Source organism: Lepidochelys kempii, chromosome 13 (assembly GCF_965140285.1).
Source record: "Lepidochelys kempii isolate rLepKem1 chromosome 13, rLepKem1.hap1, whole genome shotgun sequence".
Taxonomy (NCBI): domain Eukaryota; kingdom Metazoa; phylum Chordata; order Testudines; family Cheloniidae; genus Lepidochelys; species Lepidochelys kempii.
This window is the reverse complement of record NC_136392.1, coordinates 13,003,300-13,075,388: the sequence shown is the minus strand read 5'-3', so window position 1 is coordinate 13,075,388 and position 72,089 is coordinate 13,003,300. Positions and strand designations below refer to the sequence as shown.

Here is a 72,089-nt window from a genome sequence, read left to right as displayed (position 1 = left end):
GGGTTCTGAGTTCAATCCCTGAGGGGGGCATTTAGGGATCTGGAGCAAAAAATTGGGGATTAGTCCTGCTTTGAGCAGGGGGTTGGACTAGATAACCTCCTGAGGTCCCTTCCAACCCTGATATTCTATGATTATTGGGGAGCCTAGGGTTTACCTCAACCTGAGAGGCTGAAGCTGAAGGGCTTTTTATGATTTAACATCTCCTTTGGCCCCTCTGCTAAGGGCTCGTTTAAATGGGGAAGTTAATCCAGAATAAGGCAGGGTGCGAATTTAAAGCACAGTAGCAATTCTGAAATGGTTATAGTTTATTCTGCAATAGCTGTTCTGAACAAATTCCCTGTGTAGACAAGCTCTTAGTCAGAGCCTCCTTCCTGTTCCCTGTTTGGTGAATACTGCAAGCCCACCTCATGCTCTTGGGCTCAAGATGAAGGAAGTATAAGAAGTAAGCAGTAAGATCCAAAGTGTCCTTCTGAGAAGTTCTCCAGTGGTTTAGTGCCCACATTATTTTTATTCGTTAGTTGTCGAAAACTCTGTGTAGATCTTAAAATAAGCTTTTTGTATATTCAGGAAATGTCTCACACTGCTGCTGGGAGGGGGTGTTTATAATCGAATACTTTGTCATCTGTTTCATAAGATTAAAAAAGTTATTTACACCCTTTTTTTGTGACCACAAGCTGCATTGAGTTTTTATTTAGCAAGAAGAAGAAATCTTTTCCACAAATGAAGAAACTATAATTGAAGATGTTATTTACAATGTCTTATTTGGAATAGCAGGAGTACTTGTGGCACCTTAGAGACTAATATCCGATGAAGTGAGCTGTAGCTCATGAAAGCTTATGCTCAAATAAATTGGTTAGTCTCTAAGGTGCCACAAGTCCTCCTTTTCTTTTTCCGGCTACAGACTAACATGGCTGCTACTCTGAAACCTGTCATTATTTGGAATAGGCCTTTGTCTTAAATAAAAGGGATACCGAATGAAGAAAAAACAAGCGTAAACTGACCGGCTCACAGGCTTTTAAGGGCTTTTTGCCCTGAGTTTGGTGAGCTGGAAACAGTTCGCTGTACCTTTTGAGTCTATCTGTCCAGCTTTGATGTGTTCATCTTATGGAATCAAAACTTTCAGGAGACTAAACCAGCTAGCAAGCTGCTATCTTCTATTTTCTTACTAAAAAGTTCCAGGCAATAAGATCCTGTCTACAAGGAGAACTATACCAGCATTACTATACCGGTACCCTTCTATGTGGGCACTGATGCCAGAACAAGAATGCCTTTTTCTGGTTTCAGAGTAACAGCCGTGTTAGTCTGTATCCGCAAAAAGAACAGGAGGACTTGTGGCACCTTAGAGACTAACCAATTCATTTGAGCATAAGCTTTGGTGAGCTACAGCTCACTTCATCAGATGCATGCAGTCGATGGGCAGGCCCAGGATGGTGACCAGGGGCAGCAGCCCCTTCTGGCTGATGAACTCCTGACAGTGGTCATCCGTGGTGGTGTTGCTGAGAATGGATTCCACGAACTTCATCACATTGAGGATATAGTCCATGAGGGGGATGGGGATTCTCTCCTCCATCCCAACCACCTGCTGGCTGGGCTCTGCCTCACTCTGCTGGGTAGTGTTGAAGCTCTGTATGGCCTGCACCTCCTCCTCCTCCTCGTCTTCCAACTGCATGCATCCGATGAAGTGAGCTGTAGCTCAAGAAAGCTTGTGCTCAAATAAATTGGTTAGTTTCTAAGGTGCCACAAGTACTCCTGTTCTTTTTTCTGGTTTAGTTTATATCACTTCCAAAGTTGTAAATAACTTCTGAACTGCTGATATTCCACTATGCAGTTTGGAGTCTCTATTATATATATACACTGCTACAAGATTTTATCCCACCCCATGTTATATCACATATATAACATGGGGTGGGATAACATTTTGGAGCAGCTTAATAAGGTTTGGGATGTTACTCTTGAGTGGTGAAGCCAGGAGTGAGTTAGTCAGGTCAGCCAAATGAGAATGCTACACAACACCTGTAAAGCCAGGTGCCTTCATTAACATGTGACCTACTGTAGAGGGCTCAGAGGGAACCATAAAACCTCAAAAAATGTCCTAAAATAGCTTTTCTATAAATAAAAATGTCACAGCTTTAAATAATGTTATCTTGATACCTTGCAGGACTAGAAGCAAGAGCTGTGTCCCACTGGGAAGCTGAAATCTCCTCTTCCCTGTAGTATAAAGCTCCAATTTCTAGCTCTGCCATGATGTGAGATTCAAGGCAGGGGTTAAAGTCCTGACAATTATAGGTATAGGAAAGCTGTCACTAGTACAGGAGTAAATTTTACTTGTCCTGGGCCTCTGGCTGGAGTAATCTTGAGGGTAAAATTCCATGCATGAGAGGTGGATAGAGAGTTTGGAAGGAGGAAACATTTCTCCAGTAGGTTCATTTTAAAAAAGGCCGCTGTTTGAAGCTGTTCTGAACTTTGGAATGTTAGAATAAGCCCCAGCAAGATGGGTTATTAGGTGGAAGACAGGTGAGGTGGTCAAAAGTAGATGATAAATTGCAGAGCCTTGTCATAAATGAATTTAACACCTGGATAGCATGTCCACAACTGTGTACACCACATATATCTTCAGATAGAAGGTAAGGTGTATGTAATATACATTGATTCCTATTGCTATATGGGTCTGTCTATGGGGGAGAGGGGATATTTGTACTGATGTAGCAACACCAATGCGTTAGGAGTTTGCACCAGATTTGCTACATTGGTACAAACATCCCCATTACAGATTATGTGGTGAAAAAGACCCATACAGATGCTGTAGGTGCTGCCAGAACTAATATTTATTGAGTAGAGCCCCTGGGCCACAGCAGGCGAGCTGTGTGGAATACCTGAACTTCATGCTGTCTAGCTCCTTTCACTAAAAGATCACAAAGCGCTAGGAGGCATTTCACACATGGATTAATTGGATATTGATCAATTTAACAATCACACTTATGCCTGAAAAGAATTGTATCAACACTGGTACCAGTAACACCCAAGAGGACCAAAAGTGAAACATAAGACAAATAGTTTTTGCTAATATTTTTTCAGATTAATTGTGCATTTGATGGCACTTTGTGGGTAGTCAATTGACTGTGTTATTTGGTTGGTCTTTCATATTTCAACACAGGATAATTTTTTCAAGTGACTGTAAAAACACAAAATGAGCAAAGGGACTCGGGCAGGTGTCGTTCCTGAAACTATTTTAACTCGTTTTTTAAGCTGACTCATTGTAAATTGATTGTGTCTCTTTAAATGATTTGGCCAAGGTCACAGACAGAATCAGTAGTAGCACCAGGCAGAGACCGCCCTGCTCTAGCCATTAGGCTGTGTTTCTTCGGACGTATAATGATCCCTCAATAAATATCTGGTACTCCTGAGAACATTTTCTCTTATTCATACCGGTCATTTCCCAGCTATTACTTAAGAAAGTAGATACGAAATGTAGATCTCAATATATCTCAAGTTCCTATAGCAATGTGAACTCGTGGAACTCCCTGATATATTCAAGAGAATTTGTAAAAAGTTCAAAAGATAATTTGTACTTAGATGAATAAGAGCAGCATTTGCAATGTCATGAGGTAGTCTAACAATTACAAGGAGCACCAATCTTCACACGTAACTGATCACCATCTGGAGACAGGAATAATACTACAGAATTTTCCTAGTACATGTGGGGGACAGGGTCTCCTTCCCCTGAAATACCTCATAATTCACTGTCAGAGGCTCAGCCGAGTTTGATCCTTCTCTCTCCAGCATTGTCGGTGTCCCTAAACTCCTTATCTGTATTTTGAATTACTGCAATTCAGATTGACAAGGTATATCAGGTAATATCTTTTATTGGACCAACTTCTGTTGGTGACGGAGACACGCTTTTGAGCGTACACAGAATAACCTGAAGACCTATTACCTCACCCACCTTGTCTCTCTAATATCCTGGGACCCACACAGCTACAATAATGCTGCATGCAATTCAGATTGTGACCCTCCCCTTTCCCTTTAGCATTGTCCTGCCCAGATAGTGCCTATTTATTTGATATCAGAGGAGCCCCTCTATAGTTCACTCTTCCTCTTAATCAAGTGCTAACTTTCAAGCATGGCCTTTTCAAATGCCAACCACATTAACCCTTTCACTGCTGTACAGCATGGTAGAAGCAAGTAGGTTACTGCTCTCCTCCCTTGCAGCTGGATATACAAGAGAAGAGATGGCCAAGAGGAGAATGTTGCCCTGAGTCTTCAACAGAGGCCAAGACATGTTCTGTCTCTCACTGCTGGCTAAATGCTTTGGCAACATGCTCCGGAGTGTGCCTGCCTGGTAGGGGAGTGTGTGATAATAGCAGCCAGCCACCTATGAAGTGAGCTGTAGCTCACGAAAGCTCATGCTCAGATAAATTGGTTAGTCTCTAAGGTGCCACAAGTACTCCTTTTCTTTTTGCCACCTACGTCTGTATCAGTTTGTCACTGTGCCCCTCCCGCACCTATTGCATACGCCACTTGTATCTGAGGTGCAATCCCACCACTCCTGGACAGCAGCTGGGTTTGGGAAGAGAAGAGCAGAGCAGAAAAGGGATTTGCCTCTGAGGTCTGTTCCCCGCATTCAGCAACTAGCTCCTCCATGTGCTCTTGGAGGAAGAGAGAGGATACCCCAGGAGTGCAGAACACCCTTGCACACAGACAGCCCAGGAGGCCCTGAGCGTTTGCAACAGCCACCCTCTTGGCATCGCACCTGGGATTGAATCAGGGATGTCCAGAGCTAAAAGCTTGAGCTGCCACAGCTTGAGCTAAAGAGCCAAGGCTCTGAGGCTGGGGGTTGTGACAACTCATATCCCCTGTGCATCGGCACACAACAGGTCCTGGAACACACACTCACACAGCAATGCAGCGATCTCTGCATATCCAGTTTTGGGTAAATCCATTGGAGCCCTGAGCTAGGCACAAGACCTCATTCTCTGTGCTTCCATTGACAGATTGGAGTTTGGCCAGAACCCTGTCCAACTTGAACAGTGAATGCAGGAAGGGTGTGACACCGCTCTGTCCCACGGACTTTACCACCAAAGTTAAATATTCCAAGAACTCTGTATCTCTGAAGACTTTTTTTCAGACATGCCACTGATACAGAGGGAGGAATTATTGTCCAGTGGGACTTAGGAGACATGGGTTCTATTCTATGCTCTGCCACAGACTTCCTGTGTGACCTTGGGCAAGACACTTAGTCTTTGTCTACTTAAAAAGGTTTGCTGATATAGATATACTGATAGAGCTGTACTGACAAACTCTTCCAGTGGAGATGCAGCTTACTCTGGCAAAAGACTTCATTTGGCAGTTTAGTATAAACCAATTTCCTTAATGGAATAAGCTCTACTGGTAAAAGTACTTTTTTTTTTAACCAATATGTTTGCATCTAGACTAGAGCTTCTGCCATCCTACCTATGTTGGTTAGGGGTGTGATTTTTTTTCCACACTTGTAACTGACAAAGCTATGCTGCTAAAACTTTGTAGTGCAGACTAGGCCTAAGTGTCTGTGTGCCTCAATGCTCCCATCTGAAAAGGGTGATAATATGATAACAGCATTTCCCTACCTCACAGGAGTGTTGCGTGAGGATAAATGCATGATTGTGAGATGCTCAGATACTGTGGTAATGGGAGCCAGGTAAGTACCATATATAGAGCCAGTTTCCCTCTCACCAGATTCCAATTTAGCTCATACAATAGTCAAAAAGAAAAGGAGTACTAGTGGCACCTTACAGACTAACCAATTTATTTCAGCATAAGCTTTCGTGAGCTACAGCTCACTTCGTCTGTAGCTCACAAAAGCTTATGCTCAAATAAATTGGCTAGTCTCTAAGGTGCCACAAGTCCTCTTTTTCTTTTTGCGAATACAGACTAACACGGCTGCTACTCTGAAAATAGTCAAAAATCATCTTTAATTTGTAAGGGTGCTGCTACCACACCCATTGGCAGGGATATCAGCAATTGTGCGTGTGTGGTTTTAAGAAGAATCCAAGTTTTTCTCCTGCAGAATCCAAGCTGAAATGTCAAGTGCCAAATTTTCAGCCACTCCCCAAACCAGCCTCCTTATTTGCAAAGTACTGATTGTGTCTGTGAAATGAGGCACCCTTCTGTTTTGTTCATACAGGATTTGCATTTGCAGGTGCAGGTAATTGTGGGTGCACAATGTGTGTGTGTGTGTGACCAGCTTTACAGGCACAAGCAACTTTGTGCACAGATTTGGGCATGGAATTTTGGAGGGGAAGGCCAGAAATTTTGGCCTTAAAAATGAAATTCCCAGCCCTGTCCTTTGTGCAGACAGTGTTATCTAGACAAGTCAATGGACTGTTACCCTGTTAGCCCAGCCTTGCAGAAAGCTATCTCCAGACAAACAATAGTGGATGCAAGTGTGAACTCATCCCTCCCCTCCATTCACTTCAAAGTTTCAGGGTGGCTATTTAAATGCTACAATTATTAAGCAGGGCTAGGCCTGTCTCTGGCCAGGGCTGCGCTACAAACTTTTGCTTGCACAGTTAGGTCAGCCAGGGTCGTGACTTGTGACCAACATAGCTGTTCTGGCAAAAGCCCCTGGTGTAGACAATTACATTATCAAATTGTGCTTTTGTTGGCATAGCTTAATTTGCTGTAGTGGGCTAAAACAAGCAATGCTATCAAAAGGACAGTTTTGCCAGTATTAGTTGTATCCACAGTAGGATTGCTTTTGCTGGTGTAGGATACTTGATATAGCTATACCAGCAAAGCCCTCCGAATGCAGACCTGGCCTAAATCACACCAGGGTTTAGCTACAGTCATGTAGCTGCACCAGTGCATGCCCTTAGTGTAGATCTGGTTCACTGGGGTAAACCATAACTTGCACTGGTGCAACTTGACCTGGTGTGAAACCATGTCTCCCGCAGGGGTTTGCACCTCTGCAGCAGCATTATTGTAGTTATATTGATGTCTCAAGTCAGTGTAGGTAAGGCCTGAGGAACAAGACTCAGTAGACTGGAGGGCTTCTTTTCTAAACATCTACCCTGATTTTTAACTGCAGAGCCTCAGTTTTACACTGGTGTGACTCACAGGGGTAAGGAAGTGAAACACCAGGTTCACTGCCTTCATGTGTTCTTCAGCTCCTTCTTCCTCCAAAGTGGGCCCTTGAGCTGCAGTTCTCTGAAGAAGGACTTCCCTGCCACATTGAACAGGAAGAAGTACCTCTTCATCCTACGTATAGTTCTTTCCTGTGTTCTCTCCCTCTGTTGCAATCACAGCGTGGCTCTGGACTTTCATCACAGAACAGCAGCATCTTGCTCTTTCCGGTAATCGCTGCTATGAGCAGCTTCTCACATGGTTTGGCAGAGGATACTCTGGGGCAACAAACTCTACAGACACAGGCAGGCACCTTCTGTGGCAGTGCTGGGCTTCTTAAGCCTTGTAAACATGAGACGTTTCCCTCTACCTCAATGGTAGGAACGGTGGCGGAGACAAGATGCCCAGCCTGAAGCAGGGTTAGAGAACACGCCGGGTTAAAACGGCGACGGCCCATCTTGAGCAGTGCTCCTACAGTTGCTGCCACAAGTGCATAGCTGCACTGAACGGAGCAATGTTGGGAAATCTTAAGGAGGGGAAATACTAGTGTAGGCACAAAATGTACAGACCTGCAGAATGTATGCCTGAATCAGGGTTTGAATTCAAGCTTGCTGCATGATGTTGCATCAGTTTAACTACTGAATAACATGGGATAATTTTTCAAAACAAGGAAACTCATTTGTACATCCAAAGTCACATGGAGACTTATGCACCTACATTAGTATGCACAAATAGTCTGTTTTTTTTATGCAATTGGGGTAGCAGCATAATTGTTTAGAAACCTAAATTAACATGTGTATTCGAGTGCCTTATTTGTGCATCCAGTCACAGTAGTTCTGCATGCAATTGTGCACACAATTTTGCAGGAAAAAGTGAGCCACTTAAACCTGCCCTATATATTTAATGTAATTGCCCTGGAATAACAATGTGATGTGATTGATTGAATTCCTGTCTCTATTTTCAAAAAAAGAAAAGGAGTACTTGTGGCACGTTAGAGACAAACCAATTTATTTGAGCATAAGCTTTCGTGAGCCACAGCTCACTTCATCGGATGCTGTGGCTCACGAAAGCTCATGCTCAAATAAATTGGTTAGTCTCTAAGGTGCCACAAGTACTCCTTTTCTTTTTGCGAATACAGACTAACACGGCTGTTACTCTGAAATCTGTCTCTATTTTCAAATACACCTGCAGTATCAACTGTTTAGAAAATGCAGTGAGAAGCATGTTTGGAGGAGTTGGAAGACTTTCTGCAGGCACCTGATATTGTATGATGCTTGATACTGACAGCACTTCTGCACTGGTGCCTGATTAGGGTGATTATAAATGACAGAGTGCATTAGGTGAAGAGTTTTGATTGATGTAATTTTTGCCAGCACTGCAAATTTTTTCACATAGCTCCGATTCTTCCTGCCAGTGTCACAGCTCACCAGTGGATCGATAATGGAGCAATATGCCACAAAGGAGGCTGTATGGTGCCACTGAGAACTATGCATTTTTCCAGAGGATCCCAATTAAACAAACACCTGCGCTAATCCTTTAAAGGTGATACACAAGGGAAAACAGTGTGATTGTGCTCTTCTTTTCTGCTTTGTGATGCATAAAAAGCCTCACATGTCTTTGATTTCTATGAATGTATTTAAAGACATTGTCATTCCTGCTTTTTTTTTTTAAAGTGATACATTTCAGGTTTTGTTTAACCTTTTCTCGCTTGAGGACGCCATGGATGACTGGAAATCTAGTGGGTTATGAGATCACAAGAAGTTGGAAGCAGTACAGTTGAAAGAGGAAGGGATTTTTAGTCCAGCAGTCTAGAGGAGAAATAATCAACTCAATAAATTAAATGTAACCCAGTTGCTTGCTACTGAGGACAGTCTTTGTATCTCATAATTCTTTATAAAACCCGCAAAATGAAGAGCAAAGGATGATTTTTAAATGATTATATCCTGTTTTTGACCTATCCGTCTTTTAATGGCAGTGTGTAAGCTGATGTACCTACTCTTACTTTAATATTCTTAAACAAAGTATGTGTGCATGGCAGGATCTTTTAAAAATGCTCCCTTGAAAAATTCCCTGAAGGTCTATTGAGTCATAGAGGTTGGAGGAGGAAAAGACCCTTAGCTCTTGTAGTCCATCTCCATGCTTATGCAGGACTTTTTCCCCCTAAACAATCCGGGACAATATAGAGCCCCAGTCAATGTTCAGCAAAGTCACTGGGTGTGGATCAGGCCTTTAGTGCATCATTTAATAGGCTGCTTTTTATGCATTGGCAAGATAAGCCTTGAAGGCCAAGGAATTATAAAGGGGCAGTTTGATGAGAAATGGTGCTATAGGAATCAGTACCGTTTACTCTGGGAAACATGTAGGTCCCTGTTGTTGTACAAGTAGGTTATCTGGGGGAACGGGAGTATGTAAGTGGAGCAGTTATGTTAGCAAATGGCTGAACTGGGGATGATAGTGATTGTTATGTTCATTTCTGGTCTGATATCTGAAGTAGGAAATACTGTTGATTCAGCATATGGAATTCTTTCTTTGGACTGATGTCTCTGGTTAGGACTGTCATCCTGATTGTAACATAAACAAATTAACTGTAGGAATGTATGAGCCAACCCTGGGTTGATTTTTTTTCTTTAAATTGCAAATGAGGCTGTATCTCCCGCCCATTAGGCTCTTTGCTGATAGCAGGAAGAAAAACTCCCTTCCCCAGAGGATTTATAATCTAAATACTGGAGTCCCCGAGTTCATATTTGTTGCTGTAGTACTTTCACGGTGGAATGTGGGTTTTAATGTGGAGCCTGCCTGCTGAGGTAAGGAGCTGAGCGGGGTTATGTTCACAGTCACCACACTCCTCAGAGCAACGTTCTGGCAAGCTGTGACCGAGGGAGTCAGTGGAATTCCAGGTGCAGAAGCTGAACCTGTGCGAGCTAGATATAGTGTGTTCATGCCCATCCTTTTGCTACACTGAATGGAATGGTCTAAGCCAGGGGGTCTCAACCTTTTCTTTTTCTGAGACACCCCCCCCCTCCAACATGCTATAAAAACTCCACGGCCCACCTGTGCCAAAACAACTAGTTTTCTGCATATAAAAGCCAGGCCTGGCATTAGGGGGTAGCAAGTAGAGCAGTTATCTGGGGCCCCAGGCACCCCACGAAAGCTAAGTTGCTCAGGCTTTGGTTTCAGTCCCGGGCCATGGGGCTTCGGCTTTCTGCCCTGGGCCCCAGCGAGTCTTGTGCTGGCCCTGCTTGGTGGACCCCCTGAAACCTGCTCACGGCCCCCCAAAGGCCTGGATCCTTAGGTAAGATCCACTGGGCTAAACGAATAGACAGTCTTATAATACAGTATTTAGCACTGAATGTTTAAAGCACTGGAGACAACTTGCACTCCCTGTGCGGCATCACTGGATTATTATCCCAGTTTAACAGATGGGGAAACTGAGATTCAGACAGGTGAAATGACTTGCTCAAAACCATCCAGTGCACCAGTGGCAGAGGCTGGGTGAGAATCCAGGTCTTTCTGACTCTAAGTCTGTGCTCTGGCCTCTAGACCACAATTACCTCCCTGAGAGAACAATTCTGAGGGAGAACAATTTGAGAAAACAATTCTGCAATAAATACCTCCTTACACAGTGCTTTCCTTGGTCACCTCTCTCCCAGGACATTTGCCATGGCACTGTGGGGAGGAAAGCCAAAAAGGGACTCCTCAGAGATCCTTCAAGCAGCTTGGCATTCCCTTGTCTCTAAGACATGCCTCAAGCCATCTTACGCTGTCTGTCATATTATATCTAACCTGGAGAGGAAGATCCTGGTGTTAGGGTCTGTGGCTTTATTCTCTCTGTAAAGCCTTGTACACACATATGGTTTTGTATATGCCCTTCAAATGATGACCAATGCCTAAAGTAGAATGCGTGCTGTAACACTGACATAGCTACACTGGATACAGGCAGCTGGAAGCATTGCTAAACAGCACTCATTAGGAAAGGTTAGCTAGTAAGTGTATACACTGTTTTGCGAATAGGGCTGTTACTCTGAAACCTGTATACACTGTTGTATACTGTATAAGTGTATACACTGTTATTCCTTCCTTATAACTTTTGTGTCCCTGGTTTATATTTTGGTAGTTTGTTTTGAGCTTGAAAGAGTGCAAGAACTAACTTCTCATGACCTGGAAAATAGAAAGGAGTCTTGCCTTTTCAGGCTCCAAATCAAACGGCTCCAAGTCTGTTCCTCGTTGGCTTTTTCTTTTCTGTGCAGAAATGCGAACGGATGATGTAGCCAAATAGCTGTAATCAGAAGGAAGAGATGTTTACAGTCTCCGAATATACAGTGTGGCACTCTGATCTATGTCAAATATTTGTGCAAATAACTAGCGATTGTGGTAGCTTGAATTAAAAAGAAACACCACCGCGTTTTGGCAGACCTGAACGACCTGGGGTGCTTGTTGCTGTTTGAATTTAGCCAAGGCTGTGAGCAGCAAGACAAAGGTGAAACTACTTCGTCGGGAAGATTTTGGGGAAACATCTTGAAAGGGAAAGGGAGAGTGCGCTACTTGCTCAAGACAAGACAGACCCAACTGGGAGGAGGACGTGATTCTAAGGGGATCATCTGGTTTTCTGAAGATCAGCATGAAATTAACGATCTTGAAAAACAACCGCCACATATACTAGAAAAGATCGGGTCTCGGGTAAATTGGGACTAGTGCATCTAATTCTAATGCACATGTACAAGGCAGGGTGGGCACTTTAGTGGGGTTCGCTGGAAAAGCTTTGAAATAAGAAAAGAAGGACGTAGATGGGGGCGGGGATCATTGATATATCAACGGCTGTACGATCCCTTTAAACATTGCATCAAGCAACCTCCTTTGAGATATTTGTCTTCCCCCATTCGCTAAGGGAAGAGAAATACCCCCCCTCCCCCCAACAGGAGAGAGAGGCTCTCCATTCGCGTCTGAACAAATAATTGTCCTCCTCGCTTCCTTTTGCAAACACCGGGGGGAATAACTTGAAGTTTATTCCACCGGTCTCTCCTTTGTACTGGTTGAAGGGCGAGGGGAGGTAGGAGGTAACCCTCGGATTTTGGCAAAACCTCCCGAAAGCTTCCTCGCTACATTGCAGCTAGGGAGCGCCTCCAATCTCTGTAGTTAATTCGGCGTGGACAAGATGCTTCACATCTATGTGAAGGACATCAAACGCTTCTTCATTTCTGACCAGTGTACTCCACTGGAGAACGCGACCCAAGACATCCGAAGAAGTGGGGTTTTCACCCAGGAAAGCTTATGCCCAAATATATCTGCTAGTCTTTAAGGTGCCAGGGGACTTCCCCCCTGTTTTGGGGGATACAGACTAACACGGTACCCCTCTGATACTCTACCCAAGACAGATTTGCAGTCCCCCCGCCCCGCAGCCGTATGCCCCTAATAACTGGAATATAGGAAATCAAGAGGGGCCGGGGGAATCCTCTGCCTAGCTAAGGACAATGAGTTGTTCTGGGGAAAACACCAACAACCGCCCCAAAGCGCGTTCGCTGCCCTGCGCCTGGTCACCGCTGGTTCCCAGGGCGTGGGTCTGGCCGGGGGCGAGGGGGGCAGGCGAAGGCAGCCGCGCTGGGAGGGTGGAGGTGTTTGCCAGGTGCGTCTCGCACCAGCTCTGCGTGCTCTCACCAGCCGGGTGTCGGGACGCCCCAGGCCTCCACCGAGCAGCGGGCCCCTCCTGGGAAGACGCCTCCAGCCGCTCAGAAGGCAGGGCGCGGAGGGGCGGCCGCTGGAATGAGCTCGGACTGGCTGGGGGAGCGAGGAAGGGACCGGGGGTAAAAGGGCTGGAATGTGTTTCCTTAGGTGAATCGCTAGGGCTGGGCGCGCACGCGCAGTAGCTCCGCCGCCGGGAGGCCAGGCCAGGTGTACCGCTGTGGCCCGGGCTTCGCTTAACGAGGCAGCCGCTGGGCTCCCGCTCCCCCCTTCGCAGCCCCCGCCGGGTGGCTAATGGCTCTGCTGGGGAGGCTCGACTGGCAAGTAGGTACCGTTCCGTTTGTCCCCCACGCCGGGCCCCGGGTGCGGATGGACCTTCCCCGCCCAGCTCGCCCGGGGCAAACCCCTGGCTGGGGTCTGCCTGCCCATGCTGCACCGCCGGGCTGCCTCGGGCAGGGCTTCCCCCTCTCTTCCCAGCCGCGGGGACGCGCCCTTTCCCGGCGAGCACATGGGACCCGAGCCTGCCTGGCTGGAAGTGGGAGGCTGTGAAAAGCCAGGGGATGCCAGAAGCAACTAGTTACCTTTCCCCCCTGCCGGAGACCGGCTCGCCTGGGGGCGTGGGGAGGGATGAGCGGCGCCACGCTGACTTGATCCAGTTTGTGTTTCGAAGTGACACCGAAAGTCCCCAGTGGCCCGATCCTGAGCTGGGGCTCTAGAGAGACCTGCCTCGGAGCTACTACCCAAGCGAAAAGTCCAGACCTGTCGGGGTGATCTGTATTATTGCTAACACCGGGCTTTGATTGGTATGGGGCGAAGTTAATTAGAATCCCCGCTCTACGTTATAGAGGGGGAGGAAGGCGCTGAATAGAAAAGATGAAGGCATTAAATATTAGTATAAACAACAGGGCTTTGTCTCTCACCCAGCCTTCATACCTAGGTGAACATTACAGTCGCTAATTGGAAACTGCATCCCAGTTTAAAAAAAAAAAAAACCCACAGGGAAAGCTACCGTGTGCGCATCAGAAGTGCCAGAAACCCTGCACCGAGCAGCCCTCACTGCATTGGCATCAGTATGTCTGTCTATATACTAGGTAAAAACAAGGGAATGAAAGCGCCTAGCAGCGAGGAGCCGTGAGCGCACCTTTGGGGTCTACTGTTTGTTGGCCTTTCTCTTCTTCGGCCCCTTGTTCTTTCGTGGAACTGTTCGATCCACTCGCTAAAACTGATTGCTCTTGACATGATGAATGGAACTTTTTGTAAGTTTCCAGCTAAATGTTTGAAATTGTCCCGTAACAGCTCCCTCCGTGCCAGCGGTGACTGTGTGTCATCTCCTACCTGCATGTCTTCAGCTAGACTAGTGGAGAATGGATCCCAACTTTTGGTTATAAAATAGTCGTCTTGTGTAGGAGGGGTACAGTATTTTTGGATAGATCGACACCCAAATCAATTGCAGTTGAAAAGAAATATTATCAAGCTATCTGTGTTTAAAAAGTTACACGCCTTTATAAAGATTGTAGGCTGTCATATTTCTAGGTGCCACATCTGAATTTTAAAACATGTATTTGTTCCCCTCCTGAACTGAACCGAAAAAGATCAGAACATTCTACGTGTCCTTTACTTTTTATTTAAAGCATTCAATGATCCCTTTACAAGTACCCTAGTAGTAGTAGTAATTTACGCTTCCGATTTTTATTCGGAAGAAAGGGTGATGTTGTCAAGGTGTAACAAAAGGCCAGTTAAAGCAAACTAACAGCAAACCAAACTCTGGTCTCATTTAAACCCCCGTGAAATTGTGTTGAGAAAAATGCAAAGGCTACAAAGAAGCAGGTGACACAAAAGAAATGCATCGCGTGGACTGTTTTAAAACCATGCAAGTTGGTAGAGTGCGTGTCAGTTGGTTTTTGAAGCGAGATTTCAGCGGAGAATGAAATTCAAAGAGCCTGGGATAAGATCCAGTCTCCTGAAGTGTTGGTTCTGGTTGAGAGATCGAGGCAGTTTTGGGGGCATTTGCAAGGTTGCATTAAAGCCTTCCCTCCCGGGATATCACTCTCTGATTAGATTTACTTGTTACTTTTTGAAAGACATTTTTTCTTGTTCACTCGATTAACCGATATTTTCTTCGAATCCCCTTTTTAAAAAGGATCTGAAACGTGATATAATTTTTTGCGTCTTGGCTGCTAAGATAAAACTAAACTGTCTGGCCAGGACCTCCCCTGAACTTCAGGAAATCTCGAGTATTAAAGAGCTAGGACATCCCACCTTCCCATTCAGAGCTGCGCGCAGTGAGCAAATATTTAATTTTTTTAGCATAAAGGAATCATTTACCATCAAAATTACCAGCCTCTCCAATACATAGACGATTGCATCGCCCTGAAGGGATCGGATGAATTGACTCCAAACCTAAATGCTTTGAATTTTTTTCTCTTTTTAGGATCCATCTTGTCCCTATAACACAAATGAGCTTTAAGCTCCCCTTGGCTTTTATTATTTAGATGCCTAGTCTTAATGACGCCAAGTGCTGCTCAAGCACACTCGTTATAATCGTCGCATGCTGCATTTCAAAGAAACTGCCCTGGAAAAAAACAGCGTCGTTTAAAATAAATAAATAAAGGGCCCCCCCAAGAATGGTAATGCAGGTTCCCTGCTGCTGCTGAATTCAAGCTGACGTGAATCAGCACCTGCGTGCCAGATAGACAGACAGATAACGCCTTCAACAGTTAGCTCGAGCATAATCAGCCTCTTCACCTTTATCTTCGGATTCTTCACTTGGTCAGTGTTAAAAAAAAAAAAAAAGAAGAAAAAAGCAGCTATTAACGCACCTGAATCTTAAAGCTGAGATCCTACTCCAGGCCCTTAACGACACCTACCAAACGAATCGCTCTCATGCGCCAGAGGTAGCAGAGAGGTCGTAACGAGCATTGTTCGATGGGAATGTCTGGCTCTGCCACGAGAAACAAAAACATTTGCTTCTCTCATGCAAATGAGCAGCGATCCAAATGCACCTTAAGCACCAGCAGAAAGAGTTGCTGTAAAACAAATGCTCAGTTTGCCAGGCAAACATAACTGCATAGATCAGATCGGGTTGCAGATAGGCAGCCAGTTAGCAAGGCTGTGTTTAAACTTTTAGATTAAAACTGGGATTGTCTAAAAATCAACGAAGTGTGTCCCCCTTGTCACCTGGTCCCAAACTAGATTTTGCATAATTCAAAAGGACGGGACAGATTGGATTTTCATGGGGAAAGTCATTAACATTTCGAACCAGGGGCATAATTCACACGCCAGTTAGATTTGAAACGCTGAATGTGTCCTGCTTTACCTAAGTTATTTAGCCAACTGCAATAATCGTGTAGGGTAATTAACTAAATTATACCCTAAACATTGGCAAGTTATAATCAGTAATTCAAGCTCTTGACAATTATGCAAATTGATTTAATACTGGAGTTACTACTCTTGCTTTTGCAATAAAGCTTTTTGTTTGCTTTGCAAAATGATTCATCTAAAATTAGGACTTTTTGGTAAATGTTTGGGCTTGAAATCAAGTCACCACAAGATCTGGCTTGTCAAAATGTTTTTGTTTTTTACACCCAACCTTTGTTGTCTTGACGTACACTGGTACAACATCCAGCTCTGTTCTGTTCGGGCTACCAGTCCATCCTTTGCCCTTACGCAGAAGATAGTGCCTAACAGACGGGCATATTCTGGGGTGTGGGAGAATGAGGAGTTCGTATTGAGCATGGCAAAGGTGGTGCTTTTAATACAATTTATTAAATTTTACCTCTACTCCAGCCCGGGCCAACGCGAGCTTTGCGTGGCCGGCGGGAGAGGGTCCCTGTATGGGGCAATAAAGCAGTTTTAAGAGGGAAGGTGGAACTGGAATGTCTGGAGCCATTTCTCCTCTTTATTATGGCGCTCATCAGTCTAGGCATTTAAAACCCCTTCCCACCACTCCTGCTCCCGCTCAGTTGCAGACCCTTTACAACAGACAGGTTGGTCGGCTCTGCTCTCGAGCCTCACGACTCTGGGCTTCCCAGTTCCATTGAGCGCATCTCATGGCTTTGGGGCTGTGTCCAGGACTTCCCCAGAGACACCTCGGCGTGTTCCTACTCAGGGGAAGCGGGGAGCCTCATGGATAAAAAAAACAGCGTTACATCCGCGCCTGAAATCTAGCTGCAACGCGCCCTGGGCAGCTTCCCCAGCCAGGCGCGCGTGTGTGCGCCCTGGGCAGCCTGGAGCTTCCCCCAGCCATTCGTTTGCGCCCTGGAGAGGATCCAGTCTAGCCCAGAGCGCAGAGAAGGAGTGGCTCTGAGCTGCGGGCTGCCTCCTGAATGGCTGGCTCTGAGCCGCCCATAATGAATGCCCAGTCTCCCAATCCATCCCTGGGGAGGAGTTATGATAATACTATTGCCATTAAGGGCGTCTGGGCAGGGAAAAAAACCTCAGTGACTCTTCGAGGGAAGATTAGTCCCGAACCAATCTTCATGCCTGGCAACTAACAGAATCCACCCGGGGGAGCTGCTCTTCCCCAGCACCGACTTGGATATTTACTGCTTTTGGGGCTGGGGATCTTTTCTGATCTACTATATACATATATTTTTGGACACTGGACGCCATGTTGTGGAAACTAGCAGATAATGTCAAATATGAAGAGGACTGCGAGGTGAGAGCTAATAGCAGTAGGTGAGGGAGGAGGGAGAAGGGGCTTTGTGTGGGTGTCAGCATCTGTACATAAATAGGGGCCAATCTAGCAGTCTTTGCTTGGGCAAGAGATCCCCTGGCTTCCAACGGACATCAGGATTGGGCTCTTAGTCCGCTTCTGTCACAAACTCCCTATCAAATCGGAGGATTTTAAGATTTTTTGTTTCCTGTTAGATGGTGCGCCGCAGATTATATAATCTCCCTAAACGCTGATTCTCCTGCTGGGAATTGCCCAGATGAATAGGGAGTGGGGTTAATGGAAGCGATGTGCACCTTTAGGCTTTAAATCTGGTCTCTTGTCCCCCCGCCCCACGTTTCTTTCCTTGCAACATTGCCACCCCGTCTAGCTGGCTGCCAAACTTGTCAGGCTTCCTCATTGGTGTGTCTCTGGCTCTGAGCTATTGAAAGAGAGGGACAGCAAAACCCTACTAGTACAAACCAAAACCAATTTCTCTCCCCACCCCATCCCCAGGAGAAACTCCTTTAGATCCTGCCAGTCCGGGAGCGCCGCTTGGGAGCAGAGCAAATAACTCTGGGGGTGGGAGGGGGGAAGGAGTTCTGAGTTTTCTTCTTCCCTCAACCAAACGGATGTGTTTAATCCGCTCCAGATTGTGCCTGCTCCCCAGATAAATCCGTGCACTAGTCCCACGTTAAGCAAAGTTCGGCCATGTTTGTGTGTGTGTCTCGGAGCTGCAATGCGCCCCCAGACGGGGAAAGTTTGGTGTAAAAGCAGAGCGCACACCGGAGCAGGGGGCGGCGGGTGCCCCAGCCTGTTGGACTGGTTCAGGGGGACCCAGGGTTAGGACTGTACCGCCATGGGGAGCCAGGTGGGAGCTGCCGCCGGGGAGAGATCTAGGGAGGAGAGGTCCGGGCTGCGTGGCAGCCAGTGGGCGCCCTTGGCACGGAAACTATTTAGCTGCCAGCCTCAGCCGGGAGCGCAAAGGAGCCAGCGCCTGTCGCTGGCCCTTTACCCAGCGGTACAAGCGACTCCCACTTGCCCACGGCCCGGTAGGGGGGAGATGATTGTCTCCCACCTCTTCCCTGGGGCTCATCCCAGATCGGGGGCGGCGAGCATCTCACCGGGCTGGGGGAAGGGGTGCATGGGGTGGGGAGGCTTCCTTTTCAATCCTGATTCGAGACCTGCCCGTTTCTCTCACGAGAGTCGAGCAGCCTTGCGAGGGATCCGCGGTAATTAGCAGATCAGCGCTCAGGTGCCTGGCCGCGTTGGCTTATTCCCACGTTTCCCTACCCAGCCCTCTTTCCTTGTGAAACTTCCCCCACCCACCTCCTGCTTTTTGATCTCTGAAAGCGGCAGCGTCTCCTCCTTTGCTCCATTGGTCATGGTCTGTATGTTTGGCTCCTACAGATTAGCTGCAGTCCCCACTTCACGCTCCATTGGGACCCCATTGAGACACCCATTCTCCTCTTATTAACCAGCCCTGTTATTTTAATGACCGTGAAGCCAGAAGCTGCTAAATCCCGGGATCAATTCAATTGAGACATTTTAAGCTTTGATTGCTGAGTTTTTAAATCCGAGAGTTTCAGCTGAGGCGACTGGAGTAGTAGGACTAGCCCTCTAAATGGCCAGACAGCTATTCGGACTCTGAGCTGAAACTCCCCCCCCGTACCCCCCAGGTGCGCGGTGCGCCCCCAAAGCAGAGCAGACGTGAGCCGCGAGGTCTTTGGAGAGAAGGAAAATCAACTAAGAGAGAGGTTCGAACTGGGCTCGCAGTCAGTTTAGCCGCTCTCCCCCGATTGCTGATGGGGTTCTTCAGCGCAGCCCCGTTTGCCCAAGGGTTTGTGTTTAAACTCGCCCACAACTGACCACTTACAGGGTATTTGAACACCCCCCCCCCTACCACACACACACTTTGAAGCCAGGGGCCTCAAATCAGGCTGGACAGGAGGCAAGGAAGGGAGCTTCGCCCCTCCCTCACCTTCTGAATTAGTTTCTCAACTTTAATTTAAAAACTTCTCTGCTACAGCAGCCAGAATTCCTCACTTTGTAACAGTCACTTTTTTACAGATTCCTTCCCCAGACTTGAGTCTGAATTTATTTTAGGAAGCGAATCTTCTAATCTTCTAATTCCCGGCTCCACATACTATCCCCACCCCGGCTGTGGGATGAGTTAATTAGATTCCTAGACGAACTGCTAAACGTTGAGCTTCTTCTCTTTCTTTGCTCCCGCTCCCCCAAGAGGGTGACTCCAGCCCCGAGATTCCCTCTACAAAGGCGCGCAGGGTGTGTGACCTGGCCGTGCGGAGTGGGGCAGGCAGCTGTGTGGGGGGGGGGGGTTTCCTGGCCTAGTTCCAGCCGCGGAGAGTTCCGCCGTTGACTCCCCCGGGGCCAGAATTTCCTGCCTGTTCCCAAGTCAGGCGCTGGAAGGCAAGCGATGGGGAGCGGGGACCCCCTGGCTGTCAATGGGCAGGGGCTGAGGCTAACCTCCCCGCACTAATGGGCTTCTGTTCTGTCCCTTTGCTCTCCAGGACCGGCACGACGGGAGCAGCAATGGGAACCCCCGGCTCCCCCACCTCTCCGCCGTCAGCCAGCACTTGTACAGCCCGGGCCCCCAGCTCTCCCATTCCGGGACGTCCGACTTCCAGCCCCCCTACTTCCCGCCCCCCTACCAGCCTCTGCCTTACTCCCAGGCCAGCGATCCCTACTCCCACCTCGGGGACCCCTTCTCCATTAACCCGCTCCACCAGCCTCCTCCCCCGCCGCCCAGCCAGCAGCCGGCCGCCTGGCCCAGCCGGCCAAGCCAGGATCCTTCCGGCCTGGTCCATCATGCCAGGCCTGGCCTGGTCCCTCACCTCTCGGCGCTGGAGAGCGGCTCGGCCGGGGGCAGGCGGGAAACCTACAGGCGCTCGGAGCTCCTCCTGCCCCACGGGCACGGGCTGGACGCTTCCACGCTCGCCGAGAACCTGGGGCTGCACGAGATGGCTCACCAGATGGAGGAGGTGCCGGTAAGTCCCCTGGCAGGGCCTGCTCCGTCTGGGGTCCTGGCTACTCGCGGTGGCCGAGCCCAGTCAGAGCAGTGAGCCTGATGCCGGCAGGGCTTGAGAGCGAGCAATTAACCAGGGTCTCCAACCCCGCGGATACATTCTAGAGTGGGTGTGAAGGACACGGGGGGGGGGGGGATATCTTAGCCCCATTTGGGGGTGGAGTGGGCTGGATGCGAGTAGAGAGGCCAGAAAGCATCAGCCCTGGAGGCCAGGTGCCCTGGTGTGTCTGAGGGGCTTTGTAGCTGCTGCTAAGGGGAATGGTCCCGCTTTGCGGTTTAGCTTCGATATCTTTCTTAACGCAGAGAAAACTAACCCCCCCCCCCATCAGTCAAAAGCTGGAATCAGTGGGTGCAGGGGGTGGAGGGATCCATATGGACTCCAGAGTCACTTTATCTAAAGGAACTGTATTCCCCCCCCTCTTCTCTCTCCAGAATGTGGAAGATCAACACTTATTAATGCATGACCAGACAGTCATTAGAAAAGGTCAGTAGATGGCATTCTGATTTACTTTTCCTTCTCCATAGACGAAGTTTGATTTGTAGATGATACGTATGGCAAGTTGATACTTTGTTCCATTGCTTTAAGAGGATCTGTCTAAACGCAGGAAGCCCGACTTTTATTGCATGGTGGCTTTAGCTATAGAGGAACGCTCTGTTTTTATCTACGGTGATATTTAATGGTGGGGATAGTTTGGAAACTGCGCTGCTTCCTTTGGCATGTCGAGTACAAGAAAGCCTCTCTTTGCAAACCTTCCATTGCGATGGGAAGCGAGTTGCCCTAAGTATCAATGGCACCAGCAGACTGTCGCTGACACCTGAATCTCTTATTCTGGACCTTTGTGCTACAAGTAGCCGTAAGAGCAAAACGATGCCGTTGTGTTTATTGCTTTCCGCCTTAGCTAAAGAACAAATGCACTTATCCAGGAACGGGATTTAAATGCAGATCTGACATTTAATTTTCGACGCAAATTCCTTGTGTATACAATGACACGGGGGCCGGTTTTGCTAAGAATGTGAGGCAGGGGTCCGTTTGCTGTTTCGGTAGTAGGACAGAAAGGAAGGGGCTTGGTTTAAAATCTAGCGAGGAATTAGTTAAACTAGCACAGAGCCATTTGCACTCCATGGTCCTATAAAGCGGTTAGACTTTATCTGGACTGGAATGGTTTGTAGCTGTTTAAACAAGCGTAAAGCGCGGATCGACTCTCAGCTTAGTTTACAGTCTTGTTTTCCTGTTTGCAGACAAACTTGCGCTTTGTAAATCAGGCAAGTTTTTTCTAGAGACTGAAGTGGGACTTCAGATATATATTTATTTGAGGGAAAGCAGAAGCGTTTGTCAGAAACGCTGCCGACTGCCGAATTAGCTCATGGGAGAACTATTCTGCTCTCAGAGACACCACTTCAGAATCTTCCTTGCTGGTGAACAAGACCAGCCCTTGCTGTTTAACCCTTTCTTGCATTAGTTGCCCATAGCAATGATTCCGTCTGGCTACATTTCGTTGGTAGATTAGTATGATCGGTTTACAAATATGCTCGCACTGAGGTTTAATGTCCCTTTGCAAAGTCTGTTGCCCCATCTCATGGTAACGATAACCGAAAGCAAAACTGATGGTGTTAACTGTTTTCAGCTGTAGATATTGAAATATGTGGCAGGAATATACTGGAATTTAATTAAAGGGAGAGAGGTAACTTCTCTGAACAGAGACTCCATATCTGGAGGCAGAAGATGAAATTCAGTGCTGCTTGGCACCCCCTAACTCCCATCATACCTATTTGGCCCTGGTCTAATGAGGACGGGAGACCTCTCTGTGCCTTTGGTTTGAACGAGATTTTTGTCGATAGCCGAAGGATACTAGTTCCTGCCTACCATTGTACATGCTTTACAGCCCTGATGCTCATTTTTATAAGCCTGAACTTGCTAACTTCCAGGATATTATGTCCCTGGTGCATGCTGAGTTTTGACTGCACATTTAAGGAAAATAAGTTATATTCTTAATTGAATGTAGCAACTCTTGAAATTTACTGTGACAACAAAACTAGCCACAGTCCATTATTAGTGGTACTGAGGCTAACTGTGGCATTGTTGGATCAGTTACTCAGGACAAGATCCAGTGGTGGATGTTTAAATGGAGCTAAACATTAGTTTTGTGTTAGACTTGTAATTTCCTCTCTCTCTCTCTCTCTCTCTCCTTTTTTTTTTTTTAAAAATCAAATACCTGCTTTTCCACCTGGCTCCCACAGGTCCCATTTCATTAACAAAAAACAGCTCGCTGAGTCTCCCCTGCCAGAAGGATGGATTAATTGGAGTGGTGATAAACCCCAATGAAGTGTTTTGTTCTGTTCCGGGGAGACTTTCTCTGCTGAGTTCCACATCTAAATATAAAGTAACAGTAGCAGAGGTTCAGAGAAGGCTCTCGCCTCCAGAATGTCTAAATGCCTCCTTGCTAGGAGGAGTACTCAGAAGGTAGGTAGGCTACCCTTCTCCCTCCTATCCCCATGACTTTGGTAATCCTGTCTTTTGTTGTTCCTTTTTGCAAGCATTGTATAAAACTGAACTGAATAACTGGTGTCTAAAGCATTTTATAAAACTTAAAAAAAATAACACTGAATTCTAATAGGCTTTGGAAATAAAACTCCTTTGCACCTCTGGCGCTTCCCAAAGTGAAGTGCTATAACAGTTCTCACAACAAATTCTCATTCCCTGTTAAAATCTGATTCCATCGCTGGAACTGCACAAGGAGAATTTTCTTTTTTCAGTGACAAATCATCTCCCTGTGGAAGTGTCTTGGTTACTATCTTGTGGTCTTATAAGACATTTCCCCCACTTCTTATTTTTGCAAACCGTTTAATTCATATTACGTCCCATTATTATAGCTATGTTTTTATTATGGTATAAACTTAAAGGCAAAACATATTTGATTTGGTTTCTGATGTGTGTTTTACACTGAGGGGTTTGTGGCAGAGCCTTAAAAAAGTAGGTCATTGAAAAACAGAGAATCAGCTTTTTATTCCCCTCCCTCCAAAAGAACCTCATTAAATGTCAGTAACTTGATTTCCCATCTTTTAAAATAATAAGTATGTCCCCTTGAAGCTAAATTAGGTCACATCTCTCTCTCTGTCTGTCTACTTACAGAGCCAAATCTAAAAATGGTGGCAGATCATTAAGGGAGAAACTGGATAAAATTGGCTTGAATCTTCCAGCTGGTAGAAGGAAAGCTGCAAATGTGACATTATTGACATCTTTGGTGGAAGGTCAGTCCTGTGTGTGTGTGTGTGTGTGTGTGTGTGTGGAGGGGGTGTTTTTGATGGTTTTTAAAAATTAATAAAATGACTTTTCTGTATAAGGCTTATAAACTGTAATCCAAACACTGACAGGATGCTGATCAAGCCTAGAAAAAAGGATAGACAGACAGCTATTTTAAAAAACAAGTTACAGGCCATTAACAAACTCTGCTGCCTGTTAGCCCTCCCAATGCTACTATAAATGCAATTATGTTTTGGTTTATCTCCTCCTCAACTCTAGTTGTTCATGCCATCCTTCAGATCAAATAGGGATATCTGACTATATTCTATTATTCTGTTATTTTTCAACTTGATCATATCTGAACTGTGACTAGGGAGCTGAACCATTGCATTAACTTCAGTTTTCATTCACGGAAGCCATTCTGTGTAAACTAAGGAATTCTACATAGTTATTTCCATACTGTAGTGAAATTGACAGGTGTGAGAGCAACTCCTTTATACCAAGCAGTTCCAAAGTCCCCAGTGGGATCTAGCTTGTTTAGTCTCTGGCGTATGTAGAGAAGGGATATTTCGGGGGGAGGAGGCGGAAGCTTTTCCAATTTTGAGGTCTTATATATTAGTGAGTTTGACTTCCTATGGGGAGGCTTAAAAGCAGTGGAGCAGCAGACTCCAGTAACTGGCCCTACCTCAATCACATCCTCAGAAGCTTTCCTAATAAACATGCATATAAAGTGAGATTTACAGCTTTTGACTTCCTGATAGGAAACTGGAGCTCATTTAATTTGCAACATGTTATGTGGTCCCTGTATTAATTTAGCTGGGCCTTTTAAAAACGCAGCTTCTTGTTATTGCTATAGTTAATGGAAATGGAAGCAGCAATTTAAGTGTGAACAATACTTTGAAAATATCACTGTCAGGTTTTTTTAATCTACATTATCTCAAAATATTGTTCTAACTTTTACTTTATTAGATCCTTATAGGAAGGTAGAATTGGAAGACCAACAAAAGAGAGAGAAAGCTTGTCTAATACATTGGTGTGTCTGTGTATTACACTCACGCTACAGCTAACCAATAGTTCACAGTAAAATTCAGGGTTTTTGTTTGAATAGATAGCTTTAATTAACTACTAAACAGTAGCCCGTCAGTTTTAATACAATAATACAATCATCTGATAAGTTGCACAAGTGTGCAAAATCTATTTAACTTCAAAATTTTACCGACAAATGGAGATCAGTTGCCAGCTGTGTGATCATGATAAGAATATATGCCCTTTAATCATTTTAAGGTGAAATTCTATCTGTACCTATGCAACATAGCTAGATACAGAGACCCATATATAGTCCTCTGATACAAAGGGAACCAGAACAATTATTTTTTGTAGCACCTGTTATGCAGGTTTTTCTCAGTGTCTCTTCCTCAAATTCAGATGATCTATTAATTAGGAAATAACAAACAGTATGGGGAAGATCATACTAACAATGGCTTTTTCAAAAGTGGGGGGTATATTCTGAGAATTAGAGTTTTTGCCCATATTTCTCTTACCTTCTAACAGTGAAGGTTTAATTATAGGATCTAAAACATTCACCTTATCACATGTCCCCACCCCAGGTGAAGCTGTACATCTTGCTCGTGACTTTGGTTATGTATGTGAGACAGAGTTTCCTTCCAAAGCAGTGGCTGAATATTTAACCAGACCACACTTGGGTCGTAATGAGATGGCTAACAGGAAAAATATGCTTCTTGCTGCAAAGTAAGTATGGAGGGCTAAAGGGGGAAGAAAATGCTTTTTGGGTTACTGGAAGAATGTGCGATTCTGTAAAATACTATTTGATTTTTGCTTTTAATAAAAAACAACCCCTTCAACCCCCCCGCCCCTCAAAGGTCCATGTGAATCGGTAATACCAAAGTCAGCATAAACCCTTATGGTATAGTTGAAACCTACATGGTCTATAGAAATGACACTAAACCTCTACAGACTAAAACAGAAGGAGATCTTTTCTATAGAATTTTTACATCTGGCTAATTTTAATATTGTATAGCAGGGATCTAGGATCTAATGAAAACCCACTGGTGTCAAGAGAGAACCACATTGACTTCAGTGGGCTTTGGATCAGTCCCGTAATACCTCTTAAATACAGCACTCCATATCCGATAATGTAAGGACTACTCTTTTTGTACTCTGCAATTACAGGGGTTTTTTGTTTGTTTGTTTGTTTGTTTTTAAAGGGCATCACGTTGTATATCCTGCTGAATCAGTGAAGTTCACTCAGTGTACATGAAATGAGCAAAGCAACTTAAAAATACATCTGAAACTTAGGCCCCTGATCCCGCAAGCATTTATGCATGCGAGTAACTTTATGTGCTTGAGTCGGCCCATTGACCATTCGTGTGTATTGTTAAGTTGTATTGTTACGTGCATAAGTGTTTGCAGGATTGGGGGCCTACATTTCTGATGAAGAGGGTAAATTAAATGCCCCAGTTCAGATGCTTTATCCATTGTAAATCACTTAAGTGCATCTGTGGAAGTTCTCACGGACACTATCCCTAAATTGATTTAAAAAAAAATACATAGAGCAATTGAAGCAGAACCAGCTAGACACCAAAGCAGAAAAGATTATCCTTTGGAAAGTGTGTGTACACGTGTATGTATATAAAGCTTGTCCAACACTGACCCTAAAAAACAGGCTTTATTCTATAATTAGACTGGAGAATATCCTTGTAGTGATGTAGGTGTAATAGAGTGTAATTGAGTTCTGAAATCCCTTTGTGATTGCTACACAGTCTGAATCGCTGGTTATTTCAATTTAAAGGATTCTGTATCTTGCTGCTTCTTTTCTTAGTGCTAAATCCTCTCACAGAGTGCCTTGCACTTTCCAGCATAAAGTCTGAACCCTTTTGTGTCTTTCAGGCAGATATGTAAGGAATTCACAGACCTCCTCACTCAGGATAGAACTCCTCTTGGAAACACTAGACCTAGCCCAATCTTGGACCCTGGCATCCAGGGCTGTTTGACTCATTTTAGCTTGATCACACATGGCTTTGGGAGTGCTGCCATCTGTGCTGCCATGACCTCCGTCCAGAACTACCTAAATGAAGCATTAAAAATAGCAGACAAAACGTATATGAACACTGGCGACCAAAGTCCTGCAGAAACCAACAAAAACATTGATAAAATGGATAAGCACAGGAAGTAAAATGAGGGAAACCAGACTTTCAAACTGTTCCTCCAAAACACAGACTGGGATCTTCTTGCCTACGGGGCATGTAGAAATTTGGTTACTTCTCCTTCTCCTTCCCTCAGCCACCTTCCCCCCCCCATCCCTTTTTAAAACAACAAAACATCTTATTCAGGATCTTCACTCCCTCTGGATCTGTAAGACAAGTCTTTCTAAAGCTGCAGTTCCTCCCTTAACTGTGGAATCCGTTACCAGAAGATAAGTACTGGTGTGAGTGTATTAAAATCCTTTGCTGTTAAAGTGGTGCTATAAAGTCTTTGGTGGAAATATACTAAGAGAGACGTAGAGTTTTCAAACATCTAAGTATCTAGTGGTGACCAGCGACCGTGTATATTTTTTGAGATATGGATTTTGGATGGGATACTCTTCATTATCTGGAAAAACATCAGGTTTTTAGTCTTTAAAGCCAACAAAAACTATAATGCAGTATTAAACAATGGTATTTAGATTTATGTACATGGTGTATTTTATAAACACATGACAAACACCGAGATCATTTTGTTTTGCTTTATTTTCAGACTACCGTAGGAAAAAAAGTGAAATCAGTGTAGATGAAAGAACTGTTTGATGCATTTGATATGCTTATTTTAATATTTTTTTAATGGAAATATTCAGGCTTTTAAAAATTGCAGTTGTCCACAGTGGATATTGTCTTTTTAAAAAAAGACCAACAAAAACAACACGCCCCCCCTCCGCCCCCTAAAGAATTGCTAGTGCAAACTGAAAATAAATGCTTTTAGAAAATCTTTTTCTTTGTCTAAGGATGTTGCAGCTTTATCCACATATTTATATCTGGTCTCGTTTTTAAATTGAAAAAGAAAAAAAACTTGAAAGAATAGGCATACACTGTAACTTTTTTTTTTTTTTTTTTTTTTAAAGAAAACATTGTTTGCCTATTTAGGGAAAAATATATATAAATATATTTCCAGGGAGACTTTATGTGTATTAAGGGAAACAGTGTGTTGAATGTACATATTTATTTATGTGTAATTTAATGGGATTTGTAAATAATGGTGAACTTTTTAATACTTTTTTTTATAAATGGGTTTCAAATTTTAATTTTGGTAAGTATTTCAAAGGTAATGGGGTAAGCTAAATACATCTTTAGGTTTATGCACAGGTATGTTATACAGGGTATTTAAGATTTTATTTTTTAATTTTATTTTAAATTCTCAATTCTTGCCACTGAAGATTAGATTTAATCTGAGGGGTATGTTCTACAAAGCAATAATTTTTGTGTACCATTCGCCTGAGAACTGAGTAGAATGAGTGCATGAGGTACGGTGTGTATGTGAATAATGGAGGTTCTGAACTACTCTTTGCATATTTGTATATGTTCCCAATATAATTCTGATGTATATGATAACCATATAATAAAAGTATTCTGGATAGAAGCACTGAATGTCTTGTTACCCGGAAAGTGTTTTCTTTCCACAATTTGTCAATATGGGACACGAGAGGACGCTGTGTATTGTTGTAATTACAGCACTTTGTTCAGATTAACAGAACAGAAATATGTAGTTGTTTGCCAGTAAAACTAATGGTTTCAATTAAATGAGTCATGTATCTCCAAGAACTTTTTGTTTTAAGCTCTCCGTATCATGCCATCTGCCTATTTAAACTAGAGCCACATTTTAAGGTTTCCTTTTCATAAAAATCTGACCCACGCAGCTTTACATTAAATTTGATTAATCAGATGATGCTTAATGATAAATGCTTGCAAATACATTGAATGTGAAACTGGATATCTGACTTACAGTATTAGCTCACAAAAGCTTATGCTCAAATAAATTGGTTAGTCTCTAAGGTGCCACAAGTCCTCCTTTTCTTTTTGTAAATACAGACTAACACGGCTGTTACTCTGAAACCTGTCATTTTATAGATGGGAAGAGGGAGGAAACTGAGGCCTGGAGAAGCTTGGCTAGAGTGCGTAAGTCACAAGAGAAGCCTGTGGCAGGACTGGGAGCAGAACCCTTAATATGTAGAGTCAGTGTGGTGGTACCTTAACCATGAAAGCTGTCCGGCAGAAACTGGAATAAGTTTGTTTTAAAAAAAAATCTTGGAAGCGAATATTCACACATTCCCATAGACCCTCAGCACCTAGTTAAGATTATTGGATAGTGCAAGATTTGGTATGGAACTAAGAGTGAAGGATGATGACACCAGACTGAGGTGACTGCATGTTAACAGCTCAACAGACGGCAAATAAGAACCCAAAATGCATCTTTTAAAAACAACAACAAATAATCCTCAGGGTGGATGGGGTTGTGTTGTGTGGTTTTTTTTGTTTGGTGTTTTTTCTTGGTGCGGGGGAAGAGGACAGAGGAGAGGCTGAATCATGAAGTTTTGAATACTTGGGATGGGCAATCTTGGAAAATATGCTTAACAGCTGCCTAATACAAAAATATGCTTAATTTAATTTGTATAGTAGTGCCGTGAGGTCCCAATGTAGAGGTTGGGGGGGGACCTGCTTTGCTAGGCACAAACCCAGAGTAAAGATGTTGTCTGCCCTAAAGACCTTGCACTCTAGGTAGACATGGTGGAGAGGTGAGCTGCTTGAAAGGTCTCCAAATTTTTTTCTGGGGGCCGGAGGCATGTGTGTGTGTGTGTGTGTTTAATTGAAAGGCCTTCTTTGTAGTAATTAAATTTAGTAGATTTTTTTAAAATGAGATTTTTCCATTTCTATGAAAACTTAATATTTTGAAAACTTTGAAACAACTTTTCCCCCCTTGTTCTAGTGGGTATGGGGAAACAATCCCACTTTCTCTCACTATTTTACTACATCCACACACACACAAGGGGAAAAGTGTGTGTGTTTGCTGGCTTCCCCTGCTTTCCAATGAAAAACGGGAGAGGAGAGTGGGAAAGAAGGAAGCACCCCCCTCCCAATTATTTATTTATTTTTTCTTTCACAAAAAAGCAATCTTCCCCCACTCTGCCCTCCCCCGCCCCCCCAATCCGCTATAGTGGGAGGGGAAACAGAAACCGGAAAACATGAAGTAATTTTGTCTTGGGTCATCCAGAAAATCATTAGCAGAGCTGGGAAAAGAATATAGGTCTTGTGAGTCCCAGTTTTGGTTCAAAGTACTGGGGCATCACAGTTTAATCTTTTTTCTGCAGAACTGCCCCTTCAGCGTACTACAGCAGGATGCTTTAGATTAGCTCCCAGACAATGGAATCTTGCTTTTTATTGATGCACAAAATCAAGCTCTGAAATAATTGCCCCCTGGGATAGGAAATAAGGATGTTTCCATTTATTCCTATGTGCATTCAAGCAAAACCAGCCAATTGTGTAGCGGACTGACTAGTGTTCTATTTATATGTCAGAACATTAGGAAAGTTGAGTTTCCATTAACTTAATGCCTTTGTTGTACTGTATATTTCAGATATTGCATTATTTGAGGCTCAATTACCAAATCAGCAGTCACAATGATAGAATAGAAGAGCACATTGTTCTTGTACTACATTGACTCAACAGAATGGCTAAATTGTGTGACCTGAAGTCATCTGTCATCCAAAATTATTAGTCTACTAAACTACTGTAAAGTTTTCCCTAACTTTTATAAGAAGCTTGACTGCTAAACAACACTGTCAGAGCAGCTAACAAAATACCCTAGAGAATAGCTGACATTCAGACTTCCTCTGTTCTGAGAGCCTCAGAATTTCTCCTTTTGGGTTGTACATTTCTATGCCTGGTGTTGACTCCATATAATATATATATTTCAGAGCTGTTTGAAAAATAGGATTTCTTCTTCCATGGGAAATCCTGAGATTATGAAATTTTCTTTCATTCTAAATCAGGATGAAAATTAGAAATCTCTGAATTTTTCACAAGGAAATACTCCAGAAAATTATTTTGACATTATAAATGTTTTGATAAGGGCAAAACATTTAATTAAAAATGAATGAAGTCAAAATGACCTTGTTGAAATGAAATGGTTTGATAATTTCCCTACCTTTAAGCTATTTAAGCCAGTCTCATGCTCTGAAACTCAGAATCTGCCTCTTTCCCCTTCATTGGCTGTATGGCCACTTGTGGCTGGTTCCTCTTCACTCCGCCCTTCTCTTTCCACTGCAGCTCTGAGGCAGCCCAACCTCACACACACTTGCTCACTGTCTTGCCATCTCCCTCACTTTCCCAGCTTTCCTCTCTTACCCAAGCAACCTCTCCAGCTGCCTAATACAAAGATTTTTTTGTAACAGAAATAAAACAAATATTTAGATGGTTATTTTTAAGTAGGACTGACTTTCTCTCTGCATGTTTTGAGGTCGTAAATTATTCTAGGCATGATCGTCTCCTTGGGTGTCTGTTCATAGCCTAGTGCAATGGGGCCCTGATCCTGAGTCAGGCCTTTGGGTTCCACTACAGTAAAAAAGCGTTCTAAATAATAGTACAAAATATTACCTTACAGTCGTGTTACTGCAGTGGCTGCAACTCCTTAACGCATGTTTGCTTGTCAAAGTCACCATAAGGGGCAAAACCTGGAGACAACTTTGGTGAGTGGGTTGTGGAGCCTTTGGAAATCTGTCCCTTAGCATGACGGTAGCTGTCTAAAATGCATGTGCACCTGTTGCGTCCGCAAACTTGCATTTATTCATGCAAGCAGGACTTTGTTGATAAACAATGGGTGTAACGGGTGCAATGGATCTGGATGTATTTTGCATGAGTTCTGCAGTTGTGTAGTTTTTCTTGTAAAATCTGACCTTCCATGCCTTAATCAAAGTGCAGCACACCGGATCTCAACCAGAACTACAGCTCTAAACCTCTGTCCTGCTGCATGAATCTAAGAGAAGTATTGTTCATGGTGACTGGCTCTTGTTACTGCCCCCATTACTTAATGATGTATTATTGCATATACAAGTGCAAATAACCTGGGCTCTGTACTGGAACAGTATTACTAAGTGGATACTTGCAGTGGGGCGTATCCTGGATCATCTGCTTTCTTTGGTTCCCTCCCTCTTTCATTTTCACTTTCAGAGCACTAGATAAGTAAACTTTGTTCAAGATTCAGATGTCATGGTGAATTCATTGGCTGTACTTACAGTTCTTCCAAGGGTTTTACAGTTAGTTCCCATGTGTTTTTATTGTGTAAGTGTAACCCACACACCTCCTGGGTGTGGTGTTCTGTCCCATCGAGTGGCACTGAGACCACTTAAAGCAAGTTGGCTTTTAGCTCATGTGGTAGAGGCTCATGCACTAACCCCCAGAGGTCCCAGGTTTGATCCCGCCTGCTGACCATAACTTCTTAGTCACAAAAATTCCATTAGTGAATCCCCCTCTTAGCTGAGAACCAGGGGAGGTTCTGTTTGTAGGCTATGCCATGTCATAGTCTCTGAATATCTCATTTGATCATCAACACCTTTACCCGTAATCTTACATCTAAACCCCATAGCCATGTACATACTGTGCCACATGTTTTGTTTACCAACACAGTGGAATGTTTTGAGCTGCGTGAAAAATAAAACCCCAGAAAGAAAGTGACTGTTTCTGGTAAGTTTTAGAGCCCACATTTTCACAGTATTTTTAATTTTGTGGCAGGCAGCATAGGAGCAAGGGCCTACTTGCAGCCCCTTTTTTGGCATATAGGTGTGATAAAAAGAGTGCTTTTAGACAGTCCTTGACCATGAGGGAAAGTTGAAGGGCAGAGTTTATGAATTTCAACTCCACGCTCCAATAAGAAAAAAGCCTAGCTTTTATATATAGCCTTTTCATCAGCAGAGCTCAAAGTGCTTTAGAAAGGAAGTCAGTATCATCATCTTCTTTTACAGATCGGGAAACTGAGGCAGAGGGTGGCAAAGGGGACTTGATACAGCTCACCAAACAGGCCAGTGGCAGATTCAGGAAAGAGTACCCAGGATTCCTGCGTCCCAGTCTAGTACTTTATCTGACACTGTTATGAAGATAAACTGGAGCATGCAGTGCAAAATTGCTTTATTAAGCACCTCATGGCTAGCTGTGCAATGCTGTTATTTCCAAAGGTTGCCCTTGTCGTAATGCTTTGATTTATTCAGAGGAGATACCATGATTTCTCATAACAGCGTGAACATTTGAGAAAATACACCTACCCCTAACAGAACTCAAGCAATAGGAACAATGAAGCTATTACTGCAACGTCTTCAGTCGCTCTCATGTTTGACCTTCCCTTTTCTCCAGTAGAGCTTGGGCACAGCATGTCATCAACTAGAATACAGTGGCCTCTAGAGCCTTCAGCTGAGATCAGGGCTCATCTGTACAAACCCACAATAAGAGACAGTCCCTGCCCCAGAGAGCTAACAATCTAAATAGACAAGACACGCAAAGCCCAGGAGGGGAAACAAAGGCATAGATTAGTGAAGTAACTTGACCAAGGTCCCCTGCAGACCAGTAGCAAAGCCAACAATAGAAGGCAGGCATCTTAACTCCCTGTCTAGTGCCCTATCCTCTAGCCAATGGTGCCCCAGAAAGCAAACCTATGAGAAATGTAGACTTCAAGACAGAGTTTGGTGTAACTTTTTGTTGTGGACCTTTTAAAAGGATGGTAAGCCCTTAAAAGGGAAAGTGCACTTTTCACTGTGGCCACCTATCCATATATTTAGCCACATTGTTTGTGCATATAATGTACAGAAGGGATTTGAAATGTGCGCTGTGTGAAAATGCACTAGAATGAAAAGCACGTCTATGAGGCACTAAAATACAGAGCTAAGTGAAATCATTATACATTGTCTGAATTAATCAAACTCTGTATTTTCCCTACATTTCTACAACAAGTTTGCTCCATATTTAATGGAAAGTTGTTGAACCAAGGAAAGTAGATGGGTAAAAGAAGGCCATTTATACCTAAAATGTCAGGAAAGCGTGTTTTTATAGGTAATTAATTACACATTCCGAGAAATGGATTAGTGGTTCGAGCAGAAGGCTAGGTCTTACATTTTCAAGAGTGACGGGTGATTTTGAGTGTCTGAAATTTTGGGCACCCAACTTGAGATATCTCAAAAGGGCACAATTTCCAGAAAATGCTAAGCATTTACCCTCTGAAGTTAATGCCCCTTTAAGCTATCTGAAGTTGGACACCCAATTAAAACTCAAGCACCCTACAGGGCTTAAGCACCAAGTTTAAGTGTTTTCCTGAATCAGGGCCATAATGGGAAAAGTTCCCAAGGCTCTTTTTTTTTAAACTACAACTCCAAGTCAGAGGCCCGAGTTTCAACACTGCTGAGAGTTCTAGCATAGATGGGTCCTGGCCATGTCCTAATAACAGGTGTAAACCCTGGGACTGTTCAGGATTTTAACCTGGTTATGGAGACACAGATAAATCCTATCTGTGTTACACCTTTTAACGATGTTGTAACTGGGCACATTGCCTTAACTAGAGATGTAAAAGTGGATAGGGCATTAATTATAGGTACCTTCTCTCTACAAGCAGTATTTACTGTTTCTCTAACAGTTACATCACATATGCCATTCTCAGATGTCCACACTAAACCTGAGGTCAGGAATTAGTCTTTGATACCTTCTCAGCAGCAGTGGGTATGGTCAGATGCAATCTGGGTGGTGTAGTGATTTCAGTTCTGCCTCAGACACTCCCCCATATAAATGAGCAGTCAAGCAACAGCTGTTCTTAAGGGTAGATTTCCTTCTCTCCTACAATCATAAGCTCAGCTTCCCTCAGGCCTTGCTGTATCACTAGTATTAGCCAGTGGCTGAGGTAAGGAAGAGGTCTGTGTGTTCCAGTTTGTTATTCAATCAGGATGCAGACATATGTAAGACTCCCTATACTCCCTCCATTGCAATTCTGTACCATTTAGTCCATAGATCTGTAAAGTCAGGAGTTACTGTGCTATAGAGAGTCTACATCTTGTATATATGTATAGCTATTGTTCTGAAGGCTTTGGGAAATGCTGCTGTGGAAAAAATTGCATGCTTCCATGTAAAACCTAGTGTAAGATAATTAGGGCCTGAATTTCTGCTTTCTGTCTTTAATAAAACACAGCTAATGGGTGCAGTCTTCCTACCACCCTGGAATACAAACCACTACACACAATGTTTATTGTTTTATCTCTCTCTGCTTATGTGGAGTAGGCTGCAAAGGGTGACAAGTTGGCACAGATCCGACTGGCTCTATCAGAGAGAGGGTTAGATAGAGAAGTTCTTTAAAGACCAGGAGGGCTTCCATTTGAACTCCGACTGTGGTAACATTTGAGATCCAAACTGGAAAAAAGTGGTTTTGCTTAGATTATGTGGAGAAGTTATAGTGGCTTATGCTAATATTTTTGAAACAAGAATGGTCTCAGACTGATATTTCTGAAGAACCTGGAAGATCAATACAAATGTTTAAAGTCATAGGATAAAAACTTCTTAGCATTACATTTATATTATAAAGTCCTCTATTCTGCTTTAAGATCTGTTTTGAGAGTGAGAGGTATAAACTGATATACCCTAAAATAGCTTTTCCTCTCCTTTTGAAACTGACTGACAAGCCACTAGGTATAAAGCTTTGTCTGAGGCTTAGAAGTCTGTGGATCTGAGCAAGTTTCTGTGTCATGTGGGCTTTTCTGCTGTATCTCAAAATGTGAGCAATAAAGGTGAGCTGAAAATTTGGATCTGGGCTCAGACTGCCCCAATTTTAGAATGCTCTGAGCTGAAGATTTGCTTCAGTTCTGCAACCCAAATCAAAATCTTATCCCTCATATCCCCGTCAATATGCAAGAGCCCAGTGTATTTGGTTGGCCATGCTCAGGCACTGCCTCATCGCTGACGCAGATGGACAAGGGCCACCATTTCCTGCAGCACCTGGGTTCTCCTTGGAAGTCTCCCATCCATGTACCGAGCAGGCCTGAGCTTGCAAGATCTGGCAAGATCACAGCTAGGGGCAATATGGCCACAGGCCATAATGTTACATAACTTCTAAAATTTGCATAATTATTTTAGAAGTGGCTCACTTTTGTACGGGAGGATGAAGAAAGGAGGTTAAAGAGTCTTTCATACTGGTGTACTGAAGCCCCAGCTCTTCCAAAGAGAATTTCTCTCAATAATTGACTTTGATGCTCTTTCAAAGGGGATTTTGCTGCATTTGGGTGTGCTGGAAGGCACTGAGATAAATTTGTGAATCTGATGTGGCATGAATGGATTAAAAAGCACCCAGCAGCAGCAAAAGAGCATGAGAATTGTAAGAATAACAAGGGAAAACATCCCTCTTGAAAGACTGCACATTTCCAAACTCTAAATGTATTCTAGCTCCATGAAGGGAAACCCCCTTGTTGCAGTTAGGGTCATGACGTGGGATCATCTCCCTAAATTGCAAACCCAACCTCAGGAGTAATAGCAGCAAATCAAAAAATAAAGCTTTCTTATTTTTCCTTAATCACAAAGAATGAAGCTACGCTGTTGCAGATACCAGATGCAGCTTGTGTGCCCCTTAAATCCCACGTACACCCTACTTAGACTGTAAACTCTTTGGAGCAGGGATCACATTTTTGTTTTGTGTTTGTACAGTGCCTAGGTACTACTACAATACAAATCATATTTTGAGGGCTTAACTGGTGCTGAATTAGAGGTGAAATCTTGCCCAAAGGTTGCAGTGGACACTAGTTTGAGAGTCTTTTATTTGGGCTCTGTGGATATAGCACTCTGCTGTATGCTCTCATGTGGAAATACATTTAACAAATATGTGGATATGAGCAAAATGTTCACAGAGAACCACAAAGCCCATGTGGAGCTGAGCCTGGGCTCTGATGTGTAGGTGAAATGTCAGCCTGTGCTCATGAAAGTTTGGTGGGTCTGGCCTCCCCGGTCCTTATGTCCATGGAGCCAATGAACCTTCTTCCCTGTCGCTGCTCCACCTAGAAACAAATCCAAGAAACCCTACTTATTCTAGAGATGGTCCCATAACAAAACTTTGAATCTAAATACTCTCAGACTTCGATTGTGTTCAGATACAAATCTGGCCTTCCTGGCTCATGCTTGCTTCTCCCAGAGGATTGTAGTGGATGGTGGATGAATGTAGGCATGGGACTTGCAGGGAAGAGGTTTGGGGGAGGAAGGGAAAGAGGGAGGTCTCCTGGGAGGTTTCATTTTGGCTAACCCTGCAAACTGAATTGTAGGATTTGGTTCACTAATTCCTTTGTGAACCTCTCCATAAAGGGCTCCTAGAGATGTGGTCTACTGCTTAACTTTGGGCTTGATAGTGGTGGTCACGCTACCTTGCTGTGTGATGTAGTACATGTTCTGAGAGCCAAGAAACAATTGCATCTGGGAAGATTATGGTTGAGAGAGAGGGAGAGAGAAGTTCATGTGTGTGTTGCAGCACCTAACTGCTTTAGGAGCTGGGGGAACTTTGGTTCCTAAGTGTCTAAATCCTTTAAAAATATTTAGGATCCTAAATCAATTAGGCATTGCAACACTGAGCATGACAACACCTAACTACCTTTAAAAATCTGGGCAACAGCCTCTCTTTGACTGAGTTCCCCATCTGTACAATGGAGATAATAGCTTGCCCTATCTCATGGGTTGTTGAGTATAAATACACTAAATATAGTGATGTAGTCAGGTATTACAGTGATGGTGCGGGAGGGGCATATAAGCACCATAGATAGCTTCCCTCTGCAACATGACTTTACTGGTTAGACACGCTTTCATTTGGAGCTTCCACAATATGATTGAATCTTTTATAAATGTGTGTAAAAGCAGCCTGGCAAAATTGTCATGAACTCTTACTAGCCCAGGGACAAAATCTAATTGCCTTTCCGTTGCTGATCAAAAACAAATAACAACAAAAATAAAACCAAACCACACCTTCCCCAATCCTAGAAAACTCACTTGTTGGAAGAAATACTTGCCTGGAAGAAGTGGATGACCTGAACTCTGAGCCTGCAGTAATGTAGCTTGTTTTAATTTGCAGACTTTTTTTTATCTTAATTTTTGCAGTATCTAAATCTTCATCTTTTGAAAGATCTCTTCTTGTGGATCAACAGGGCAGATTGCATGGTTGTTGACATGCGGCGACAAGAAAAGCAGGCTCTTTAGTAGATGCTTCTTTTGTGGTTTCTGTATGCAGCTCCCTGAAACCTGAGACTTGCTTGGATTGGTGAGCATTTAGGGCTCTCGGGGTGTCACCAAACCTTTCCAGTCAGAAATGTGGAGCATGCTTATTATATAACACATCAAAGTCTGGATGCGGTGGAGTATCTTCTCCCAGGAATGTAATAAACTGTAGTACAATAACAGGTCAAGCAAGCCAGGCTGTTTTATTCTTGCTGGGTGTGAGCACTGAGCCTGGATCTGGTGTCTCCTGGCTGAAAATCTCCTAGCTGAGCAAAATCTTGTGTTCTATTCAGATTTCCAAGATATAACCCAAAAACATACAAAGCCAGCTGTGGTACTGGAGCCTAGCTATCCTCTAGACATGGTGAATTGTGACTCCTACTTCAGCCAATAGCTCAGTAATGAACAAAATCATTATCAGGGTCTTTGGGGTAGGAATGTGAAAACTCAAAGTCAGGAACTAGGCAAAGAATTAAGAGCAACTGATCCTCTTTTCCTATCCTCTTATGCATTGCCAGAGTATATTTACTGAAATCTTTCTTGCTGGGGCAAGCGTGGCTGGCTCCTCACAATGCCAGACATGAGGAAACAGTGTCTAAGAATCTATTTAGTTTTTCCTTTTATGGCTTGAAGTGGTGTCCATCATATACAGGGTTTACAGTTTTTTTCAATGGCTTTCCGCATCCCCACTATACAAATTGTTCCAACGCCACTGACTTCTACATGAAGGCTGAGGCCCGGACACTAGCTGTGATGATAGACATATGGAGGTGTTTCTGCCATCAGGGTAGCTGGGGAACTGACCCACTTAGAATGATGTGACAATAAACTCAGAGTAAAATACATTTGCCTTCATCGCAGGTTGGTGCACCATTTCCACGAGAGTTGTTCTTCCAGATGAAGGATTGATATTAGATATTGGATCAGCTGCTCTATTGCACCACACTGTGCTGGGTATCGGGCTCCAAAGCAGCAATGGCAGGACCTCAAGTCAGGGCTGCAGCTAAAACTTTGTCTAGAACTGCCACTGGGTTGAACCAGTTTGGCTTCCTCTGTTTACAGAGGCTATTCCTATTACTGCTTCCCCTGACAGCACCAATTTGGTGTAACATGACATTGCTGGCTGCCTCTATCTGCCCTCCTTGAAGAGAGGGATTGCCCAGAGTGAGGTAAAAATCATGCTGTACCTAGGATTAGGGGCTTATGTGGGCACTGGGGTTAGTCACTTTCCCCAAAGCCATTAGTCTCCTTAAGCCATTCTACCATACTGGATTCATTTGGGTGTGGGGGAAAAGGCTCCCTGTCTCCTGAACTAACTCTTAATCCACACTCCCATTCTTTACCATGGAATAGCTTCTTTTAGCACTTGCTCTCAATATTTTTAGCGCAATCATATGCATGTTGCAACTTAACCTTTTCTGCATCACAAATTTAGCCCCTATCTTACCTTGGGCATCTACATGGATTGACTGAAGCACAACTGTGTGTCCAGCTTAACTTCCTCTATTTCCCGGATCTTTGTACTTAGTAAAATTGTGGGCTAGTTAGCAAAAACTGAGTAGAATGGAAGGAACAAGTCAGAATCTGATGCTTTAATCTTTCTTACTCTTCTGGTGTCACGAAATTGAGGGCATTGGAATCTTAAAGCCACAGTGCTCCAACACTGTTTCTATCCTCATCTGATTTTTATTTAGTGTCTTTGTTGAGAGTCCCCACCATATGTCAACAAGGCAGGTGTTCTGCTGACAGCCAGACTACTCTCCTTGAAGCACCAGCGGAGTTTCTCATGTGTAATGACTAGGAGCTCATTAACGAAGGCCATGAACGAAATCTGCGGAGACTGAGTGCCTTGCACAGATTGGTCTGCGCGTGATTATTGTTTCTCTCCTCCCATCAAAACAGGCTCTCATTTCTGCATGATCTCCCTCTCCAGCTTTAACCCCAAGGGCAATCTGAATGGACACAGGGAAAGGAAAGCACAGAGGTTAGCACAAGGGGACTCTCCTTGCAAACTGTCCTTTGTATGTAGTGGTGGTGGCAAATGAAAAGAAGTCTTCACAGTCTGGAGAAAAACGAATGTACAAAAAGCTGAAATCTGCTATAGTCTCCGTTCCGCTGTAAGAGAGATTCATTAATTCCAGGGGCTTGATCTTATAGTAATGGTTTCTCAAAGTCACCAAGTCAGCCCTTCGTTTACACTATGCTTACGCTACAAGTGAGGGTGTGACTGTAGTCCAGGGAAGCATATCCTAGCTTTAATCTAGCTAGCACAGGTAATGTAGATGCAGGCAAATGGGCTTCAGCATAGGCTAGCCACCTGAATATATACCCAGGCTTCCTGGCTGACTTGTACTTGAGTGAACAGCTCAGGCTGAAGCTTGTGCCACCATGCCCACACTCCTGTTTCACTGGTGATGCCCACGCTACCTTAAATCTAGCTATGCCTACTCGTGCAACATTCGCACCTTGTGGTGTAGATATGCCCTGTCTCACCTTGCCCCAGAGCCCTTTCATTACAAATGTTTCCAGTGTTTGCATCACATACCAATTTGTGGAGCTGCACCAAGACAGCTAATTCAGCAGGAAATTAGACCTCAGACATTCCTTAATCAATAGATGGGGAATATGGCAGTTGAAGTGTTCTGGATTTGGGGTTCTGGGTTTCATGGGTGGTAAGGGAGATGGTTGCAGAATGCCCAGTTTGTATGTTGGGATAATTCTTATACAAGAGAATTATTAATGGCAACAAAAGGAAGCCAAAGACTTTGGTCAGCTGAGTCTGCAGAGTAGACTTCTGTGCCTAGAGGTGAATAAATAATCTAGGCTGAATAACTGATGTGAGGAGTTCAAGCTTTTTCTGCTCATGGAATAGGTGAGTAAATTGCAGTTTGCTTAAATGTATTCAATGCTGTCTTTTTGGAACTATTTATTCTATGGATTGATCACAGATATTCAAAACTCATGATGCAATTCTTGGCTTGATAAGCTGCATGGGGCTGTTTCTGTTTCCTGACTGGATAAATGTATGGTCATTTCAGACACGCGTATTAGCTTAAAATTCATTGTCTGCTAATACACTTACAGCTTTGAAAATGATTCTGTGCACATTTGTTTGCCTGCTTGGTCACAAACAGTGATATGAGCATTGCAAAAGTGAATTCATTTCCAGACTTCAACCAATATTTATATGCAATCTTTTACAGTATTTGCCCAGCTCTAGTTCTGAAGGTCTCCGGAAGTAAACGCAGGTGATTAGTAGTCTGATCAGGTATGTGTCATCCCCATTTTACAGATGGGGAAAACTAAGGCAGAGAGGTAGGATCGCTTGCCCAAGGCCATAGAGGGAAATTAGTTTGGAAATGAGGCTAGGATTTAGGAGTGCCTGGCTCCCAGTCCTGTGCTCAGGCCACTAGTGGTTTGCTACACTTTGTTTTTTGTTCATCTGTTGGATTCTTTCAGCAATGATTTCAGTAGACCTGCATTGTTAAAATACTGACATAGCACTGGTGATGGTCTCAAGCCAACAAGAGTTCTTAATCCTTATGGGATACCTTATCGAGTCTCAGTTCCAGTGTATGTCAGCAGCTGCTTGTGACCTTTCAGTAATGAGTCACTTTTGCAACAATAAGATAGTTACAAGTTTGATGTTTGTTGTAAAATACTTTGTATGAGCTAGGATGTGGCTAACTCTTGTAATAAAGTATATGACAAACCTTTCCCACAAGCCTTTGCAATCACCACACCCTAATTAAGCACTTCCTCAAATATCTATGACTAACAACTCCAGAATGTGTGCAGTTACCATGACTTGTGGTTCAACCCCCCCAAAAAACCCCACCACAGTAAATGCAAATAGCCAGTTAAACACATGATTGGTTATTTGTGCATACACTAACTATGGCTCCACACAAAATCGTGATAATTGTGTGTGCAAATGATGCACATGTATCTCTCAGATTTGCACATCCAGTTCAGAACATTTGGGCTCATTCTTAAGATGGTCATAAGATTCCTTCTCTTAATTTGGTTTTGCTGTAGCTGACAAAGCTGCCTGACTCAAGCAGTTCTGAGAAGCATTGCTGAAATCTGATGCTTAACATTTCACTGTGGATTTTTGGCTTCAAAGTGATTTTGTTATGTCCCCAGAGCCTGGTTAAATCCTTAGTTATAATGATTGCACACTGAAGGGTGCTGTTACATAGAAATGCTGTCCCATAATGGCTCTGTTGCTGTGGAAAATCCGATGTTGTTTGGTCATTCGCTACGAGTTCCCTAAGCCATCAAGACATTTGCCTCAAGGCTACAAACACAAAGCTACAGGCAAAACCCTCTGGACATAATGAGTGGGCATTTATGCAGAACTAAAAACTGGAACAGCTGAGCAGTAGATCTATGAATAGCAAGCATGCCTCTAAGCACAAAAGACATCATTCTGGAATAAAAGGTTTTATAATGGTTCTGACATCTTGAATGTCAAGATCATACTACGTTGTTGTAACTTTTTTAGGTTTGTTTGTTTGAACCACATTCCTTAAGTAAGATTTAAGCAATTAAAGGGTAGGAAGGAAACCCTATGGCAGGGTTAGGAACAAAAATTCGGCAATGGACACTTCTGGCAAGATCCATCGTTTCGATCATAATTGCTACGGAACAAACCTATTGCTTCTGTGCTCCATGAGGATCTTTTTTCCCAGGGTTCTTTACACCACTAGCTGTAAAAGGATTGATTCTAATGTTAGTTGAGAAGTGCCTTCTGATGGAAAGGAGAGGGTCCGATTAACCATAACCTATAGGGTCAGGGAGTCAGGCAATACAAAGGAGGGTAATCAAACTCAGTGACTTGGATCAACAGGGAGCTGGAGGAATTCAATGTTGAGAAATGAAAGGCAATGGGAACGAGCACAAAAATCATCCAAGAGGTCTAGGAGTGGGAGGTGTATCCAGCTCTTAAGCCTTTAGCAGAATGAAAAATGCAGCAGAGAGGGGCAGAGTGAAATAGAGTCTGGGGTGTGTGTGTACGGAGCAGGAAGGGCATGGGGAGAGAGAATCTGGAGGGGGAAAGGAGACACATAGGCACTGTTTGCTGTGTCTAGCAGCTACTCTTGCTATCCTTGCCTTTGGCTATCTTGAATACATAGGCTTTAGCTTTAAAAACCTTGACTTGACTGGGGGGAGGGGAGGGACAATCCTTGATGTGACTGGAAAACTGTTTTTTAAAAATTCTTTTGAGTTTGGATATTTGTTCCAATCCTTTCAACCTAGACCTGGTGTTTACAAAACCTCCAGACACTGCGGTTTGCTCATCCCTACCACAATGAGCCTATGAACTATGACCATGAGAGGAAGGATGGTCTTCTTTGTCCTAGGATTGTCCTGGGTTCAATTTCATTGTCCACCGCAGACTTCATGTGTGACCTTGGGCAAGTCAATGAGATCAATGGGACTCTAAACACCTTTGAGGGGCTGGGCTTTAGATTTCTCTCCGCCTCAGTTCTCTGTCAAATGGGAACAACACTGCTCTACCTCACAGGGGTGATGTGAGGGGAAATATATTAAAGATTGTGAGGTACTCCCATAGGGCAGGGATGAGGGGCTGTATAAGTACCTAAGATACATAGACACAGGGACTCAAGAACTGCTTCTATTTAAAAAGGCAGACAGATCCGATTTCATGATCCAGCCTTTGCTCCCCCCCTCTCCCCATCGGGTGATCAGGGTGGCAAAATGACTAGGGTGGGCCCTGCCTGGGACCCAGTGCTCAGACCAGGTAACAGTTGGTCCCTCCCAGGTTGTGCAGTGGCTATGGAGCCACCTTACGGAGATTAATTTACTGGAGCTGGTCAGAAAAACTCTGATGGAACCGTTTTCTGTTGGCGAAACGCAGGCTCTGTCAAACTCAAAACTCCTGGTGAAATTATGTTAATTTTGGTAACATTTCATTTGGGAGGAAATACTGGAAAACGAAGTTTCAATACTTTTGTTTTGCAATTACTTTTCATTTCAAAACCTCTTCATTTTGTGTCATATTTATATTATGGAGGAAAGCTGGAATTTGAAACATTCAGTTTTACCTGAAAATAATTATTTTTTGGAATTTTGCTTTGGAGAACCTAGGAATTTTTTGAGTTTCATTCTGATTTGGAATTAAGCCAAATTTCAAAATCCTTCATGCAACAGAATATTCATCCCCTGCACAGCTCTACTAATTACACGGAGTGGTTGAAGGAACATCCTCAATGGGAGGCAGAAAAAGAAAATCCATGCAGCCTTAAGAGTCTCTGGTCCCACTCTCCCCTCTCCCGGTCAAGTGGCGCTCCAAACTAAGTGTGAGTGCGTGTGCTCACAGATCCCCTGGTTCCCCCCTCCGCCCCCCATATGTAGTCCTGCTACACTGGTTCTGCTCCATGGCTGTCTGGAGATGGAGCCAGGATTTGCTCCGTTGTATGCAGTGACTTTTCACTGGGAAAGAGTGCTTTTCTTTTACATGCCATTGTGGAATGCTCTTGTTTCTTTCCGAGGGCTGAGCTCCTGGTGGCAGGGCGGCTCCAATGGAAGGCCCTTGGCTTTGATGTTCACTCCCCACCAGAACCTGAGTCCTTCAACATTCAGGATGAGGTGCAAGTCATATCCACTTAATCTGGCATTCAAGCTGGCAGGGGATTTATTATTGATGGTTGAGAAAAGGAGGGTTACTGGACTAGTAGGGTACCTACTGATCAAGAGAAGGAGCAAAGGAGGATATTGTGATTTTGCTGTTTGGCCAGAGAGATTTATTTTTCATTTTTGTATGCGCACCCAGGCACTACATGTAAATGGGGCACATAATAAACCACTCAAACATGTCAATAGTGGCTTCTGTCTTTATAAGTCACAAGCTGAGCAGAAACAGAAGACTGGACATTCCAAGGGTCACAAGTAGTGGGTCCTTCCTCCTCACCCTACCATAGCAGGAAACTGATCACATCTATGTCCATCTGATCCAAATGGAAGATTCCTACTCATGTGCAGAGAGAAAACCCCAAGGCCTTTGCAAATACAGCAGGAGGGACATTCCTTTGCCAAACACATATGTGGTATCAATTCAGTCCTGTGCACGTGAGCAAGAATCGCTGTGGTTCAGTTTCTAATCTCACTTATGCCATAGGATAGGAATCCAAATAGTGGGCTCCCTTTTCTTGTCCATTAATGTGGATTCTGAGTGTAGTTGTCCCTAGCCTAGAACTTGACAATTCGACGGCAGGGCAGTGGATTTAGGGCTTTCCCTTGCAATGGAACTTTAGCAAATTATCAAGATTTTCTTTCTGAAAAATACTTATCAAATATATAGTCCACAAACTGTGTAATAACAATGTAGCTTGAAATTCAATTGTAGACTTATTTTCTTTGTGCTTGTGGTTGGGTGCTGCAATTTAGTGTTTACCAATGTAAGGAAATTACTAAAGAGATGCTAGTGTTTACATTATTTGTGGCTTTGGGGATATAGTCAAAAGAAAATGTACAGTAAAGCCCTTTATTATGTGTCTCCCTACCAATTAGAATGAAACCCAAAGTTTATAGAACAAAAGTTGAGCAGATTTCCTCTGCTCCTTGGCTTTTCCCCTTTTATATGGTTAAAAAAATGACTTCTTCCATTCAGCTTTTCAGTGCGTATAGATGTATAACTGTATTGGCAGAATGTGTTCAATTTTGTATGTAATTTTGCACACCTTCTTTGCTACCTAAGACTCAGATCCTCACTCATGCTGATTAAAACCAAAGTCTGCAAGAAACCCCATTGGAATCTGCATGAATTCTTGAGGACTAAGGGCCTAATTGTCATGAGTAAAGTTGCCCGGATTTAGCCCACAATTACCATATTTGCCCATGTAAATCGCAGGTTCATGAGCTATTAATCAGTTTGGGTCCTCTGTGCATAAAATTCTTTTTTTTCCACACACTTGTGGTGACTGTGCATGCAAATTGGGGGCCTGATCCAAATCCAATAGAATAGGGCTTTGAACCTGGCTCTTGATGCACATATTCCATGCTCATTTTGCATACGTGCACTATACACCTAAACAGAGCTGGGCAAAATACATCAATTTTGCAACAGCGAAGCATTTAATAAATTTGTGTTAGTTTTGCCAAATTGTTTCAGTGAAGAAAAAAAAAAAAAAGCAATGTTTTGTTCTGATTTTTTTTTGTTTGGTTGAAACTACTTTGTCTCAGAACAAAGGAGGTGCTGTTGTCATCATGAATAGGTCGGAATATGAACAAGAGGCTGCTCGGCAGCTCTCCAACACCACTTCTACAAGCCATTACCCTCTGATCCCACTGAGAGTTACCAAAAGAAACTACAGCATTTGCTCAAGAAACTCCTTGAAAAAGCACAAGATCAAATCCGCACAGACACACCCCTGGAATCCCGACCTGGGATATTCTATCTACTACCCAAGATCCATAAACCTGGAAATCCTGGGCGCCCCATCATCTCAGGCATTGGCACCCTGACAGCAGGATTGTCTGGCTATGTAGACTCCCTCCTCAAGCCCTACGCTACCAGCACTCCCAGCTACCTTCGAGACACCACTGACTTCCTGAGGAAACTACAATCCATCGGTGATCTTCCTGATAACACCATCCTGGCCACTATGGATGTAGAAGCCCTCTACACCAACATTCCACACAAAGATGGACTACAAGCCGTCAAGAACACTATCCCTGATAATGTCACGGCTAACCTGGTGCTGAACTTTGTGACTTTGTCCTTACCCATAACTATTTTACATTTGGGGACAATGTATACCTTCAGATCAGCGGCACTGCTATGGGTACTCGCATGGCCCCATAGTATGCCAACATTTTTATGGCTGACTTAGAACAACGCTTCCTCAGCTCTCATCCCCTAATGCCCCTACTCTACTTGCATTATATTGATGACATCTTCATCATCTGGACCGATGGAAAAGAAGTCCTTGAGGAATTCCACCATGATTTCAACAATTTCCATCCCACCATCAACCTCAGCCTGGTCCAGTCCACACAAGAGATCCACTTCCTGGACACGACATTGCTAATAAATGATGGTCATATTAACACCACCCTATACCGGAAACCTACTGACCGCTATTCCTACCTACATGCCTCCAGCTTTCACCCTGACCACACCACATGATCCATCGTCCACAGCCACGCTCTGCGATACAACCGCATTTGCTCCAACCCCTCAGACAGAGACAAATGCCTACAAGATCTCTGTCAAGCATTCTTACAACTACAATACCCACCTGCGGAAGTGAAGAAACAGATTGATAGAGCCAGAAGAGTTCCCAGAAGTCACCTACTACAGGACAGGCTTAACAAAGAAAATAACAGAACGCCACTAGCCGTCACCTTCAGCCCCCAACTAAAACCCCTCCAACGCATTATTAAGGATCTACAACCTATCCTAAAGGATGACCCAACACTCTCACAAATCTTGGGAGACAGGCCAGTCCTTGCCTACAGACAGCCCCCCAACCTGAAGCAAATACTCACCAGTAACCACATACCACACAACAGAACCACTAACCCAGGAACCTATCCTTGCAACAAAGCCCGTTGCCAACTGTGCCCACATATCTATTCAGGGGACACCATCACAGGTCCTAATAACATCAGCCACACTATCAGAGGCTCGTTCACCTGCACATCCACCAATGTGATATATGCCATCATGTGCCAGCAATGCCCCTCTGCCATGTACATTGGTCAAACTGGACAGTCTCTTCATAAAAGAATAAATGGACACAAATCAGATGTCAAGAATTATAACATTCATAAACCAGTCGGAGAACACTTCAATCTCTCTGGTCACGCGATTACAGACATGAAAGTTGCGATATTACAACAAAAAAACTTCAATTCCAGACTCCAGCGAGAAACTGTTGAATTGGAATTCATTTGCAAATTGGATACAATTAACTTAGGCTTGAATAGAGACTGGGACTGGCTAAGTCATTATGCAAGGTAACCTATTTCCCCTTGTTTTTTCCTACCCCCCCCCCACCAGATGTTCTTGTTAAACCCTGGATTTGTGCTGGAAATGGCCCAACTTGATTATCATACACATTGTAAGGAGAGTGATCACTTTAGATAAGCTACAGCAGGAGAGTGTGTGTGGGGGGAAGGTATTTTTTCATGCTTTGTGTGTATAAAAAGATCTTCTACACTTTCCACAGTATGCATCCGATGAAGTGAGCTGTAGCTCACGAAAGCTTATGCTCAAATAAATTGGTTAGATTCTCAAGGTGCCACAAGTACTCCTTTTCTTTTTGAGAATTTCCTTTGTTTTTCAAAAAAATTAAACATCCTTAAGTGGTTAAAAATGAAACAAAATGTTTTGATTTGTGTCAAAACAATTTCATTTGACCAGAAATATATAAAATTCAATTTGTCAAAAATGCTAAAATGTTTCATGTTTGGTTTGACCCAAAACATTTTTTTTTGAATTTTTCATAATTGCCAGCAAACCGAAAAAATCCATTATTTGCACAGGTCTACATCTACACTCTGAAAATCTTCCTGACATTCTCTAATTCTAGTTCCCATGGCATGAAATGTGTTAAAAGAAGTTATATGTTCTTTCAATGTATTTTAAAAGCCATTGTCTTTTACAATACAGTTCTCAAAATAGTTTTCTCAGTTGGCAAACAACTGTCACAAATCAACATTTATTTGTTGACTGAAGCCTAACCTTGCCCACCTTGATCCATTCAACTGTGATTTGATGACACTATGTGTATGTGAAATTCCAAGAAGTATGGGCACTGTATGTGCCCTGCTGTCTGTGCTAAGTCCTAGCACAAGCCATTCTTCCACTTTGGTTTGACCTGTTTCTGGACACTATGCCCTGGTCTACACTAGGACTTTAGGTCGAATTTAGCAGCATTAAATCGATGTAAACCTGCACCCGTCCACACGATGAAGCCCTTTATTTCGACTTAAGGGCTCTTAAAATTGATTTCCTTACTCCACCCCTGACAAGTGGATTAGCACTTAAATCGGCCTTGCCGGGTCGAATTTGGGGTACTGTGGACACAATTCTACGGTATTGGCCTCCGGGAGCTATCCCAGAGTGCTCCATTGTGACCGCTCTGGACAGCACTCTCAACTCAGATGCACTGGCCAGGTAGACAGGAAAAGAACCGTGAACTTTTGAAACTCATTTCCTGTTTGGCCAGCGTGGCAAGCTGCAGGTGACCATGCAGGGCTCATCAGCAGAGGTGACCATGCAGAGCTCATCAGCAGAGGTGACCATGATGGAGTCCCAGAATCGCAAAAGAGCTCCAGCATGGACTGAATGGGAGGTACGGGATCTGATCGTTGTATGGGGAGAGGAATCCGTGCTATCAGAACTCTGTTCCAGTTTTCGAAATGCCAAAACCTTTGTCAAAATCTCCCAGGGCATGAAGGACAGAGGTCATAACAAGGACCCGAAGCAATGCCGCGTGAAACTTAAGGAGCTGAGGCAAGCCTACCAGAAAACCAGAGAGGCGAACGGCCGCTCCAGGTCAGAGCCCCAAACATGCCACTTCTATGATGAGCTGCATGCCATTTTAGGGGGTTCAGCCACCACTACCCCAGCCGTGTTGTTTGACTCCTTCAATGGAGATGGAGGCAACATGGAAGCAGGTTTTGGGGACGAAGAAGATGATGATGATGAGGTTGTAGATAGCTCACAGCAAGCAAGTGGTGAAACTGGTTTCCCCAACAGCCAGGAACTGTTTGTCACCCTGGACCTGGAGCCAGTACCCCCCGAACCCACCCAAGGCTGCCTTCTGGACCCAGCAGGTGGAGAAGGGACTTCCGGTGAGTCTACCTTTTAAAATACTATACATGGTTTAAAAGCAAGCATGTGAAAGGATTAATTTGCCCTGGCATTCGCGGCTCTCCTGGATGTACTCCCAAAGCCTTTGCAAAAGGTTTCTGGGGAGGGCAGCCTTATTGCGTCCTTCATGGTAGGACACTTTACCACTCCAGGCCAGTAACATGTACTCGGGAATCATTGTACAACAAAGCATTGCAGTGTATGTTTGCTGGTGTTCAAACAACATCCGTTCTTTATCTCTCTGTGTTATCCTCAGGAAAGTGAGATCTCATTCATGGGGTCACCTGGTTGAAATAGGGTGCTTTTCTTCAGGGGACACTCAGAGGTGCCCGTTCCTTCTGGGCTGTTTGCCTGTGGCTGAATAGAAATGTTCCCCGCTGTTAGCCACAGGGAGGGGGGAGGGTTGAGGGGGTAGCCACGTGGTGGGGGGAGGCAAAATGCAACCTTGTAACGAAAGCACATGTGCTATGTATGTAATGTTAACAGCAAGGTTTACCCTCAAAGAGTGTAGCCACTGTTTTATAAAATGTGTCTTTTTAAATACTGCTGTCCCTTTTTTTTCTCCTCCAGCTGCATGTGTTTCAATGATCACAGGATCTTCTCCTTCCCAGAGGCTAGTGAAGATTAGAAAGAAAAAAAAACGCACTCGTGATGAAATGTTCTCTGAGCTCATGCTGTCCTCCCACACTGACAGAGCACAGATGAATGCGTGGAGGCAAATAATGTCAGAGTGCAGGAAAGCACAGAATGACCGGCAGGAGAGGTGGCGGGCTGAAGCTCAAATGTGGCGGCAGCATGATGAGAGGAGGCAGGATTCAATGCTGAGGCTGCTGGAGGATCAAACCAGTATGCTCCAGTGTATGGTTGAGCTGCAGCAAAGGCAGCTGGAGCACAGACTGCCACTACAGCCCCTGTGTAACCAACCGCCCTCCTCCCCAAGTTCCATAGCCTCCACACCCAGACGCCCAAGAACGCAGTGGGGGGGCCTCCGGCCAACCAGCCACTCCACCACAGAGGATTGCCCAAAAAACAGAAGGCTGGCATTCAATACATTTTAAAGTTGTAAACTTTTAAAGTGCTGTGTGGCATTTTCCTTCCCTCCTCCACCACCCTTCCTGCGCTACCTTGGTAGTCATCCCCCTATTTGTGTGATGAATGAATAAAGAATGCATGAATGTGAAGCAACAATGACTTTATTGCCTCTGCAAGCGGTGATCGAAGGGAGGAGGGGAGGGTGGTTAGCTTACAGGGAAGTAGAGTGAACCAAGGGGCGGGGGGTTTCATCAAGGAGAAACAAACAGAACTTTCACACCGTAGCCTGGCCAGTCCTGAAACTGGTTTTCAAAGCTTCTCTGATGCGTACCGCGCCCTCCTGTGCTCTTCTAACTGGCCTGGTGTCTGGCTGTGCATAACCAGCAGCCAGACAATTTGCCTCAACCTCCCACCCCGCCATAAACATCTCCCCCTTACTCTCACAGATATTGTGGAACGCACAGCAAGCAGTAATAACAGTGGGAATATTGGTTTCGCTGAGGTCTAAGCGAGTCAGTAAACTGCGCCAGCGCGCCTTTAAACGTCCAAATGCACATTCTACCACCATTCTGCACTTGCTCAGCCTGTAGTTGAACAGCTCCTGACTACTGTCCAGGCTGCCTGTGTACGGCTTCATGAGCCAGGGCATTAAGGGGTAGGCTGGGTCCCGAAGGATAACTATAGGCATTTCAACATCCCCAACAGTTATTTTCTGGTCTGGGAATAAAGTCCCTTCCTGCAGCTTTTGAAACAGACCAGAGTTCCTGAAGATGCAAGCGTCATGTACCTTTCCCGGCCATCCCACGTTGACGTTGATGAAACATCCCTTGTGATCCACCAGAGCTTGCAGCACTATTGAAAAGTACCCCTTGCGGTTTATGTACTCTCCGGCTTGGTGCTCCGGTGCCAAGATAGGGATATGGGTTCCGTCTATGGCCCCACCACAGTTAGGGAATCCCATTGCAGCAAAGCCATCCACTATGACCTGCACATTTCCCAGGGTCACTACCCTTGATATCAGCAGATCTTTGATTGCGTGGGCTACTTGCATCACAGCAGCCGTCACAGTAGATTTGCTCGCTCCAAATTGATTCCCAACTGACCGGTAGCTGTCTGGCGTTGCAAGCTTCCACAGGGCTATCACCACTCGCTTCTCAACTGTGAGGGCTTCTCTCATCTTGGCATTCATGCGCTTCAGGGCAGGGGAAAGCAAGTCACAAAGTTCCATAAAAGTGCCCTTACGCATGCGAAAGTTTCGCAGCCACTGGGAATCGTCCCAGACCTTCAATACTATGCGGTCCCACCAGTCTGTGCTTGTTTCCCGAGCCCAGAATCGGCATTCCACAGCATGAACCTGCCCCATTAGCACCATGATACATGCATTGTCAGGGCCCATGCTTTCAGAGAAATCTGTGTCCATGTCCTGATCACTCACGTGACTGCGCTGACGTCGCCTCCTCGCCCGGTATCGCTCTGCCAGGTTCTGGTGCTGCATATACTGCTGGATAATGCGTGTGGTGTTTAATGTGCTCCTAATTGCCAAAGTGAGCTGAGCGGCCTCCATGCTCGCCTTGGTATGGCGTCCGCACAGAAAAAAGGCGCAGAACGATTGTCTGCCGTTGCTCTGACGGAGGGAGGGGCGACTGACGACAGGCTTACAGTGTTGGCTTACAGGGAATTAAAATCAACAAAGGCGGTGGCTTTACATCAATGAGTATTTCAGGCAGGACTTCACGGAGGGTTCCAATAAGAAATGGTGCACCTAAGTAATTGTTCTTATTGGAACAAGCAGGTTGGTCTGGCCTCTGATTGATACATGGCTAGATTTACCTCGCTGCACCTTCTCTGTGAGTGACTGCAGTGTGACCTAGAGGAATGAGTCCCCTAGATGGGGGAAGGGGGGAAGCAGATGAGTACAAAACAAATCTGGTCTATTTCTTGTTTTGATCCACTCCATCTATCTTTTACATCTTTGGCTGGCAGCAGACTGTGCAGAAGGACTGCAAGCCATCCACATCTCATGGCTGCTCGGCAGAAGATGGTGCAGTAGGACTGCTAGCCATCCTCATCTCTTGCCTGCCTGGCAGAAGATGGTACAGTAGGACTGCTAGCAATCTGTATCGCCTGCCTGCTTACCATAAGATGGTTCAATAGGACTGACTGCAGGACTAAAGAGAATGACCTGGTCAAGTCACTCCAAATTTAGTCCCTGAGCCCATGTCTGTCCAGGCGCTCCTGGCTGATATGGCCAGGAGCACCTCGGACATGACAATGACAGCTACTAGTCCTTCTGTACCATCTGCTGCCACAAGGCAATGGATTGATGCTGCTGTGTAGCAATGCAGTACCACGTCTGCCAGCACCCAGGAGACATACGGTGACGGTTACCTGAGCAGGCTCCATGCTTGCTGTGGTATGGCGTCTGCAAAGGTAACTCAAGAAAAAAGGCGCAAAACGATTGTCTGCTGCTGCTTTCATGGAGGAAGGGAGGGAACTGGGGCCTGACGATATGTACCCAGAACCACCTGCGACAATGTTTTAGCCCCATCAGGCATTGGGATTTCAACCCAGAATTCCAATGGGCAACGGAGACTGTGGGAACTGTGGGATAGCTACCCACAGTGCAACACTCCGGAAGTCGACGCTTGCCTCGGTACTGTGGAAGCACTCCACCAAGTTAATGCGCTTAATGCACTTAGAGCATTTTCTGTGGGGACACACACACTCGAATATATAAAATCAATTTCTAAAAAAACTATTTCTATAAATTCGACCTAATTTTGTAGTGTAGACATACCCTAATACTGTGGTTTTACAGTGTTTGATGTATGATGAAAAGTAATTTAAGGTTTGTGGAGATGACTCACTTGCGAGAGTGGTGGATCCAAGTAACAAATACAGATGTGACTTTTTAACTCTTCTTTGGCATGAAACAATACCTGGACTTTTCATGCTAAAAACCACAAACTATGCCCAGTAAAGACTAATCAACACTTTTTGTGGTTCAAATGAGAGATCTGAGATGAGGATCGGAGATCTTCTGACTTCATGGGGGAGCAGGTAATAACTGTGTAAACATCTTTTGGTCTTCTACTAAATCTTAGCATTATTTGGAGGTAAATTTTGGCAGGTTTTGGAGCTTACCAAAATAAGGGTGGATTCACATGTTGCCAAGTTTCTATTCAGACTGGCCTCAGCACCACACAGAATAGCCACCTCTAGTGGCCCTCAGCAGATCCTTTTGCATATTGAGCAATGGAGAGGTATTCTGGGATATGGTCCATGTGTTTTAATGCTGGTCTCTCCCTATGGCTGTTTGATTATTTCCCTCTTTACCCAGTTGACAGCATTGCTGCTGGAGCCTAAAGCTGGCCTGGACAAGGGTGCAGAGTCTTGTGTTAATTCATGCTTGTCCTGGCATAAAACCTGAATAGAGACAGAAATTAGCTCTTCATATTTATAGCATAATTATTTCTCTAAAATTATTTTAGAGAGAGTCCAGCGAAGGGCAACAAAAATGATTAGGGGTCTGGAACACATGAGTTATGAGGAGAGGCTGAGGGAGCTGGGATTGTTTAGCCTGCAGAAGAGAAGAATGAGGGGGGATTTGATAGCTGCTTTCAACTACCTGAAAGGGGGTTCCAAAGAGGATGGCTCTAGACTGTTCTCAATGGTAGCAGATGACAGAACGAGGAGTAATGGTCTCAAGTTGCAGTGGGGGAGGTTTAGATTGGATATTAGGAAAAACTTTTTCACTAAGAGGGTGGTGAAACACTGGAATGCGTTACCTAGGGAGGTGGTAGAATCTCCTTCCTTAGAGGTTTTTAAGGTCAGGCTTGACAAAGCCCTGGCTGGGATGATTTAACTGGGAATTGGTCCTGCTTCGAGCAGGGGGTTGGACTAGATGACCTTCTGGGGTCCCTTCCAACCCTGATATTCTATGATTCTATGATTCTATGATTTATTTATTTTTGTATTTTAAACTTTGCCGTATAAGAAACAGGCCTGAACCTGTGGAATGAGTTATAGAAACTGTTTGAGAAGATTAAGGTCTCGTAATTGATTACACGCAAATGGGTGTGACTTAATCCTAACCTTCCTGGGAAGAATTTAAAAGGTCCTGCTAGTTATTGCAAAAGTTGCCACAGTGTGTGCTCAGTTGAGCAACCAACTTCACTTGCAAGCAGATCATCCCTTAAACCTACATCATTGACACTTCCAGAGTGAATGCACACAAAGGTATTGTCTTACCTTTCTGAAGTGTTCTTTGCTAGCGCATTAACTGACTCCAGGAGTTTTGGCAACAGGACATGGGTATGTTCATCAGTCATGTCATGACATGAGATGAGAGAGTGGGATGAGCTGTGTCAGCACAGTGCTGCATCTGCTCAGAATTTTCATAAAAGCATCTTTCTGAATTTTACATTTCAAAGAATGAGGGATTTACTCTAACTGAAATACCTCCTGTTTGCTTCTACTCAAAGGAGAAAGGAAGGCCCGGGTAGGTGACCTTTTATAACCTATTGTTGCCTCATCAGTTTTTCTTGCTAAACTTCACTTGCAGTTTTGAGCTACAGGTGATTCTTGAAGGGGACAAGACTGCAACCCTGGGGTCTGTCTCAGGTGCCGATATCAGAAGAGATGGAGTGAGTTGAGCACAGTGCTGATCATGTTGCTTCCATTCATCTGAGGAAGCCATCAAATAAGTAAACAATACAGATCATAAAGACCAGAGATACCAAAATTCCTAACTTCCCTTTCAAGCATCCAGGAGTTCAGGATTCTAGAGGAAAGCTCTCAGAAGGGTGAGAAGGACGTGATGTTGTATTGAGTAGAATCAGAGAGAGTCATGGTGTTTTGACTTTGCATTATCCATGCTGAAGACCTTGTCTATGTGATGGTGTGTTGTATGATAAGCTGCAAATATTGCAATGCAGTGCAATGAAATTGGCTTACCATTATTCCATGGCTCTCCTAGTGGTTGTTTGCTGATGAAGCTGTTCTTTCAGTCTGCAAGTTGGAGGATGCCTGGGTTAAGGTGTGTGTTTACTTGCAAAATTTGCAAGATGGTGATCTAAATTAATTTAATTGCTTAAGGCCCTATATTTTGTAAGAACAAGGACTCAGTTTGTAATGTCAATTAACTTGTATTTCATTTTATATTTACCTGTTTTAAAGCCTATGGCCAGTCTTGGATTAAGCGGCTGTGACTCCACTGACTTCAGTTGCATTTAAATGGTTGGATTTGCCCCTGTGTGAGCAAATTATTAACCATCATACACTTCTTGGGGGAAATGCTACAAGGTTTGTAGTGTAAAAAGAACGCACCATCCCATTCCCGAAGAACACGTAAAAACTTCCCTCTAAAGGCAGGTGCAAATGATACTTTACTAATAAGACATTTCTCCATCACTGTTCACGCTTCCTCCTTAACCACTGGTTGGCCCCTCTAAATCTCAAAGTATAAATCTTATTCTCAGTGGCGCTGACTATAAAGAGATCCATTCAGAAATGTCATAAGCAGCTACAAACTCAGTCACATCATGAGACTGTAACCACAACCCATATAAAATGACTAATTCTATTGATTAAAAAAGATGTCTGCTTCCTCCAATTTTTTAGAGTCTATGCCCCCTTGCTTATGCAAGGAACAGCTTCTCCTGAAGTGTCATCTTCCTTCAAGCATCTCCTTACAGTCCACTCCTTTTGCAAAGCTTTCAGTTCTTGCTGTGCACACTCTTGATTTCTTGACCTTCTCGTATTGAATCTGAACTACAATTCCATGCATCATATTTCTAAACTACGTTGTAAACTCCTCAGGGCTCATTTTCAGCTGAAGTTTTCCATGAAGACTAAGGGAGTGAGGCATTCAACATCCATTGGTGTTTGCATTTGTATTTTTTCCCCCAGAAGTGTGTGAGTGCCTTAATCCCTTGGGCTTCTTTGGAAACCCTAGACTTAGGCCTGGGTCTACACTAAAAAGTTAAGTTGATCCAGCTGCATTGCTTAAGGCTGTGAAAAATTCATACCCCCCAGAGAAGCGTAATCAAGCTGACCTAACCCCTGGTGTAGACAGCATTAGGTCAATGTAAGAATTCTTCTGTAGACCTAGTTGATGCCTCTTGGGAAGTGGGTTACCTATGCCAATGGGAGAAATTATCCCCATTTTAAGTCCTGTTGAAGTCAATGGGATTTTAAGCACATGTTTAAAGATAAGTGCTTTTCTGAATTGGGGCCTTTAATGTTCGCACATTACCATACATTTCCCATGGATATGAAAAATCATGCTTCTAGCAGGAGCTGGACTCATTGGTCCATGAAATTTGATGTTTGGTTTGCTTAAAGAAAAAAAATATACGTTAGGCCAAATATTCAACCCCGCCTTCCCTGCTCTTGTGCACACAATGAACTGCAGCACACATTAGCTTTATGCAGGCAAACAGCCGTTTTCAGATACAGATTGGAGAAGTGGACACCCTTCTACTTGTGTACGCTACCATGAGATTTTGTACATGCAAAATGGATCCATGTTCACTTGTTTGAATGCAAACCAGTTGTAGGCAAAACCTGTGCCGGGCCTGGCTAATAAGAGGGGGAACGATTTGCTGAAATGAGTTTCAAAGTATTTATTTAATCCTAAGGGTCAGAAGTCATTTCCCACATCCTCTTCAATTGGAAAAACAACACAATAAACAGAAACAATTCTGCACTCCAAGGTGTGAGAGGTTATGCAGGAATTACTGGCGCTTCTCTTGGCCTCATCATGCCTCGCAAGATAGTCCAGGCTGGAACAGGCGGTTTTACAAACATGTAATTTTCCTTTACTTTTTTTTAAGGATCAGGAAATTGATACTTTTAAAAGGATCTCAGCTGTGCAATTACATATGTTTGAATCTGATGGAAAGTTTTCTTTTATGGGTTTCATCCTTGTAATAGACTCCAGTGTATTTGCAAGTAAAAGTGTTACATATCTTCTGTAGGCTGCCTAGCTTTCTGAATCAAATCTAAATAGAAATGGGCCTGGACCAAACCCCCTTATGCACAAATCCCCCGATTTTGGGGGGAAGCTTGGGCTTGGATCCAAATTCTACACTGCAGGCTAATTTATAATTTTAATTGTAAATGCAATGAAATGTCTCCTGAATTCCTAGATTGTGCCTATCCCACTTCTTTTTGCCATGCAGACTGAGAAATGGTGTATTGTTGCATTCTAAGTCAGTTGGGACATTGGAAGCAACAGGCTGACTCGTGTTTACTTTTGAGGTTGTAGGAACATGTCGTTACAGATTCTGCTTTTGTATAGAACATTTGCAAAGAATGAATGGTGGAAATTAGTGAGTTAGTAGTGGAGGATGGAAAGTAGCAGGATCCCAGAGATGGGGCTGCATGTGGGAATGTCACTGTCTGTCTCTGCAAATGTGTCCCTGGGATTACAGACTGAGATCTTTCTGTGTAAACGAAACATCAGGTATTCCTTCCCCATGTAACAGATTCAGTAATTACTGCACTTGCACGGTAGATGACAGATGTTGTTATTCTGATGTAAACTGCCCTAAATTAAAACCCTGTTCCAATGCACAGATCGGTGTCAGAAACAAATGTTGATTTTTCTAGTCAGCCTCAGTTGGGTCAGTCTCAGTACTTGGCCCCTTTAATATGGACAAATGTGGTAAATTCTTCATCTCCATTTTCTGAGATTTATCTGTGCCATTCTCAGTGTTAATGAATACTGGATGGCAGGGTTTGTGAATAACCTGTTATTCAAAGCTCCAGCTATAACTATTCATCCTACCACATTGTTTGCAAGTGTGCCTGGGTGTTACTGAAAGCTAAGGCTATATTTATTTTGAATTTTTGGTTTGTGTTTAGGAAATCAAACTGCATAGCTCATAAAAAGCCGAAGTGAGCAGGCTACTATTCTGGCACAGATGTCTGCTCCTCAATCAGACCTCGCTCTGTCAATCTGCCCAAGCAACTCTGCCCTGCTTTTTTGACTGGAAAGCAGAGTTGCTTGGATGGATTAACTGGGTGACATCTGTCTGGGTAACAGACATTCATGCTGAGGAGGTGCTATTTGTACACCTTTGTTCTTTCTGGAAATAATTTCCAATTACAGGAGATTAAAACCTTAATGCATCATTATTTCATTTGGGATGTCAACTCCAAGCACCATGGCATTCTTGGGAATAAACCATCCCAAGAATGTTTGTCGAAAGGACACGTTTTCTATTCATAGCAGTTGTTATGCATTAGATCTTTTTCCACGATGGCTTTAAGATATGTGGAAATCCAAAATATGGTTTCTATTATAAAGAAGTAGGAAGGGGATCAAATTAAATAAAAAAAAAACCTGCTGAAAAAAATCACTTTTGATCTAAATATGTAAATTGTAGCAATGAATTTTTACCTGCAGTAAATACTGTTATACTGTCCAGGATAGTGCACACGTGGCAGTATTTCTTCTAATTTGATTTCAGGAAAGTGCAGGTATAATAAAGTAATCTATAACTAAGGTACATTCTTTATAAAACATGGTCAGAGTGCTCTATGAAGATGGGTAAGTATTATTCCCATTTTACAGCTATTGAAACTGGGACACAGAGAGGTGATATGATATAACCAAGATCACACAGTGAGGCAGTAGCACAGCCAGGAATAAACCCCAGGTCTTCTGTCTTCAGTCTAATCATATTACAGAGTTGCTTGAGTCATGCTGGCCATACGGCTTTCCCGGGTGCCAGGAAATCTGCCTGCTATAATGCTGATGGATTTTAATGATTGTATTATCTAATAGTCACTCTGAAGAATTCTGTTAAAGTAGAGAACTCATTCTGGTACTCTTCTGGTACCAGAAGAGAAGCTATTCTCCTATATTCTCAATCAGAATGACCTTTTTATATTAAAAGAACAACAAAAGAAGTAAACAAAAGTTGAATTTCTGAGATCACATTGTATCACTAACAATCTGCAGCTGCCTCCAACTTGTCTCAATCTAAAGATTGAGTAAATAGAAAATTCATAAGACATACAGGACAAAATCCTAGCTCCACTGACTTCCTTGGTCACAGGATTTCACCCACAGCCTATGTGCACCACGTTAGGGCTATGAAGATCCTTATCCTGCACCAAATTAGAGATGGGCACTAGCAACAAAACCTGAAACCAGATTTCTAACACCCCAGAGCTTGGGGGTGTTGACACCTGAGGTTCCAGATCAGTTCACAAAGGAGATAGGTAATCATTTTGCAAAACTTGGACTCCGGTTTGGATTCTGAATCCCCTTCCTAATGGTAGGGCCCATCATTGCTCCAGACCAAACAAACCTGTGAATTATCCACCAACACCAAAGAGGCTCAAGTCAATTTAAAAACAACAATAATACAACCCTCTTTCTTGTGACCTACTTTTTGGATACAGTGGGAAATAACCCATTAAAGGAATAAAGGGCGTGTGTGCGCCAAAGAAAATCCGTCAGAAAAGCAACAATAAAACTCTCCTGGGAAAATATTGCAAAAGGAACCCTAAAGGCAGCCAAGCCAAGGCTTCTGGTTGCTCAAATTGGTACACAATGAAGCGTAACTGTTCTGCAGTCCTATGATGGCGCAGTCATGAATGAACCAGACTGTAAGCCTTCCCTTCCCAGGAAATTGTCCCTATTTTGTATCTTTTACAATTAGAGGAGCGTTCCTGGTGCTTAACTAATAATGGTCCCCCACCCTTTAACTAAAATTGCAAGGATAGTGTGCACTTTGCCAGTGGAAATTCCCCATAGGCAGGGAAATGGTTTCGACTATGTTTCTGAAGTCTCAGGTTCGCAAGGATAGTTTCTGAAAACCACATGGCTGGCTGGCTGAGGCAGGAGCCATGAGCTTTTAATATGTTTTTACGTCAGTAAATGTCATGGTAGGTGGGGTTTTCTACTTAAGAAAAGTCTCGCTACTCAGTCCAGGCTAAAGGGAGTCTCTGAAATGAGGGCTCACAGTTTATGGGAGTCTTCCACCTATCTCTTGTGCGGGAGACTCTCTGGTTCAGGTGATAGACTGCCTTTTTATTTAAGGATGCTGGCTTGAATCTGACCTGGATTGCTAATGACTGAAAGTTGTTGCAAGGAACCTTTTGTTGTTGTTGTTCTTTGGCTGCTTGCCATGAGTGCGTGGTACCTGTTCCAAACAGGCGGGTGCCCGAATGACAAGAGAACGATCTTAATTGGTTAGCTGCTGACTCATTTGTTTCCCCCCAACTTTATTTTCTTGCTGAATAAGTTCTGGAAATACTTTCTTGGCCCGTTAGTTATTTGATATTTGAAATTCTAGCTGCATTGGTTAGTTTTAATCTGAAAAACAGGCCACATGGCACTCTTTCTGTTCCTTAGTTGGGTGGGCAGAACCCTTGCTCAAAATTTGCTGTCTGGATATTCTCCAGGGTTTGAAAAAAATTCGTTTCCATTCCTGCCAGTAAATTCAGTCACTCAAATATTCATGGAAAGTGCACAGATAAGGGCCAGAACTGAAGCCTTTTTTTTTTTATTTGAGCAAATATTTGCATAATTTTCCTGTGGTGTTTGCCCAGCTTCAATGATCAAACATGTCTCTTACTAACTAAACGTCCTTAATTACAAGGTCACTGCCAACTTAAGTCACATGGTGTTCCCCAAAAGAGAAACTTAAATTAAAAATGAAAGAATTGTAGAAAATCTAATGTTCTCGTCAGTATTTGTAGTCTGTTTACGCTTTACACTATTTAAAGCTTGGATGATAAAAATCAGTTAAGTCAGTTTCATATTTGTATTTAGTCAGTTTCACTTCCAGTTCTTTGTGGTGCAAGATTAGATCTCTTCCAACCCTAATCTTCTATGATTCTATGAATAGCATTCAAGAACTGCAGACAGGAAATAAAGGAAATCGAAAATAGATAGGAATTTCGGGGAGACAGTGTTTAAATTTCTGAATCTGAAATAGTTCCACTCCTACAATAACAAAGGGTTGAGATAGACTGCTGGAGTTTCTGAAAACCTGATGATGGTGAATGGCTTTTAAGAGAATACAAGTTACTTGATTTTTTCTAGACCAGGGATTAGCAACCTTTGGCACGCGGCCCGTCACGGAAATCCGCTGGCGGGCTGGGCCGGTTTGTTTACCTGCAGCATCCGCAGGTTTGGCTGATTGCAGCTCCCACTAGCTGCGGTTTGCCGTTCCAGGCCAATGGGGGCTGCAGGAAGTGACAGCCAGCACATCCTTCGGCCCACGCCGCTTCCCTCAGCCCCCATTGGCTTGCAGCGATGAACCGCTGCCAGTGGAAGCTGCGATCAGCTGAACCTGCGGACGATGTAGGTAAACAAACTATCCGGCCCGCCAGTGGATTTCCCTGACGGGCAACGTGGCAAAGGTTGCCGATCCCTGTTCTAGACAGTCCAAATTACCAAGGGAGGGTGTGGAATCCCTGTCACTGGATCGTTTTAAGGTCAAATTAGACAGAAATCTGTAAGGGATGGTCTAGGTATGCTTGGTTCTGCCTCAGCGCAGGAGAAATGGACTATATGACCTCCCAAGGTCCCTTCCAGCCCTACTTTTCTATGATTTCTATGAAAATGAAAATTAAAGAATAATGTGCTTTAAACAGGTGAATCAAGCAGCTGTGCAGTATTCTAAATAGTAGGGTGTGAACATTTTGCTTGGGGGAGACTGCATTTTTTAACCTCTGACAAAAGAAATGGGTAAACAAAAATCATACAACAAACCAGGAGAAGATGGGAGGGAAGAGAGAAAATGCTCTTTCAGAAATGAGCTGAACAAAACCCATCGCAAAGAGAATATTCTACTGTCTATATCTAATATGTTTGGTGATGATGTGGACAGGCCATTAACTTCAAATACTGTCTTGATATGGGCCCTTGTAGGAGCCAATATGAGTTTCTTTTAGAAAACTGACTTTTCATGCTGCTGTCTCAGTTTGTGGTGACTTCTCTTCCCTCACAAAAGATCTTGGATTGAAAGATTATTCTGATCTGTTCAGTGTTCCAAAGGGGTTGATTAATCTGAAAAACCTAACAAGACAGCTGAAACTGCTGCCAAAAACTGTCATCCAGTCAGCATTCTCAACTGCCATCTCTCTGTGTCTCTGCTACACAGACAGGGTTGCCTTTAAAAATATAGATTGACATTGCCTAATTCGGTAGCAACAGGGTAACTCGCTGGGAATGATTTAGTGGAATCTGAATTTTTCTTCTATCTTGTCACTTCCTAACAGTTGACCTCCTCTGGTAGCAAAAATTAAACACCATTGGCAAATCATGTCACAGGATATAATGCAGTGGGTTCAGTGGGAATGGGGATGGATCTGGGAATCTTCCTGAGGGGAAGGTAGCCTTAGGGAAGCTGCCTCCAGGACAGCAAGGGTGGACTTTGTGAGCCTGATTTGCCACTATCTTGCACTCTGCAGCATCATTAAGAGCCTGTTCAAAGTGAATGTAAAATGCTACCCAATTGGATTCTTCACTCTCTCATGTATGCCGGCAGTAGCATTTTAGACCCACAGGTGTTAATGATGACACAAGGTGCAAGCTGGAGGAGAATCGGGTCCTGGAAGTTTCAAGAGGGGAGAGCTGAGAGCTTCAACCTGAGGAAATCACCAGTTGAAGGAGCAGAAGCTAGGGGCATAAACCACCTCATGTCTAACCTGCATGCTGTGCTAATGTAGTGCAGAGGGGATCTCTGTCCCTCCCTTGTGGCTAGCCTATGTGTAGAGTTTGAGTTGATGACTGCCTTCAGAGCAGTGGAGCTGAACCTTAGCGCGAGTGGTAGAGGATAATGCTTTCAGGTCCAGAGGATCTGGAAGGATAAGCTGAAGAAAAGAACCATTTTAAAAGAAAACTATATTGTAACTGCAATCAAGGACTCCAGGAGGTGTTTAATGGGGCCACCTAATTAATGTCTCAGGCATTCAGCCTGTGGTCTCATGCTTCACAACACACCAGAGGTGCATTGTAATGAACCCATAAAACATGCCCCATCAGGTTTTAATGTTTAAATACAAAACACTCCTGGATTAACATAGGATGGATGATAAAAATGGTGCATCTAGCATCAACCCGGGCCAGGCCATGTTGTATGGCTTATTAAAGATCTCTCTTTATGGGGAAAACCTGAACTATTTTTAGAATTTTAGATAAGATCAAAGCCCTCCAATTAAATGAGAGGAATAACCCCCTTAACTTTGCAGAACACCCTCCATATCAGCTCTCTTCTACAACCTCCCATGCGCAAAACCTTGGAAAGGCATAAATGCCTCCAAGTGCACCTTGCTGTCTTAGCTATATATGAGACCAAAATGTATTGCTAAGAAAAAATAATACATTGTAATAGCAACCACTTCTGTTCAAGCTCTTAGATAGCAGGGTGTGGGGTGCTATAGAAATCCGTAAAGTAGACTTAGGTTAAATACACACCAAGCAAACTGGCTTCCCTCTGCCAATTAACTTGGAAATGCAGCAGTGTTTTATTGCTTTAGGAGCCAATGGCACTTATTGGTTTCTTATATAACAGTTTGACACCCTTATCCCATCAAAAAATCGAGCATCTGTCTATCAACCCATAAACGTCTTCATTAGATCTGATAAACTGACCCTGGCAAGCCAGCCCGGGGGCTGGACTGGCTCCACAAATTGAACAATTTGGAGTTAACTGTGTAAAGGGAGAAATGTACTATATAAAGAGACATGAGAGAGCATGGCAGGATGCCAAGATGTGGTGCTGGAATGGTTTTACAGCTGGTCCTAAAGGACTCTTCTTTGTCCATGGCAAGGACCAGATAGCTTGACAAGGTTCAGGCACAGGTAAATGTCCCCAGAGTTACTGGGAGTAAGCCTAAATATAGTGTTATATTAGGCCCTGATCCTGGGCAGAGCTGAGCAGTTTTGGCTAGGCACTGAGCTACCACTGAAGTCAATGGGAGTTGAAGGAGCTCTGTAATTTATAGGACTGCAACTTAGTTGATGTTTATTCCTAAGCCAACTCCCAGTCACTTGTGGTTTATTTGCAACATTGACATACTGTCTCCTCCTCATCAGCTGACTGCCACCATCAAAGCCTTGTCCACAGACAGCAATAACCTTGGAGCTGTGGTTTCTGTTCTCACCCCAATAGTCATTATGCTACTAGAATTTGCTCTCTGCCCGCCATGGTGTTCTCTGATTCTGGACTACCCTCCCCCATGCACAGGATAACATCGACAGATGTGAAAGCTCAGCCAGTGGTATCAGGCAGGGCCACCAAATATTCATGCTCCTGGGTTCATGTTTGAGGCTACAACAGTGTAAGGTTTTTCACAGTCCTGAGCAATGTAGTTAAGCCAACCCAACTTGGTAGTGTAGATTAGCCCTAACTCTTGCAGTTTTCTTGTGAAAGTCGTGATATTTGGTGTATGTGTTTTGTTTTTTAAAGCCCCAGCTCCAGGAGGCATGTGATTATGGGGAGAAAGTGATCTTACTTTTTTTACTTTTCTTTTTTTTAAGTTTCTAGATGTCGTGGCTGCAAAGGAAAAATTTCAGAACATAAACTAAATGCATTTTAAAGGCTCAAAACCCAGAAGGTAAATAGAGAAGCCCAAATCTATATTAACCCTCCCCCCCTCACACACACAGAAAAACCCCAACAACATTTTTTAAGCCAATCTCATGATATATTTTTTTGGCATGTGAATCACGATCTTTGAATGCTTGGGCTTGGCAGTGCTGGAGTGTGCATCCAGCCCTTTGTACCTGTTTAACCCAAATTGGTTTAAAAATCTCGCCTTTCCTTAAATCAGTTCAATTTTCTCTGGTAGGCAAGGCCTAAGTGACCAGGGCTGAGAGTCTCAAACATGCTCTGCAACCATCATTGATCTTCATGTGACTGATCAGCTCGTCTGGAAATCTAGCTCTAAAGCTTTACATTTCCAGTCTCTCTCTCTGAGTGGGCATGGCCACAGAGCACTAATGGTTTACTTATCTTGCTTGCACTGAAGCTGATGGAAGTTAGATTCCTGACTTCAGGATCGGGTGCTTAGTGGAGTGACACAGCCATGGGATAGCAGTCTATTTTTATACTAGAAGTGAGATTAAAACCCAAAGCCAGGCTGGCAGTGGCAACCCTGGGGCACCGCCCACTCCCCACATCTGATTTATCTCTGTCCAAGCCTGTTAAAGCAAGGGGCGGTTCTCGCCCACATAGCCCATTGTAGCTATAACTTCGAAAGAGGAAAGAATTTGTGACGAACATAAGTAGGCTCAGTTTAAGAAAACAAAAGACTAGGTGAAAGCTGTAACTGGGGTAACTATGCCAGCTTCCCCTACTCCACTTTTGCTGAATTCTTGTTATACAATAGTAAGAGCTCTAGCAGCTAGCACACTGTTGAAAGATGGAGGATTTAAAAGAGAGCTGTGATGGCGGGATTGGATTTCTGCCTATATTTGGACTGTATTTATTATTCCACTTCTATTAAGGTTCTTAAGTTATTCATAGTTGGGTTTAGACAAGAAATAAATAGCTAGGCAGCTGTGACTACATGTCTGTTTGTGATTAGTCATCGCTACAACTGTGGTAAAGTTTTTGGATTTACCAGCAAACTGTTAAAATTACCACAAATGGAACATAATATAATGACCAATTTATGGGTTTTTTTAAAAGTGAAAAGTTGAATTTTGTGATATTGGACTTGTTCTAAATATATGACGGGAAAGACAACCTAAAGAGTATAAAGGAGAGACCCATGTTGCTTGAAAGCTTGGCACTTTTACGAACAGAAGATGGGCTAACAGCGCACCTTGTCTATGTAAAGGCGAGAGACAGTGAGATCACAAGCCTGAGACTGAGCTAATTAAGATTTTGCTCTGAAGCATTTATTGTTTCATGTAACTCACCTTCTCTGGTTCCTATGGCAAATTTAAAATGGTATAAAAAGCTTTTTAATTACACTACATGGCAATAGATAGATGATCACAGTCACTATAACCTTGGTAACGAAGGGATTGATCCAAAGCTTGCTGAGGTCAGTGGGCTCAGGCGTGAACAGATTAGAAAAGAAATTATTTGAATGTAACACTGGTTGATCTGAGTTCTCCGTGTTCTCTTCCTTCTGTAGATACAATGTTCTTTCTCTGAAAATTTTAAGAAGCAGAATATTGTGAAACAACTTCTGTAACTTTTGCCAGTACAACCTATGGCAGAACATCAGAGTCATATGACATCTATAACTTCCAATGATATAAAAATAGTATAAATAATACAATAAAACTGCATCATTTTCAGTTCCTCTGACAACAGAAGGAAAGGTACTCACGGTTAGACTTGCTTTGAGAAAAGGTAAATATATATTGAAAGACATTTTGAAAGAAATGAGAATGTTGGTGATGGTCTTTGTTAAAATATTTGTTTCAGTTTAGGTGAGTGGAAATTTCTCAGTTTTTTTTTTACCCTTTTTTCCCACATTAAAAAAGAGGGAGTGGGACAAAAGCCATCTTTCATTTAAAAAACAAACAAAACAAAACTCATTTTGCTGGAATAAAAATCATCCAGCTGACAAGGTGAGTACAGTCGTCACTAAATATTTCACAAAGGAAGGATGGTGCAGTGTTTAGGGCACTAATATGGAACTTAGTGTCAGAACTAGGACTTGGGCAGTTGTATCTAGTGGTCAAAGCCTGAGTTGAGCCAAGGGACAGAGGTGGAGATAGAATCAGAGACCGGGGCAGAGATCAGGAACAGGTCAGGAAAGCAGTAACCAGGAGTCAGGTGAGAAGGCAGGGTCTGATATGGGAGCCAGTCAGTCATCCATTCAGTTGTGAGGATAACTTCCTGTGCCTCTCTTTGGATTTAAATATGAAGCCCTGACCGATCAGAGGGAAGCTTCCTGAAGTAGTTTCAGGTTTCATGTCTCTACATTCAGCTGGTTTGTAGCTAGCCACTGGGTGAGAGCAGGGATGTGTTGTCTGGTTGGAATCTCCTGAGGCCCAAGGGGTCATGACATTTGGGAGATCAGGGTTCAACTCCCTGCTCTGCCGCAGACTTTGTGTGTGACCTTGACAAGTCATTTGTCTTTCTGTGCCTCGCATCCCCATCTGTAAATAGGTATTTCCCTACTTCACAGGGCTTTTGTGAGGGTAAATACATTGCATCTACTACGACAATGGAGACCATGTAAATATTTAAGACAGATATACACAATATTTGTAGTGGGTTTTTTTGTAATTGAGGTAAATGTAGCTTATGCATTTATCTCCCACTTACAAGAACAGCTACTTGAGATAATTCTATTATTAATCTGCAAGAACCCTGTCAGCCTTGATGATTCAAAATTAGGGCTGCAGAAATAGCCATAGAGACAGAGTTTAAGGCCAGAAGGGACCAGCAGATTCTCTAGTCTGATCCTATATATCGCAGGCTACCAACATCATCCAGCACCCACATGTTAAACCCTTGTGGAGGTGGGTTTTTTATCTCCCAGCACTCTGCTGTGACTACACAAGCCATGTTAAAGCGCCAGTGTAGACTAGCCCTTAGAAAATGGCTGTCGGCTGGAATGTGATGGGCTGTTGTGTCTGAGTCCTGCAGAGTTTTGACTAGCAGGTGTGTGCAGGTGATGAACTAGAGAAGTAGATGCTTGACAACTGGTCAAGTCTTCTGCCACACTTATTGCTCTGTAGTGGCTTAGAGTCTGGTCTAAAACAAAAGCAGTAAGTGAAGGGGCTTAATAAAAATGGAATGATAAATACACACCCCAATTGAAGGCAGGAATTTCACCCTCACAATCCAGAATGCTAAAGGTGCAGTAAATGTGCCAGTTATTTCTAACTCTACCAACCTTGAGGTAAGTGATATTGAAAAGGAAGTCATGTTGTTTGCTCCAAAGACTCAACAAAATATTATTCCTCATTGTTCCTGGAGTAGTTTGCAGGGTAAGTGCAGGGAGTCACTTTGTTGATCTATCAATGGAGTATAGAGCACGCTGAGGGGGGTGTGAATATTTAAAGAAAAATGGCAGAGAATGATCCTTCAATTCTTTCCACTTTATCTTCATAGAAAACTAAATGCCCTTGCTAACCAGGGCCTTGTGCTTTTTTGTATAATTATATGTTACTTTGATAGAATTTGATACTGCATTTGAATGAAAACAAAGGCACAGTATATATTACTTCCTCTAGATTGGAGACAGGCTTTCTGTTTTTATTAGAATGGCTTTGATATGCCTGACATGAGTTGACTGCTGGACTTTACTCTTACGGGGCTGGTATTGTCCTGGTGCTGCTGGCAGTGAGTTAAGGTGGCCTACCACTTTCCATTATAAAACCCCGTTGCTTATAACTTTGCTGAACTTGAATCATTCAGTCTGAAATGTCCCATGCTGGATGTTCACCTCAGTTGCTTAACCTATAATTTTCACAGATGGCCACTAACTGTGTTCTAACTTCCTGGGTACCCAACTTGAGACACTTGGGATCTGATTCACAAAAAAATACTGAAAGCTCACAGCTGCTAGTGATGTCAATGGGAGCTAGGAACTCTGAAAAAAAATCGGGTCTTAGGGGTGTCAATCTGGGGATCCAAAACTAATAGACGCTTGACAACTTTGGCCTTTATCTATTTTTGCCTCAATTTCCCATCTGTAAAATACCATCTCATCTCCTGGGGTGCTGTGGAGATAAAACTCATTAATGTCTTTGAAGCATTCTGATACTACAGTGCTATGAGTACCATTAAAAGCCAATGAGGACATTGACAATTTGTATTCAGTGCAGGTTTTTGATGGTGTGTGGCAAATAATGCATGGGATCATACACTGAATGATGAAGATATCTATTCAGTGAGCAGTGTCCATTTTGTAAGAGAATGAGGCAAGGCTCCTGTGAGGAAAAGAAATATGTGAGCTTATAATTAAAGATTGTATCACTATGATATGTAGGCACAAGAAGATTAAATTAAAGTTGCTTAGGAAATGCTAGAATTAAAGGTTGCCCAATTTGGAATGCTTAACTTTGCAACCTTAACAGACTTTTAACATAGTAATTAAATATTTGCACCACGGTAGCACTCAATGTGCAAAATGCTTTCTAAACTCAAAGGAAGGCAAGGCAGGGTCCCTGCCCTGATTGGCAAAAAGTTTCATCAGGCTTCTGCAAATGGTGGTAAGACTTTTGCATGTGCTCAATTATTCTTTTTCTTCTGACTCCTCTTAATGTAAATTATTTTATTAATAAAAGCATGCATGGACATTAGCATCTGGAGTGTTTGTATGTTCTCTAGTTGGGAAATGGAAACAATACTATGTGACTTATCTTCCTAAATACAAGCAACATTGCTCAAATGTTGAATACCAAGTGTCAGATACTTAGTGGCCTGAGCTGATCATCAATCTACTGAGTGTATTTGAAAAAAAACGTTAATGTGTAGAATGCATTCAAATAGGACAAGACTGTGGCTTGTTTTTTGTGCCTGAGTAGGGCGTAGAAAGTGATCCTTTATGCCACTGCTTGGGATATTTGTGCTGCAGGTCATAACATCAGGGGAATGGCAGAAAGTAGCCTTAACAGGGCTGCTATTTTCCCTCCTGGGAAAATGGGCAGGAAATGGGCAGAGCTTTGACTCTTCCCTCTCAAACACACTAGCAAGCCCAGTGAAGCTGGCACTGGTCAAAGGCAGGACCTGGTCTCTTGAGCAAGAATGGAACCAGGGACTAATTCAGAGTTCGTTCCCTACCTTGTTCCTGGGGCAGCAGAACTATGTGTTGCCACTTATTCATAATAAATAGGAGGGAAATTGCCATCCACTCATGCAATATTCATGAGCAGGAAGAGGGTAGATTATTCTCTGAGTTATTCTCTCAGCAGTAGCTGAGATGTGTTCTTCCACTTTTTTTGAAGTGAAGTGTCTGGAGTTCTGCATGTAGTCTTTTTTTTTTTTTTTTTTGGTTACCAGACTTGAAATTAGATGGATGCTGAAGTTCTGAATTGGATGGGGAACACAGTTTTATGTATTGATAACAAACTGGGCATCAGGAATTGTGGAATATACTAAAAATCTGCATGCGACATAGCTATAGGCCCAGGAACTGTTGCAGTTCATCCAAGCCTGGTGAGCTCTGTTCAAATAAGAAGTGCAGTACCTCGAAACTTTTGAAAACCCCATTCCAATCCTCTATGCACGAAGACACTTTGAATGTTTACATGTACTGTTTGGCAGAGTATGCATAGTTCAATTCGTGCTGTAACAAAGAGAAGTCATCTTTGAATGACAATCTTTCTAGATGTGCATTTTGATTCCAGCTGAAAAAAGTCAATAGAGTACATTTTCCTTGTCAATTTCATTTTAAAGAAGGCTTTGTTTTCTCCTGCTCTCATTTCTCAAAATGAGCTCCCTTGAAACCTCTCCAAGTTCAAAGAGCAGCATTCTAGAATATCTTGTATGGAAGATGTCTGTTTCCTTCTATGTTGGGTCTATGGATTTATCTAATAAGATACTTCATATATTCCCTATTGAGGTTAAGGCCAGAAGGGACCACTGTGTCATCTTCCTGTACACAACAGGCCACAAAACTTTATCCAGCTACCACTATACTGAGCCGAATAAGTTAGACTCGTCTCCTGAGGACTAAAATGTTGTGTGCCACAGGCAGTGAACAGGAGAGACTGAGGTCCCACGAAAAACCTCTTGGGGCAAGTCCTCAGCTGGTGTAGAGCAGTATAGCTCCATTAACTTCAGTGGACCTACGCTAGTTTACCACAGTTAAGGATCTGTCCCCTCTTTCTGAAAACAACTTGAAAGAACTTGCATCTTGGTGCAAAATAGACCTGGTGGGAAAATGTTCTTGTTAACAAGTTATTTGTTTTTAAAAAATGGTATTAGTTCAATCTTTCCATAGAAAATGTGAGCAGATGTATTACTGGACTGAGTGCAAACATTAGTTACTATGGGCTTGATCCTACAAACACTTATTACTGGGTATAGTGCTCACTACTGTGGGTGGCCCCATTGAGTTCCCAGTAGTAAATACTTCAGCAGTAGCGTTGGCAGGATCTGATCTTGCTGAATACATGGACAATAAACCTTTGCAGATCACCAAAGAAAACATTTACTTGTTGGGGCTGTACAAATTAGTGATGGACCATTGTGTTTGGCCCTTATCTCTATAATGATCCCTATAGATTATGAGTGTTCAGATTTGTTATAATAAGAAGTTAAAGGATGTAAACGCTCCACCTTCAGGGTGTAAGT

General features: G+C 43.5%; 1 protein-coding gene across 2 annotated transcripts; it reads left to right on the top strand.

The window, feature by feature from the left end:
• The first annotated feature begins 17,383 nt into the window (after window positions 1-17,383).
• On the top strand, window positions 17,384-27,782 carry TFAP2C (transcription factor AP-2 gamma). 2 transcript variants are annotated; one of them, XM_073308855.2, is made up of 7 exons: window positions 17,384-17,431; window positions 19,957-20,433; window positions 20,904-20,955; window positions 22,710-22,932; window positions 23,602-23,720; window positions 25,320-25,461; window positions 26,620-27,782. In XM_073308855.2, the coding sequence occupies exons 1-7, from the start codon at window positions 17,384-17,386 to the stop codon at window positions 26,903-26,905; spliced, it is 1,347 nt and encodes a 448-aa protein (XP_073164956.1). In that variant the 3' UTR covers window positions 26,906-27,782. The 2 variants fall into 2 exon arrangements, with proteins under 2 accessions (XP_073164956.1, XP_073164957.1); XM_073308856.2 differs by lacking the exons at window positions 23,602-23,720; window positions 25,320-25,461.
• Window positions 27,783-72,089: the final 44,307 nt, after the last annotated feature.

What these genes read in the sequence shown, in the direction of transcription:
- TFAP2C (XM_073308855.2), top strand. Translation starts at nt 17,384, where the DNA reads ATGTTGTGGAAACTAGCAGATAATGTCAAATATGAAGAGGACTGCGAG. An exon ending in AATATGAAGAGGACTGCGAG is followed by an intron (nt 17,432 to 19,956) that starts GTGAGAGCTAAT and finishes TTTGCTCTCCAG; the next exon opens with GACCGGCACGACGGGAGCAG. An exon ending in ATTGACATCTTTGGTGGAAG is followed by an intron (nt 23,721 to 25,319) that starts GTCAGTCCTGTG and finishes TCCCCACCCCAG; the next exon opens with GTGAAGCTGTACATCTTGCT.